We start from the raw sequence: 60948 nt of genomic DNA, 5'->3' as shown, positions 1-60948 counted from the left end.
AAATTCCTCTCCTTTCTAATTCTGCATCTGGCCAACCACCTATCTTCATTATTACTTGAAACCATAGCCTTCACTGTGAGGGTTAGCATCGATACTTACTAGACTCTGGATTCTGGATAAGGAAGGAGATGGTGATGCTATTCAAAGTCTTTTTCTCAATACTTTGAAACAGTGACTGTGTCACATGGAGAAATATATACATTTCCGGACTAGCGAACAGAATATGAAAATGCCTCCAAAGTTCCCCAGCCAGTGACTGGACTTCCTTTCCCCAGATGTTATCTTTCCTTGGGAAAAGGATCCTTGAGCAAGCTCCCATCCTTTAAGACATGAGGACTTTTGCTCAGCCTATCTCTAGTAACTGTTACTGAAATTCTGCTGTCCCCTCAACTTTTGTTAATCGCGACTGCTCAAAAAGGGAGCCACAAGAAAAGTGAAGTCACCGTAGCTTTATACCTAAATCACGAGCTTTATTTCAAAATGACAGAAAAATGTCTTTTTAATTCCCCTTAGACCTCAAGATATGAAGCATTTTGTCTTACTTTTCTATTCATCTGATTTCATTCCTTTAGAGAAATATGACTTTGTTAAGAGGTTCATTTATATTTAAAAACCACATATGAAACAACTTGCACGAGGAACTTGTAAAACTTTACTAGATGTGGATAATAAAATTAAAAAGTTTAAAGAACAATGAAACGAGGGTGTTATGAGGCTAGTATAAATATATATGTATGTATAAAACAAGCCAAATAGTTGAAAAGAGCTTGTCAAAAAATACAACCAGGAAAACATCTTTTTGTTTTAAAAATCCTATTTTTACATACATTTCTAGCCTTGTTTTATTATACAAGGTGATTTTGATTACAATTTAATTTTCTAACAGAATATTTATACTGAAGTTTGGTATTTTAAGCAAACATTTTATTCTTGAAAGCTTATTTTTGAGAGAGAGAGAGAGAGAGAGAGAGCGAGAGAGAGGGAGAGAGAGGAGAGAGAATGAGCAGGGGAAGGGCAGACAGAGGCAGGGACAGAGGATCCGAAGTGAGCTCTGCATTGACAGCAGACAGCCTGACGCGGGGCTCGAACTCACGAACCAGGAGATCATGACCTGAGCTGAAGTCGGACACTTAGCCAACTGAACCATCCAGGCACCCCTAAGCAAACTATTTTAAAGTGGAAAGGCACTTCAGGAATCAGTCTTACACCCTTGTTTTATAGATGAATTTTATGTGGTAAGGCCAAAGTCACATAGTTACAAAGTGATAGAAGAATGAACACATGTATGCTGACTCCAGGTTCAGCTTGATCCACTGTATTATACTTAGTCCTTATTTGTCTGGTTTAAGGAAAAAAATTAAGTTCAGATGTATAAAAGGCTAACATTATTAGCACTATTAATGTTCCTATTCTATTTCTTTGGAGTGAAATTATTTCAGTAGTATGAATAGGAGGCGCAAAGATTATAGGTGGAGGTGGGCTCGGTGGTAAAGATATTAGAAAGGCTGGTAGCTACCAGAGGCTCATATAATTTACTTGAAATTTCCAAAAGACTCTTTCTCTTTTAGTAAAGACCATTGAGGGGAATGAAATCTGGAACGGGAACTAGGTCTGTTACTCTCTTCAGCTTGAATAAGACTGAGAATAATTATTACTTTTGAGAGGTGCTGAATACTCTAATGAGCGTACCCCAGTGGAATGGGTGATCTCACCGAGTTATTACCCTGAATGTCAACTGTGTCTCTGCAAGTAATATGACTATGGACATAGTAACAAGACATGACTGTAGCCAAACTATTCCCAGTAAGGCGAGATTTTGCTCAGGGTTAATGGGACCAGAAGACGGCATCTCATACACTCTACTACGAACTGCTCATTTTGCACAAGTTTCTAAGTTATCTCCAACAGAAGCAACAGTAGAAGTCCTATTTCTGCGTTAGTTTCTCCTTAAGAGAGTGTCTTATTTTTGCATCTTCCAGGACCTCTTTTTCCTGTTCGATTGATCAAGTCTTTCCTATTAACCTATTAAGAATCAAGTACTCCTCTGAGTTCTAGGAGTATAAAAATCAGTAATGCCTACAGTAGGCTTAAAACTTCAGCTAAAACAGCTGGAAGCAAACACATCCTGAGAACACTCTGAGCTATTAACTGTATCCAGTAAACTGCCAGAGAGGACTCAGTTACACGTACCACATCTGTCTCCTCTGGGAGATGCACGTGGTAAGCTTAAGAAGAGGGGTATCTTTAAGAACACGTTAAAAAATGAAAACAACTCTGATGCCAGTCATAACTTGAACTTTCGACAGCCTCAAGGAGCATGTAACAGCCATCTCAAGAGGATACAGAATAGGTAAGAAGGTTGACAAAGACAAATTTCATTTTACTTCAAATCTGCTTTATGTTATTCACGGTTATTCACCAGATCGTAGGGGATTTTAGCGTGGTGCCATTCTTTGTCCGTTACGAGCACAGATGACCTTACCATTAGTTTCAAACGAAAAACAAAGAAAAGGCAAGGAGTCAGTTAACTAAGACACAAAGTCTAGGACTTTGAAGATGAGTGAAATCATAGGACTTGTAATAGAAGCACATAAATACATTTTTTTCCTAATTCCTAAATTGGACATTGGTAATAGGGATGGAGTAAAACAAGAAAGCAATTATTCATTCTCTGCTTTACTAAAGACAAGAACATTCTCCAGAGTAGAATCAAAAGATAAATGTTCTTTGGTTTATGATGATTTCAGAAGAAAACTTAACCTTCATTTAGTCATTTCTAACAAGAGTTCAGCCTTTTCTGTCAACTAAAAAAAAATTAATGAATCATATCACCTAGGCATATCTAGAAGCAAAAATTTCTTCCCATTAAAAATGCTTTCAAAAGATCTCTAATATGTTTATATACCCAAATAATTTGTTACTAATACTTCACAAGGAATAGCATTTTATTACTGTAATCACAAAATCATAATTTCTGTACAGGAATGTATAAGTGAACATTAATCAACACGTTGATAATTCACTTCATAACGAGGGCAAACACGCTACAGAATGTATTGTAAAGAAAAAAATATGTAAAATTGTCTGGCCTTGCAGTGCACTGTTTAGTGCAAGTATTTAAGACACAACAGTGTTCAATTCAGCAAAGTACTGCAGAATGTCATGCCACAGTCCACTTAAGTCAAGGAGGGTCGGGACATGCAGCTTGTAATAAAATGGCAGAGTATATATGTGTGTGTATATATATATATATATATGTATATATATATATATTTATATATATAAAAAACCACATGTAATTCATAAAATATAGAGTGGTTTATTTAGATGGTTTTAAATGATTTCACTGTGGAATTCAGCGTAACCGGAACAAACATCCAAGATCTTCGTAACAGAAATCTTCTCACTAGGCAATGGCTTTGGCTTCAGGCAGGAATGCCTCCCAGTATTTTATCAGCTGTGGATCATAACCAAAGATATTCTAATTACCTTTTTGTCATTTATATGCACATATTCCGTACCGCATTTAAAAATGTATATGTAAGTAGCTAACAATGACTAACATTTATTAAAGTCTGGTTCTAACTTTTTTTTTAACGTTTATTTTTTGAGAGACAGCACAAGTCGGGGAGAAATAGAGAGGGAGACACAGAATCCAAAGCAGGCTCCAGGCTCTGAGCTGTCAGCACAGAGCCCGACCCGGGGCTCAAACTCACAAACTGTGAGCTGAAGGTGGGTGCTTAACCAGCTGAGCCACCCAGGAGCCCCTACTATAGCCTGCTTCCAAATGGGATCATTTAAATGTCCCTAACTGAAGTCTGTCAACATATTTCATGTGTAAATTATTTTAAATGTTAATTCCCACTGGCTAATTTCAGTTTTTGATGTAAACAATATGGTTTTTAAAATACCTTACAACTTCAGATTTTTTTGGCTTATGTGGAATTGTATATAAAAACAGATTGTTACTGTAAATTAAATGAGACTACCTTAAATAATAAAACTGCAATGAACTGTCCCAATATGAAGGGATAACATCCTAATCAGAGGGTATTCACATTTTATGTTATTGGTAGCCAAAAACAATGAAAAAAAAAGGAGCAAGAAAAGAAAACACTAGGCAGGAAAGAAAGGGACACATGCAGTCTCTCTTGAAACTGGAAGGCATCAGCTGCCAGTGTTTCTTCAATAGTCCATAGAATTAACCAAAGTATAAACCGAAGTTATGTTTAAAACAACTCCTTTAAAAACAAGTTCATGTAAATTGTTCTTTTAAAAAATCTAACCTGGTGAACTAAGTATTTAAAGACTAAATGTAATCTGAACATATAATGTCATTGCTTAATCAAAAACTAATCTATTTTATATTACATAATCAAGTTTCTATCCACATATTTTAAAACTGGAGAAAGAAGACATCCTTTTATTCAAAACATTACATACAATTTGATTACTCAAACTTGTAATAGAGCAAACAGAAAAAAAAAACCTGTACTATTTTCTTATTAGAGACTTTAATTAAAAGCCACGGTCTTCTCTGTTCTCTCGTTAAGGAGACAAATTTTGTGGCATACAATCATCACAAACCACACACAAAATAAAACAAAGACCAAAACAGCACAACCCCCACCCCTGCCTGCTAACCTTAAATAAGCTAGTTTTTCATTTAAGTTCTGTTATGGAAGAGAACTCACTGTAAGAATTTACTCAAACCACTGTGGTCACTAGGGAACTAAAACTAGGAAGACAAGAAAAGGGAAAAGACTGTCTAGCAAGTTTCTCATCACCTAACGGTGGGAAAAAAGCATCTTGCCTGGTGTTCAAGAGCAGAGGCAAAAAGGACCTGAGACTTTCCAGTTTAACTACCAGTAATTATTTCCTCTGTGGTCATCAGTTTTCTCTACCCCATTTCTTATTTTCCGTAAGTATAAAAGCTCCTTTCACTGATGTGTTTAAAATGAAGAAGTATACCAAAGTCCTAGGAGAATTTATAAGTTATAAAATAAGTCATAAAGAAAACAAGCTTACCTGTTGTTGTGTTTGTACTAATGATTCTAAGTACTTGATAATAACAGTTTTAAAATCTTTCACTCGTTCTTTCTGTAGTACATGAAGAAAAACTCCATTAGTACAAAACTAAATTCGATTTTACTACAAAATCACAGAAAAAAAAAAAAAAAAAGACCACGTTGTTGGGACAAGTGTAAAATTATTATACTTGCCTCAAATCTTCCCACTTCTTTTCGAATTGTTTTAGAAATCTGTTCAAAATCTCTTTCTCCTTGTTGTACCTTTGCCTCCCACTAATAAAAACAAACAAAAAAGCACAAATTTATAACTCTTGTCAGGAAAATATTATAGAACTAGCTCATTTAATGTAAGGTCTGTAGACCCTGAGGAAGCTCACTACTGGCAAAACCCAATTCAGGATTATTCAAACTTTCATCTAACTTCTAAGCAGCAGAAACGCCTAGGAGGTTAATTTTCATTAATATTTCACTGTCACATTTACTCAAGACGACGATATTAAAAAAAATTTTTTTAATGTTTATATTTATTTTTGAGACAGAGAGAGACAGAGCATGAGCAGGGGAGAGGCAGAGAGAGAGGGAGACACAGAACCTGAAGCAGGCTCCAGGCTCCTAGCTGTCAACACAGAGCCCGACGCGGGGCTCGAACTCATCAATCACGATATGGTGACCTGAGCCGAAGTTGGACGCTCAACCGCCTGAGCCACCCAGGCACCCCATGATGAGGATATTTCGGTACTTAATCAATTACAATCTCCACAGCTTAATTATACGACTAAGAAAGATGAAAACATTGAGTATAAAATTCACTATGAAATAATTTAGCAGTGTTCTTTTTGATATCATTAATAATTCCATATTATATCAAAAATATTCTGCCAAGTTCAAGAATACACGTTCATCACAATTTATATGCCCATGGAAATACTTTAAATTAAGAAAAGTGTACGACAAACATTTAAAAAACATTTTTTAATACTAAAATGTTCGGCTTAAAAAAAAAGCGTGGAATTATGGTCTACTGAAGACCTTGCTCGTCAACATTAAATTCAGTACAGAAACAACAAAACATGTGACCAGTGACCAATGGAACAGCTAAAATAAAATAACTGAAGACTTAAGCAATGAAATGGTATTTTCCCACTATGTAACCAAAACAGTGGTACATACTCTTCAAAGAGCAGGTACATTTACTTTTAGTAATATAAAGGTTGTCCTACCTCTTCAATTTCCTTATTGAAGCATGGCAAAAGAAGTGTATAAATTATAATAAACTTATACAAATTTACTAAAATACCATATATTGTACATATATATGGGGGATAATGTTGCTTGGAAAGCTAAATATGGGGCAAGTCTATGCTCTAAAACATAAAATAAGTAATTATCTGAAATTAAATGAACCATCTCAAAAGAAATGTGTAATTACTAATTAGAGGTTAATTTAAATCTTTTCCTTGTGCGCTTCTTTATCCATTCCATAATAATCGTGTGGCAGTAAGAAAGGGCTCTGGAGATATTTGACGATGATCAAAACATTAAAGTAATTCTAACACAGTTCATAAAATTATGGAGAAATGGCTAGTGTTGAATGGCTCAGAAAAAAATTTATGAAAAATTATGCATATATGAATGACTCACGGAAAATTTGAGTAAAGTGATAAGTAAAGCATTTTATATTAATCACCTCTCTTATTTCATTTTTAGCTTGCTGTATTTTATCTGGTTTGTTGGCCACCATCATTTTTGCCTCAGTTTCACGTTTTTTGAGCAAAGTAATTTGGGCATCTTCCCATTTCTGCCAGCACTTCATCCGATGGTCAAACACACCCTATAAGTGAACGACATAATGCTATTAAGCGAGGGAGTTACCACTGAATTACTTTCATTATACTTGAAGTGCTGTAATACTGAAAACAATAAAAAGTATTTTAAACGCCATTTTCATATGCTAAGATAATGCAAATAAAGATGCCAATATAAGAGAAATTTCTGTGTTCACTTCCTTGAAAACAAAAACAAGTCCCTGTGACTAGAAGAGCTCTGAATAAATAAACAGAAACTACATACAAGATGCATTTATTTCACTAGCCATTTGGGTTTTAAATCTAGCTTGTAATAAGTTTCTAACAGAGTTTTATGAAGACAGATTTAATAGGAAAAGGCTGGTATCATATTTACATTGTAAGTTTCCCTACTTAAAAAAAAAAAAACAATCAAAAGCAGATTTAAGTGTTGGAAATAGGCCAGAAATTGAAAAGAATAAAATGAGAAAACCCCGTAAGACTACAGGAAGTAAAAATGTGGAAGAGATGACCCACAGCAAATTAAAGCAAAGCAATGAAAAAGTAAAGGTGTAACAACAACAAAGGAGAGAGTCCTACACAAGATGAACAGGGAAAATGAGTGTGTGTGTGTGAAACGCACATGCACACACACATCTAGTAGGCAGGACCAAATGAAAAACTAGACCAAAAGATGGTAAGAGACCAAGTCAACCAAATCCACTACTTCTTTCAAGGAGTTTGGCAAAGTAAGAACAAGAGGATGGAAATAAGAATTGAAATATGAACATAAGAGAGTAATTAGAATCTCCTGAAAAAAGGTGACAGATAGGATGGGAGAATGTAATAATAAATCCTCTATTTTGATATTGGAAATATATTCATATTATTTTAGTATTTACTATTTGAACAGATGAAGCTGGTGTTAATACACTGGGTGAACCAGAAAGCAGTAAACCAGAGCTATTTTCATTACCCCAAATAAAGAACTTCTTGGATCAAGAAATAAATAAATCCATGTTCTTATGGGGACTTGCTGAAGAGAAGAGTACACAGATAATTTATCTTAAAAATATACGCTTGGGAACAAATCAAATTTGGATCCAAATACTAGCTCTGTCACTGTATGATCCTGGGTAAATTAATTTCTGTAAGCCACAGATTCCCCAAATATAGAAGGAAGAAAAGGAGATCTGTATTAGTGGATTGGAAATAAAATGAAAAATAGCACAGTGACTTAACCTAGCAGATGTTTAATAATTAGCAGGTACTGTTATGGATTATTCCTAAAACCACACACAAATAAACTAAGAATTGATTAACTCCTGGGTTTATACTAAAAGTACAAATAATAATAACACAATAACATAGGAAAAAACCATAACTGGACCGCATTTATATTACTGCATATTTCAAAAATGTGGGCAACAGCAAAAACAAACAAACAAACAAAAAACCTCTAAATCAACCACAAACCAAAGTGTTTTCTTTCCAAAGACCCTGCATATTTCAAATTAACCAGGACAAAAGACATCGTGGGCAAACTTATAAGTCAAAGCATCTTATTTCAGGTATTTAAATCTACTTTGTTAGTTTTAATTTGTCATCTCATATAATTTCTCTTCTCACATTACTGAGTAAATCTTACTGTCCCCTTTGCTTTAAAAAAATTTTTTTTTAATGTTTAATTTTTGAGAGAGAGAGCACATAAGTGGGGCAGGGGCAGAGAGAGGCTCTGGCTGTGTGGCTCAAACCTGCGAAATGAGAGATCACGACCTGGGCCGAAGTTGGATGCTCAACTGACTAAGCCACCCAGGTGCTCTGCCTGCTTTTCTTATAGTTAAAAGACATTTTCCTTATGATATTCTTTTATTTTAAATGTTTATTTGAGAGAGAGCAGGTGTGTGCACAAGCAAGAGAGGGAGGGCAGAGAGAGAGAGAGAGAGAGAGAGAGAGACAGAGAGAGAGAGACAGACTCCCAAGCAGGCCCTGTGCTATCAGCACGGAAGCTGTCCCAGGGCTCTGATACCAGGAACTGCAAGATAATGACCTGAACCAAAATCAAGCGACCCAGGTGTCTGTCCCAAGGTATTTATTAGAACTTAATTTTGCTTCAGCCAAATTAATTGCATGAAAAATAAGAAAAATAATACATTTAGCATAAGTAGATGAAGAAAGTCACTACCATTTAAACAACACTTGCCCCTCATTAACCCCCTACACATACACAACACCAAAACTTAAGATTTTATTTCTCATCTTTAAGAGAAGAGGGCCACCACATCAGCTCTTCATTTATCAACTCCTCTGTTTAGTAACAATTTGATTACTTAAAATATGTATGAATACAGGGCAAAAGCTAACCAAAATGCCCTTCAATTTCAATATTTGCTTAAGTTCTCAATATATATAAAATGGCGTTTTTGGTGATGCAGTAATTTAAACTAATTTTATCCCTGCCCAATTTATTATCTCATCAGATTCTAGAACCATTACATGTTTATTGTGGCACATATATAGGAGCTCTAAAATAAAGACAGAACTATGAAAGTCAGGTTATAATAAAAAAAAAAAATTAATCTCAGCTCTAAAGAGAAATAACTTTTCTTCATTTGTTTTCCTTGTAATCCAAAAAAAAAAAAAAAGATCAAAACCACACTTGATATTCTAGAAATGCTACCTTAAAAATCAGTTGGGGTGCCTAGGTAGCTCGGACAGTTGAGTATCTGACTTCAGCTAAGGTCATGATCTCACAGCTCGAAAGTTTGAGAACTGCATCGGGTTCTGTGCTGACCGCTTGGAGCCTGGAACCCGCTTCAAATTCTGTCTCTCTCTCTCTCTCTTCCTCCCCTGCTCATGCACTATGAACTGTCTCTCTCTCTCAAATATAAATAAATATTTAAAAAAAAATTTTTTAAATGAGTTAAATCACAACTTAATGTTTGTCTTGTATGTCAAGAACCAAATCTGCTCTAGTAGAACCAGCCTCTCCTGTAAGAGAGACAAATTTACACTGATGAACTACTTTGGACCTCCATCCCTCTGCCAATTTATGTTATACATTTGTATGCAAACAGGCCTAGGTTAGACAAGGCTGCAGTTGTGGACCATTTTCCCTGGTCCACCAAAACACTACAATTTTAATTTTCATTTTTTAAATTTAATTTTTTTTAGTTTTACACTTCATGCCCAGCACAGGGCTTGAACTCACCACCCTGAGGTCAAGACCTGAGTTGACATCAAGAGTCAGACGCTCAACTAACTAAGCGATCCACACATCCATTCCTAGTTTTAATTTTAATTAATATCACCTTCCAATTCAGTGATTCTGAAAATATGCCACTCAGTTTCCTGGAGTCGTCAAAGGATGTTGATTACTTATAGCCAAACAAAGAAGCTTTTCAACTCTTTGGGGAAACCATCTAGTGGGTTTACAAGGTATTTTACATGTTTTATAAATTTACATTCTCTGTAAGAATTCTTCATGAAAAGTTCTAGTGCAAAACATACTGAAAACCATATTTTCAATCCCTGACCCTACTGTAGGGGATCACAGGCAGCCAATACATGAGAATGCATACAATGAGTACAATGCTTAATATATGTTAGGTAACATTACTAGCCAAAATGTGGGAGTCCTACATGTGAGAGGCCATGCCCCGTACAAAGAGAAAAGCACGAGTTTCCTGGATACACGGCCAGGCTTAAGTAATACTGTAAGTGGCTGGTCTTAGCTCCTTCCCCACTTTGGCTCTAAAGCACTTTTAGTTTCAAACTTATCATCAGAAAAGTATTTTCAATATGCATAAAAACAAAGGGCTAGGTAGTATTAAGTAGCTATTAGAAATACAGAAGACCAAACACAAAAGAAAACTGGGCACAGGACATGAAGAGTTCACACACACAAAAAGAAATGGAAATGGCTTAACATTTGTAAAGAGGCTTAAATTCACAATAACTAAAGAAATGAAAACTTATACCAAAAAGCACCTTTGTTATTTGGGTGGGAGAAGAAGGAACACATACGATGATGGGAGTACAAAGGAGTATAATCTCTTCAGACAGTAACAAAAGAGTATTTACTGAAATTTAAAATTCATATACCCTTTGGCCAAGCAACTCTATCTACTTCTAGGAAGTTTATGCCCAAAGAGTGATTTTCAAAAAACTTACTATTTACAAGTAGACTGAGGCTATCCAATCAAACCTTAAAAAGAATGTAATGTATCTACAGAGGCTAACGTGAACACTTGCCCAAAACGGAGTGGGTGAAAAAGCTGGCAAGGAACGGTATATAGTATGCTCCTTCTTCAAGAAGGAAGAGATGCAGAGAGGGAGGAAAAAAGAGAGCAAGAGAAAGAAAGGTGGCAAGAAAAAGAAAATTAGTGTCATACACACGCATAGCTAAGGCTGTAAAGACATACAAGAATGTAACAGCATTTGAGGAAAGAGACCCACGGTATTGGGAAGAGAAGGACTTGGCTTTTTTTTTTTTTTTTAATTTTTTTAAGGTTTATTTATTTTTGAGAGAGAGACAGACAGACAGAGTGCAAGCAGTGGAGGAGCACAGACAGAAGAAGACACAGAATCTGAAGCAGGCTCCAGGCTCTGAGCTGTCAGCACGAAGCCCGATGCGGGGCTTGAACCCACAGACCACGAGATCGTGACCTGAGCCAAAGTCGGCCACTTACCTGACTGAGCAACCCAGGAGGCCCTGAACTTGACCTTTTTGGGTTGTGAGATTTAATATGTCCATGGATCACATTTTCAAATACAAATAAATCGGTTTAAAAAAAAAAACCAAACCAAACCAAAGACCACAAAAATTCCCTCTCAATCTATCCCATAATTTCTCAACTCCTTTGTGCAACTGACCTGGGCAAGGTTTCAGCAGAAAACAAAGTCGATGTGAAAGAGCTTAATTTACTTCAAGATATAACTTAAGCATGGCTCTTTAACTTTCTTTCAGTCAAGGAATCACTAATTCAGTTCTTCTCAAAGTCTGTTCCATTTATGTAAAAAGATATTAAGTGAAAAAGAACTCCTGTTCATATGACTTTGTAAATCTCTGGATTACATAAGGTTAAATGTTTTATTGTATTTTTTACTCCTAGACAGTTATGAGCATTTTAATGCTCTCTCAATCTGTAAGACAGGGATACTGTATACATTATCTCCCAAACTCAGTTGATCATGGTACATCTTCTGGTGTCAGTGTTATTCTGCAAAACATGAACTTAAGTGAATTTCAGAGAAGGTAAAACTACAGCAGGAAGACTGAGGCAACACAGGGCCAGCCCAGGTGAGGGCTCATCACCCAAGACACAAGCAGGCCATTCCCACCAGGGAGTAATCTCCCGGGTTAGTGCTCCTCAGCAGGTACTCCTTCTTACAGACACTGCCTGGCTTCCCTTTTTGGATCCATAGGTATTCTGAAAGGTGCTCTACTTTTTTACAGCAGCCCTCATGCTAGTGGGAGTTCTGGAATGAGGTGAGATTGGATGGGAGAAGAACAGGAACCATTATGTGTGAAATGGATTTCTGCATATCACAAGTTGCCCACGTACAATGAAGTACACTCTAATAACTGCTGTCTATATTACCTTAAGTAACTGAAAAGTACAATTAACCACCAGAAATATACAAAGTAACACCTAAGAGTAAATACGACCAAAACTGGTAATTTTACCAATCCCAAGATAGCGCCATTCTTTAGAGCTAAGAACCCTTTAGCAATAACTGTCACCGTTAGCTTGAGAAGAAGATTGTAAATAATATACAGTGTATCAATGTTCTATGTATTAATACTAAATTGGACACAGACTTTAACTGAAAAAAAGGAACAAGGTCTCAGTAACTTTGTCTGAATTCAAAGTAAAAGGTAAATTCCCAGTTCCTCCACCCTATGATGATTAATGCTCATAAAAATAATCGAAAGACACCATAGGATCTTAAAGTACCTTTTGAAACATAGGATAGATAAAATAACATGCACTTTAACTATATGAATACTGGAGACATCTGTAGAAAACCAATTTTCATTAGTTAACTAGATTACTTTCCCAACTATTCAGAAACTTAACTGTTCATCCTTAAACATTACTACAAGATAACACAATTTATTATCTAATCTAGTCCCGAGTCAGCTCTAAATATACAGTGACTACATATTTCAGTGTGTGCAAAGAATGTTTGCTTCTAGTTCAGATGAATGCTACAAGCCACCATTCAACATTTATGCAACAATCAGTTCCGGTTTTGTTCTGCTTCCTATCATACCTTTACTAACGATAACAGAGTCCATGGCTAGTTTTAGTTCAAACTAGAGTGAACAAATAAATTCAAATAAATACTACCGGTTAGGTGCAAGCTTGTATAGGTAAGTATGTAGGTACACGTGTATCGTTTTCACTGTATTTGGCATTGTTTACACCTCTTAAAAACATCAGTTGTATCTACCACGTTGTCCAAGTCACAGTGGAAGAAAGTATTCGGCTATGAATCATCCATCTTGAAGCCATCTATATGTACTGAGAGAATACAGAACTTACACACTTAAATACATGCCTAATGGGTAACCAAATTCTTCTTAAAAGCAAACCACTGAAGTGAGAAAAACTCAAGGAAGATTGCAAAATGAGGCTTACTTTCACTGCGGCAATAAGACGAATGTAGTCACTAAGTAGTTCTGAAAACATATAAAAGTCAGCAAAAGCCTGTTCTTGATGTAACTGGTCTATCTTCTCCTCCACTTCCGCAAGCTGAGACAGAGCTCTAGATAAAGCAGTGTGGTCCTCAGAATTACCTAACATGGCAGCACTTTTAGCAAAGGCAGCTGTGTTGGCTGAAAGCTCTGAAATAAAAAAGTATTCACTTTTACTGTTCACTAGTAAAGTTTTTAAATACTGCATTGATTTCTCTACTTTCTCTCTAAATTTTATCTGTTCATGTATTGCTCAAATAATTATCTTAAAATAATTAACATAAAACAACCAGTCATTAAGACGCCTTCGGCATACATGCCAACTGCTCAGAGCTCTACGGAAAATTAGAAGAACATTAAAGAAAAATCAAGAAGAACCACTGCCTATATTCCCAAGGGATGAACTATGTTTAATTATATATAATCTGCCTCCCCCTTCTTCCTGAAGCGCTCACTGTTTTTGTCTATTCCTATAAAAGATAAAACATATTTTCTTGTCTCTGGAAAGCACTGGAAGGACTTGTAATTGACTTATACTACATTTCTTGGCCTTTACACATTTATTTGAAATTGAAAATGTCTCTAATTTTTTACAAAAACATTATTTAGCTAATAGGAAAAAAATCACGGTAAACCTGTAGAGAATTGTGTAATTCATAAAAATCTTATTTTTTTCTTTGTGTACAATGCTTGAACAGTGCTTGGTGGAAATACTAAGAATTTCTAAACAGATTTCTGAACATAATCATTTCAGACACAGATGTTTATAAGCTAAATAATGCCAAGAACTAATAATACATTGCCTAGAAATTGCTCTACGTTACATAATTTTCTCTAAAAGAACCATAAAGTCATTCTCTACAAGATACAGTATAAATGGCAAAAGCTGTTATAAACTACTTTCAATAAAAGCGTACTGATGTATTTCTGTAGTTGTTTTACTGAAATGGTTACTGGTAATGGTACATACTAAATTACTTAGTAAGTACTTTAGAAAGCTAACATGAAAATCCTCATATTCTTAGAAAACAACAAAAACTTCATCACAGAATTAAAAAAATACAACTCAAATTGCCAATCAATTTTTAACGGCCCCTCCCCTAGACTTTTTAATTTGGCTGTTCAAAAAATGAAGAAAATAATTCAAAATTTTCTAGGAAATGCAGGCACACAGGAAGTTTTCAAAGACAAATTTCAAAAATCAATTTTTAAGCTGATATTTTTAACTGTATCAGTTACTAATAAGACATCTTCATTCATTAAACTATACGAATGTTAACAAAGTGTTAATCAAATGAACAACAGTTTTAAACCAAACTTTAAAATATACTTTTATAAGCTCAGGATTTTTATACTTCTCAACTAAGTTAGGTTACAACAGAACAAAAAAATATTAACAAGGTTGAAATGGAAAACATTCTCTTAAACTATTGTTCTCTCTCTTCTATAGTAGCTCCAGAATGTGCATTTTAATAAAATTTGTAATTAACTAATGGTGTTAAACACATAAATAACGAGGCAAACAAACCTTTTCTATGACAGACCAAGGCTTCAACACTAGCATGAAGTTTCCTAAGTTGCTGATCCAGATTTTCAAATTGCTGCTGCTTTTCTTCAAACCACTAAGAAAAAAAAAAAGAAAAATGGAGCTAATTTAGCAAGAACAAACCGCTGTAAATTAGGTTACCAATAGCAAGCCACATTCCTTGTTTTAAAGCAACAAATTAACCGTGTATATAAAACCATGGCAGTCAACTGATGTGGCTGAGGACTAAACTCAATAAGCAAATTAATATCCTATTTTCTACTTGTACAGCTTTAAAATGCAATTGTTGGGCTCATTAATTCATCTCATTATTCAAGTCGAAAAATCAGCTCTTACTGCATCCGATTCATTCATCTTGATTGTCATTTTGTTGACAGCGTCGGCAGCCTTGTTCACCATCCTCAATATTCCTGCTCCACTCAGAGCCTGTGTGTTAACTGCTCTAGGCAGCTGGAATTGAATGACAAATAAGGGCAAACAAACCGGTTAAAAGGCTGGAGGTTTAAGTGGGCGCAAAAGGAACTGCACACCCCCTCCAAAAAAAGAAAAAAAGAAAAAAAAGGAGGTTGTATTTTCTTCACTCTCATACATTTCAATAGTGAGATCTAATTTCTCAAATACACTACTTGTACACTCTCAAAGGAAAACTTAAAAAATAGACTTTCCATTTGCTTTTCTTCAGCACGTTTACATTTAGATGGAACAACACTCTGTTTGTCAAAATATATTAAGAGATTGTCAAGTACCTTAACATTGGCCACCTGTTTGCTTGCAGAAATAAACTTGTTTATAAGGAAAGAAGAAAGTCTTGAGAAAAATCTCCTTATGTTCAGCTAGGAGGGTGTGATTCTAAATTTTTAAAAAATTCTAGTATTCCAGTAAATTAAAAAAAAAAATCTCAAATAGTAATAATTAGAACTGTAAACTGTTACAAGCCCCAAATGTACTAAGCATCTCAAATCAAAGGAGCAGCATGGTTATAATTTAAGCTCTTTTAAGTAACAAATTTGCTTTCAGAACCTTGGTAAGAATATTAGAATGTAGACATATAAACACATTTAGCTGTCTCTAAAAGGAGGCCTGAATAAACTTATTTCAACACAATGCCTAAACAACCACTTAGGGCATTGAGAATTAGACTATTTAGAGATCATTCTTCTAAATCTGGTTTAAAAATTTTTGAAAAAGAAAGTGGTCATCCTACTGTTACCAAAGCAGAAAAGGTATTTTACTAATAATTTAAATTATTAAAACACTAACCTCAAGGGGCACCTGGGTGGCTGGAATCAACTCCTGATTTCAGCTCAGGTTATGATCTCACAGTCATGAGATTGAGCCCCATGTCAGGCTCAGAACTGGGTGTGGAGCATACTTAAGATTCTCTCCCTTCCTCTCCCTTTGCCTCTCCCCCATGAATGCACTCTCTCTCATAATAAACACTAAGTGCCACCCCCCCCCCCAAAAAAAGAAAAAAGAAAATCAGTTTGTTCCATCCACTAATCCCATCATTTACCGAATATCTATTTTTACAAAAATTATCAAAATGACAAACACAGGGGTGCCTGCGTGGCTCAGTCGGTTAAGCATCGACTTTGGCTCAGGTCATGATCTCACAGTTCGTGAGTTTGAGCCCTGCGTCAGGCTCTGTGCTGTCAGCTCAGAGCCTGGAGCCTGCTTCAGATTCTGTGTGTGTGTGTCTCTCTCTCTGCCCTTCCCCCACTCACACTCTGTCTGTCTCCCTCAAAAATAAATAAAACATTAAAAAAAACCTTATTTTTAAAAAATAAAATAAAATGACAAACACAAATAATAAGAAAATTCGTATCATACAAAAATTTAAAGTAGAAATAATACCTCTGAACTTTCCAGGAACTGCCTTAAATCAGGATCCTGTAGTAAAGTTGGATGCTTTACTGTTCTTTGAAGATACCTAGATATAAGAATAAAATTTCTCCTTTATTTATGAGTAGCACTTTAAATATTATTTGAACAAAATCACAAAAACAAACCAAAAAAAATAGGTAAAAGGATGTCCTCAGTCTGCCTCTTAGACTATCAGTCTGCTTTCACTCTAATTGTTTAGGCTCTTATAGCAATTTAATGACTAAAAAGCTTTTTATTCCTCTTTTGAAAGTTCATCATATATAAAAAGAGACATGGCAGGCTGTGGAGATGGGGATACAGGAGAGATTAAATAATTTACTAAACTTCTCACTGCGAAGTATAGAGTAGTAAAAAGGTATATGAGTTTGTTGAATAATTTGATCTTCGGGTGGAGTCACCATGTTCTGAGCTAATATTTCAGAGTCCTAACACATATCACTATATATATTCCAATCAACTATTTTTTTTTATTACTGCTGTTATTACCAAAACAGAGAAACACCTACCAGATTTTTTTTGCCTGTCAGCAAATTATCAAATCAGCTTTGATCTTTATTGGACAAGGACTGATTTTCTTCAAAATTCTATTTTTAATAAGGTTTTGCTAAAAGTTTGATTCATGTTTTTCTTATAGGACACAACATAAAATAAAAATGAAAAGTAAAGAGAAACACCCTTGCTAAATCACTTTTAGCCCAACTTTAGATATTTTCCTTTACTAGAACATAGAAAAGCCCAAGTTTCTGCCATCCATAATTAACATTCTTTCATAAAAAGAAAAAAGGTCCACTATTTAATTATTCTTGATTACTTATCTAATCTCATGTTCTGCAAAATTATTCTTCCCTTAATGATTACATATACTAGTATTTCAATTATAGTATTTTACCTCACAGTTAACATGTTTATTATACATCTACAGAATAAATGTTAATCATTAATTTTCTTCGATCTCATTATAAGATTATAAAACATACCTAAAGCTTCTGAAAAGCAATGGTAACCTTCTATAAAGTCACAATGGTATAAAGTCACAATTCTACCCAGTGGTTAAAACGAGTATTTTATCAGGGCCGAAATGTTAACTGCTGTTTTTATATATTTTAATACATTAAACTTCAAGTCATTAGCCCACATAAGAAAACACTGTAACAGAAATAGAGCAATTAGCAGGTATGTGCAATACATTCTACACTGTGGCTTAAAAAAATTTACTGCCAATATTATCAAGCTAAAAACGAGATGCAACAGGAATGTTAATTTTGTGTCAAAGAAATGGTGGTATACTCCCAATGGAATTTTACTTACAGTTTTAATACTCAAGTTTTCCAATAGTATTGGGTTATTTGGTTGTTTAGGCCGTGTACTGCTTAAAGCAGTTTGCCTAAGTTGTTCACGGGAGCGCACACAACAACTGGCAAACAGCAAGTACTCAGACATTTGTAAAATGAACCAGCGGGAAGGAAGACGAAACATGTCGTACCCAAACTTTGTACATCCTAATAGTTCAAACCTAAATGTCATTACCTACTACTACTTACATTCTAAAATGGCTTTCCAAAGTGAGCTCTGTAGAATACTAGTCTCCTTCAGTATTCCGGGAAAAAGACTGGTTCTATAATCAGGCAAGTCTGAAACTTATCACATACACATCACTCTCTTTGAGTCCTAAACAGCAGCGTGTTAAGCGCTGCACAAAGTTTTATAGGAAAAAAACCTGGTTTAACTTTGTTAAACCCTACAGTAACAAAACTCAATTGTCTAGATTTTCCTTTGTCATCCTACCACATACTAGCATTCTGAGGTATCAACATCTTGGAAAAGGGCATTCTAGAAAAAGACAGAAAAACTTTACTTCTTAAGGGTTACACAGAAGTAAATAGCAGTTAACTGTTTCTTAAAAAGTATTAAGCTTAATGTTAAAATTAGGAACAGGAATATAAAACAGATTTTTTTGTTCCAGAGATAATTACCTTTTAGTGTTTTTTTCTAAAGGTGGTATGTATACACACAAACTCAGATTTGGTTTTCACAAAAATATTACACCATTATACCTATTGGTGTGTATCCTTTCCTGCAAAACAGTCAGTTGTAGGTACCTTTCTATGTCATGAAATACTACTAATGTCATTTTTATTTATTTACTACATGGAATTCTATCCTACAGATAAACTATAATGTAGTTATTTTTTAATACTACAATCACTACTCGCTTTCTTATAATTTGCCAAGTACTATCACATACAATGGAATTTTATTCTTCAAATTGATTGTATATAATCTACTTTGCTTATCTTAATACGCACATTTTATGTTTTTAAGATTTTTTTTCTAATGTTTATTTTTGAGAGAGCCAGAATGCAAGCGGGGGAGGAGCAGAAAGAGAGGGAGACAAAATCCAAAGCAGACTCCAGGCTCTGAGCTGTCAGCATAGAGCCTGACATGGGTCCTGAACCCATGAGCCGAACCCATGAGCCGTGAGATCATGACCTGAGCCAAAGTCAGAAGCTTAACCGACTGAGCCACACTGGTGCCCCTCAATAGGCACATTTTAAATGACAATTCCTATTTTACTAAGTGGTTTGTGTTTTTAAATTAGACAATAAAGGAACAGATTTGCATTTTGCTCTCCCTTCATACCAATCTTTCTACCATTATCACTTTCATCATTTCTTACAAGCCATGAAACTATCCTTCATCTTCATAATCCTTATGTTCATAGGGATGTATATTTTTTCATTTTTTAAAAAATTGTTTAAATTTTAGTTCCACTGTAGTTAACATACAGTGTTGGTATTACTTTCAGGCATACTACGCAGTGATTCAAGAGTTCTATACAGTACTCAGTACTCATCAGGGTAAGTGCACTCTTAATCCCCATCACCTACTGCACTCCCTCCCCTCTCCTCCCCTCTGGTAACCATCAGTTTGTCCTCTATATTTAAGGGTCTGTTTCTTGGTTTTCCTCTCTCCCTTTTTTTCCTTTGCTCATTTGTTGTTTCTTCAATTCTACAGATAAACGAAACCATATTGCATTTCTTACCCTGAATGACTCACTTCATTTAGTAACATACTCTTAGCTCCACCCATGTTGTTGCAAATGGCAAGATTTCATTTCCTTTTATGGCTAATATTCCATTTTATCCACACACAAACACATCTTGATCCATTCATCTATCCATGGATACTTGGGCTACTTCCATATTGTAAATAATGCTGCAATTAACATAGGGGTGCATGCATTCCCCTGAATAAATGTTTTTGTATTTTCTGGGCAAATACACGATAGGAAGATTCCTGGATTGTAGTAGCTCTCTTTTTAACTTTTTGAGGAACTTCCATACTGTTTTCCATAGTGGCTGCACCAGTTTGCATTCCCACCAACCGTGCAAAATGGTTCCTTTTTCTCTATATTCTTGCCAACACTTGTTTCTTAACTATTTGATTTTAGCTATTCTCACATATGTGAGGTGATATTTCACTGTAGTTTTAATCTGCACTTCCCTGATGATGAGTGCTGTTGAGCATCTTAAGACATATTTTAAATTAATGAATATTTGTAAATATTCACCAATTCAGAATTAAGGTCCGCAGGGTTGTAGATCTAGAAAGGATGGATACAGAACAAAAACAGGCAAAGAATACAGGGAGAAGAGGGAACACAGGGAGAAGACCGGAAAAGAGGCGTGGGGAGAAAGAGACACATTCGGAAGAAGAAAGAAATGAAGACACAATGGAAAAGCTGACAAGTAAGTATCACACTCAACATGAGACAGGAGTTCTGCAGATTTGCTCCAAGGAAGGGTTACTAAAAAATTTAGAAGAATCGCTTAGGGTTTTAAGTTCTGACTTACTGAAAACAAAACAAAATAAAGCAGGTTACACAAAATTGAGAGGAATGAAGTTAAAAACATTTCTCTTACTCTTAAAAACTGAGAACAAACTGAGGGTTGATGGGGGGATGGGAGGGACGGGAGGGTGGGTGATGGGTATTGAGGAGGGCACCTTTTGGGATGAGCATTGGGTGTTGTATGAAAACCAATTTGACAATAAATTTCATATTTAAAAAAATAAAAATAAAAAATAAAAAAATGTTTTTGACAAAAAAAATTTCTCTTGCTTGAAACTCAAACACAGGTGCTAATGATAACGAACAAAAGAACAGAAAGGCAGAAAGAGCCTGGGCTTTGATGACATTCATTTGTGGATTCAGCAAATATTTGTAAGGCATTTACTAACTGCATGTCATTTTCTGTTCTGAACACTCAGAATATATGAGAGAAAACTGTACTTTAGTAAGAGAAGACTGATCATGAATAAACACACAGATTATATATACAGTATGTGACCAGCTGGCAGATGCTATGGAAAAAGGAGGGTAGAACGGTAGGTAGAGCAAATGAGATCAAGTGTGCAAGGTATCGTTGGAGGCAATTCAAAGAGAATAGGTTAGAATGAAGCCAATGATCAGAAAAGACTTCACTGGAAAGATGATACTTGAACATCTAAAGTTAAAAGAGGTAAGGGAATTACCATGCAGACATTTGAGAACAAAAGCTTTCTAGGCAACGGGAGAGGCCAGTGAGAAAACTCTAAGGTGGGAAAATGCCAGGGATCTTTGAGAAGCAGCAAAATGACGAGTGTGGCCTGGAGCAGTGTGATCAAGGGGCACAGGAGACAGAACAGATAAGAGTGAGCGGTGCAGGTCATATAAGGTTCTGCAGGCCATCATAAGGACTATGGCTTTTACGGAGTGACATGGGGAGAAAGAAACATGATGTGATTTATATTTTAAGAGGATGGTTCTGACTGCTGTATTAAGAAAGAGCAGAGATTCAAGGATGGAAACAGAAACCAATTAAGAACCTACTGGAGTTAATTCCAGCATTTGGACTACTATGGTAGTAGTGAGAAATGGTTGTATTCCAGATTATCAGAAACTGGCAATAAGATTTTCAGAAAACTGGATAATCCTAAATACTTCCTGATAGGAAGGCGTAGATTAATTAATCTGTACTAACTGTTAAGGCCAAGCCAGTTGAGTTTTTAGGTGCTTGGACTGAACACAATCCTGATAACATTTAAGATAAGGAAAAATGCTTTTAATGCTTTCAGCAAGTCGCCCAAGGCCACACAAATACTTTATAGTGTGTAGTGAAACACAGGCTTCAACAGAGAAAGGATTCTAACTCCCTACACACTCTATCATGCTACTCTATACTTCTCTGTTTATATCTGCAGAAGTGTATCCTTACCTATGAAATAAAGTCAATATGCTCTTAACGAAACGTGAAGCACTCAAGAAAACCAAGAGAGTGATCTTAGAGAAACTCTTATTAAAAGTACTTTCTGCTTACTTTAGTGAGTGTGGGTGGCCCAGGAGAGTCCCTTTCTTAACGACTCCCTCTCTCTTCCTGTATTTTAACACCAGATGTTCATCCTTTCATTCAAGACCAAAATCTAAATTTTCTGAGTTGAACAAATAAATACACAAATTTATTACCATAGTATATACAAAGAAAACTACTTCCCTGATCCACTAGATTAAAACTAGGTTAGGCATCCCATAGATAAGCCTGTTCTAATTTTTAAATTTTATGAAATGCCACAGAAAACTCCCTTTAGAAAAAGCATCCCAATTCCTCTGCTTCTTTATACCTATATTTTCTTTAGTCATATTTTTTAATGCAAAATGAACTTTTCCCTCATAGTATATGGTTTCTTTTGTTTATTATTATTATTATTACTGCAATAGCCACTAGGGTAGCACTTAACAAGTAACATTTTTCACTAAAGAAACTGTTTTCAAATATCCACTAGATCAAATCCCAGTATTTCCTTACAACTCTCCTCAATGTTTCATACCACATGATGTTATGGTAAGTACTAAGCAATGCATTCAAGTTGCGAGAAAGGTGAATGTAGAATCAAATTATATGTCCTTGGTACAATAAATCTTCATTAAGTTCCTTATCAAGCATGCCATCTGAAACATTTCAAATTTACTCATAGAAAAATAGGACTTGAAAGGTTTCTCAAAGGGTCATGGTTACACTTTCAGGAAGAACTAAGCGAAATCGAAGCAGAACATTATCTACCTTTACTCTTAAAAACATTTGGTCTGTGACCTCTTTCACAACAGAAACAATTCTAAAGCCTAACCTAAACTTCTCTGGACACAATTTAATCCTTTCCTGAGTAAATGCTTTTCTCACAGGCACAATCTCATCCTTTAAGACTTCTGTAATAATAAGTTGCATAGTCAACTTTCTTACTGTAAATTGTTCAAACCTGACTGTACTGCAGCATTTTGTTAAAATGGAAACAATTTATTAATAAGACCCAAAAATAAAGTGACTTAAAAATAGTTTTAATAATAATGTGCACCCTGGAGATAGACATACTATTTCTTAAAATCTGTCCTATCCACCTCATCTACTGATTTTAAGCCAAAAGAGAAAATAAAGAATAAGCACATTCAATTAAAATAACAAGCAAAAAAACCCTATGAAATTAGAAAATTTCTATGTCTAGGTGATTACCAACTTATGTTCTAAAAGTTGGGCTTTAAGATAATTTCAAATTTTTTTTCTTAATTTTCAGCATAGCAAGGAAGGAATAAATGTTAAGATCCTGGGAGTGGGTTCCTCCTATCCGTAACTCATTTGGTCTGTGACAATGAAGACAACCCTTCAAAACTAAAGGAAACATGTCAAGTACTATGCAGTAAGGTAGCGCAAATGTATCAGACTTGAAGCATACAGTCAACTCAATAAATGACTCATACAATTGTACACTCAAGTCAAAATCAATTATACAAAATTGAAGGAGGGAGCACAAACTTAATTTTGTATTGTGTTTAATAACATTCCTAGCCAAGTAATAATTCAATGGAACTATAGTGAGCCAAATTATCCAACAAACAATGTGAATATGGGCAAAACTTCCTAGAACCTAAATAATACTAAATATTAAAAATCCAAATATTTCTTATCATTTCTTTCTTCCCATTCACAAGTTTCATGATATCTTTTTACAAGCTTAGCCATTCCTTACTCCTAATGCAAAATACAGCTATGTTTTTAAAAATAGATCTTATTTTATTACAAAAAATTTTTTTAAATGTTTATTCATTTTTGAGCAAGAGATACGTACACAGAGTGTAAGCAGGGGAAGGGCAAAGAGACAGGGAGACACAGAATGTGAAGCAGGTTCCAGGGTCTGAGCTGTCAGCACAGAGCCCGACACGGGGCTTGAAGTCACGAACCGCGAGATCATGACCTGAGCTGTAGTCAGACGCTTAACCAACTGAGCCACCCAGGTGCCACAAAAATCTCTACACCTAACGTGGGGCTGGAACTACAACCCCACAATCGAGAGTTACATGCTCAACCAACTAAAGCAGCCAGGTGCCCCTATGATACATTAATTCTATCCCCAACTAACTAATGCCTTTATATTCCTGCTTACAACACAGGATACAAAAGTAGGTGTTATTTTATTAGACATACTATTTGCTAAATACTAATCCACTATGATGATTAATGAAAACAGAACACAGTATTGTGTTGTTGAAAGAAGTAATTTTCTTAATAAAAGTTTAAAGCACTCTTAGTAGAACCATGAAATGGTACTGTGAAAAAAAACATTAAAATATAGTTGTGCCATATAATGGAATTAGACTTATTACTGAAATAAAAACATGACAGTAATAAAGCATAACTGTCTACAATTACCTTTCAAGAGCTGCTCTCCGTTTTTCTACAAATTCAGTGGATGACGAGTCTTCTTTACCCACTTTGACCTTGGTCATGCCTTTGAAAAAACACTCAATGAGACTCATGATAATTTTGTTATTTGAAACAGTTTTTTTATAGTCATTCCTTCATAATCTAAAATACACTTTAAATTTGAATGTGATTAAAAAAAAGAGCTCCTAAACTTATAACCAGTATCATACTTTAGAGAAATTATCACTCATCATATATTAACATCTCATCTTGCTAAGTACGCATAACATGAAACCAGATAAAGCAGAGGGTGAGCTGTGTCTGCAGTTTTCTAAACTCTATTTGCGTTCCTTATCTGTTACATATTACACTCATGGTAAATTAAAATGTGTTTGCATTTCAATATGCATAAAGACATTCAAATTAGCAAATTTAAGCTCAATTACTATTTTCATTTCTTATGAGTAATAATTAAGGTTCTTTAGTTTGGGGACTAGAAAAATGGAGTATAATCCATGAGTGTGCTAAGTATTTTCCTTGTTGTAGAGTCTAAAAACATGTTTATTTATGATAGCTAGTTTTGTAATAGCTGAAACAACAAACACTTCCATAAAAAATCATGTTAATCATTTCTGTACTGGCAATTTAAATTTTAACAATAATGTATCAAATTGCATATTTTTCTTTTTTCCTTGTGCTTTTTTCTTTCAGAATCAATTCTGTAGCAACGAAGTAATGACATATGCTACAACATGGATGAACTTTAAAGATACGCTATGAAAGCGGCGCCTGGGTGGCTCAGTCAGCTGAGTGTCTGACTCTCGGGTCACGATCCCAGGGTTGAGTCCCGCGTCAGGCTTGGTGGTCATACTTTGTGCTGAGTATGGAGCCTGTTTCAGGCTCATATGCATGTGTGCACACGCCCTCTCTCTCTCTCTCTCCTGCTCTCTCATCTCCCTTGCTTGCTACCTCTCTTAAAAGAAAAATACTATGTGAAGGAAACCTGTCACAAAGGCCCACTTATTTTCCTTTACATGAAACGTCCAGCATAGGTACATCTAGAGAGAAAGAAAATAAATTAAAGACTGCCTAGGCCTAGGGAGTTGGGGGAGTTAGAGGATGACGGGAAGTGCTAATAAAGAGGGGGCGCCTGGGTGGCTCAGTCGGTTAAGCATTTGACTTCAGATCAGGTCATGATCTCGCAGTCCGTGGGTTCAAGCCACGTGGTGGGCTCTCTGCTGTCAGCACAGAAGCCACTCTGGATCCTCTCTCTCTCTGTCCCTCCCCTGCTCATGTGCACTTTTTCTCTCTAAAATAAATAAACATGAGGGGCATCTGGATGGCTCAATCAGTTGGACATCCGACTTCTACTCAGGTCATGATCTAGCAGTTCATGACTTTGAGCCCCACGTCGGGCTGTGTGCTGACAGCTCAGAGCCTGGAGGCTGCTTTGGATTCTGCGTCTCCGTCTCTCTCTGCCCTTCCCTCGCTCATGCTCTGTCTCTCTCTCAAAAACGAATAAACATTAAAAAAATTTTTTTAATAAAAAATAAAATAAATATCAAAAAAATTTATTTAAAAAGAAGATATTCTAAAGTTGACTGTGGTGGTGTATGCACAACTCTGAATATACTAAAAGCCTTATACACCACATTGAATTATACACTTTATTTTTTTTAAGTAAGCTCTACACCCAATGGGGTGCTTGAACTCATAACCCTAAGCTCAAGAGTCACATGCTCTACCAACTGAACCAGCCAGACACCCCAAATTACACACTTTAAATGGATAAATCATATGGCATTTAAATTACATCTCAACAAAGCTATTAAAAATAGATTATGTAAAACCATGTAATTCTTATTCAGGCTGGTACATCTGGTAAATAAACATATCATCTATGAATGTTTTGCCTAACATAATTAATTCTTCTGAAATACAAGTTTGAAAAAGAAAACTCAAACACCTAAAATTATCCGCCATGAATGGACCACTAAAAGTGGGGTGTTACTGATATAACATATTGTTTCCCTCAAAAAAAATCTTACTGCTATGAAGTTCTTTACATTTTTCCCTTTAAGGATTTTCTGTTCATGCTACTTCATGCTACTGTTCATGCTAGAGGTAACTATTAAGGGCCACCAGAGCAAATAAACACTTACTCTAACCAATTAACTCTTAAAACTTTTCAACTTTGTTGTTCTTTTCTAAAAGCTTAGTGAAACAGTGGTTTTCAGTTAACTAATCTTACAAACAGGTTAACTGTGGGCTAATGAAAAGACTCCTGTTCTTTCAGGGGCAGTTCTAACTTTTCAGCAAAGACGACAAATTACAATTCCTTTTCTCCTGCCTCCACTTTAAGTGTTTGTTAGTTGAAAACCACTGGCTGTATACTTAAGAGGGCCTCCCATATATCAACAGTTTTGTGGACAACCTATTCACTTTTTAAATTTTTATTTTATTAAGTTTATTTATTTTGAGACAGAGACAGAGCGCACTTGCGAGCCAGTTGGGGAGGGGCAGAGAGGAGGGGGCAGAATCCCAAGCAAGCTCCGTGCTGCCAGCACAGAGCCTGACACAGGGCTCGAACCCAGACAAACTGTGAAACCAGGACCTAAACTGAAACCAAGAGTCAGACACTTAACCAACTGAGTTTTGTTTTTTAAAAAACTGGTAAGACAATTTGAAAAAATGACTGCTTCTGTATTTGCTTGGCTGCCAGGAAGTTCACAACAAATTTGTTACCCACCTTTAGTAATTACCTTTAGTAATTGTTCAGACTTTACATGTACATTTTAAAGAAACTATTTAACTTGGTTTCATCTTACTGTTTGACTATGGTTATTTTTCCTGCTAATTTCTTTCTTTAGATATATATACACATATCTATGTACGTATAGATATGTATGTGTATATGTATACACACATGCAAGCATACATATACACATATGTGCACACGTATATGCACGTGTACACATATGTGCGCGTGCATGCGTGTGCACACATATATTTTTTTAACTGCATTATATATGTAGTTGCCTCAAGTAGTTCCTGGAATAAAGTAGTATATAAATAAATATAGCACACGACAGGTTATGTAACCTCGATGAACCTTACCTTCCTTACCTATCACATAAGGACAACACTAAGTTAACTTCATAAAGTTGTTGTGAAGGTTAAATGAATCTCCTGGAAATTATTTAGCACAGTAACTTTCAATAAATGTTAATTATGCCTATAATTTAATTGATAACCTTACAACGTAATGGGCAATCTTGGCCACGTGTATGCATAATACAAACATAACCGTGTGACTGTCCCCTAATAACCTTTTGAAGCCTGTGAGAATCAACATCAGAAAAGGATGCTCTTAAGATTTAGTTTCTATCTTCTATTTTAAATTTACACATACTATTTATTATGCTGTAACAATTTGTGGAAGGTTGAAGATCATTAAGGCAAAATATTAGCTTAAAACAATTAACCAGGACATTAAAATTTACTTTTTCAAAAAAATTCTTTTTGCTCATTGTTTATAGACTGGATTAGCATGTTAGCCAGCAAAATGAGAAAAATAATTTATTTTTCCTCTTTTGATATATAAAAATAGTTGCACAACCTAATCAAAGAAAAAAAGGTAATAAATAATTTGTGATACAGGAAACTTAAGATCCATATAAATAGTAGGATGCCAGAAGATACCACTGCCAACGTTTTAAAGATAAGACAAGTAAGATTATGAAGTAGGTCAGCAGTTCCCAAAATACAGTCAGAATACAAGAAAGGTTTCTGAGACCCTTTTTCAGACAGGTGTCGGGGAAGGGTGTACCAAAAAGCCTATTTTCATAATAATACTAGACTACTGTCTTTTTTACTCTCATTCTTTTAGGAAAGCTCAGCAGAATTTTACAAAGGTTATATGGTGTGTTATATAACAAGAGATTGAATGCAGAAGCAGATATAAGAACATAGCTATTTTCTATTAAGCCAGATATCAGAGATTTGGAAAACTAAAACAAACAAAAAGCAAGCCACTCTTGTCACTTAAACTTACACTGCCTTACAAAAATTTAATTTATTGATATTCTTAATTTTTTAAAGTTTTTTTAAAGTAGACTCTACCCACAACGAGGGGCTTGAACTCACAACCCCGAGATCAAGAGTCACATGCTCTACCAACTGAACTAGCCAGGTGCCCCTACAAAGTTTTTTATAATAAAAAAACTCAGAGAATATAATAAATGCATTTAAATATGTCAGGTTTTAAAGTCATAAAAGATACCAACAGAAGTGCTCTTCAAACAAAATGTTTTTAAAAAGTAAAAACAAAAATTTAAAGATCAGCAAAATTCAATTTGAATATTTTCACAAAAAATTGAAAACACTGAGAAAAGAAGCACCAAATTTTAAGAGATGACATGTCTTTTAATGGGACAATGTAAGTTGTCCTCTTTTGAAATTTTCTGCATATTCTTTTTTTTTTTTTTTTAAAGCTCTACACCCAAAATGGGGCTTGAACTCCCAACCCTGTGGTCAAGAGTTGCACGCTCTGCCAAGAGAACCAACAGGTGCTTGCTCCCTTCTACAGATTTTTAACTAAGCCTTTATTACTTGTATAGGTAGAAATGTTTTTAAACATTAAATTGAGGTATGGAATATACTAACATGATACCTCTTATAAGATCTGGACTGGATCAAATCTTCTTTTTGGACAATGAATAGCTGAAACCCAAATACTTTCATTCCTTAGAATAATGTTAATATGCTACCAATATTAAGTATCTTCTGAATGTTACTTAGTAAAATGTTAGGGTTTGATTGTCTTCAACTTGGCAAATTCAGACCCAATATTTAACATCGTTATATAAATCAAATCCTAAATTGATCCTATATAAATAAAAATCCTAAGAGGTTAGAAAATAAAAGTATGAGCTTATACATTCTTAACTGATGAATGATTATCATAAATGGAATGTTTATTAAATGCAGTATTGCCAGACACTATAATTTATCCTGATAATAAATGATCATGGTAGCCTAATAATCTAGGTAGTTTAAAACTGAACTAGTAGCAGTAACTTTTTTTTTTTTTTTAAATTCATACTTACCTACTATACTCTTTTCTGGAGCTGGTGGCACAATATAACCAACATGTAAATACTTGCTTGCTAATTTGCTATGCAAACCGAGAAAGTCACTGAATCTTCTTTTAACTGAAAATTCACTCTTACTGAACATGGAAAGAGAAGTCTACAAGTGAAGAAGAGGCATTTTAAATTTTGAATACTAAGCAATTCTTCAGAAGTTAGCATCACATAAACCTGTGAACATATGTATACCTACACACACGTTTTACTTTGCAAAAGACCACAGGGTAGCCAACTAATGTGGAATACACATTTCTAACCAAAAAAAAAAAAAAAAAAAATTCCTACGTTATTATACATTGTGTTTTGTTTTGTTTTTACAGAGACTTAAAAGGACAAAATGTTTGCTTTATTCTATCCTTGACTCATCTCATCAACTCTAATTACATTTAGGTCAATGACTCTTAAATCTTTACCTCTGGCCCAGATCTCCTCTGAGCTTCAGTCCAATATATCAAAATGCCCAAGGGACACTTCCACTTAAATCTGACTGCCACCTCAAGTTCACCACATCTCCTGCTGGAACATAATCTCCATGTGGGAAGGGCACGTGTCTGTACTGTTTCCTATTATAAACTCTTGTGCTTGGAAACGAGCCAGACCCCACGATTAAGTGTTTAATAAATATCTGTTCAATGAATTAACAAATTCTTTACCCCCATCCAAAAACTGTGTTGCTCTCTCTGTGTTGCCTTTTCTCTGAGATCACTCTGACACAACCACAGAGATCCTCTAGTCGGTAACTTAGGCATCTCTCTTTCACTCTGCACATCCAAGCTCTACTGATTCTACTCCCTACAACAACTCAGGAAGCCATTACTTTGTTCATCCCCAGAATCTACTCTTTAGTATAAAATATTACTTCTCACAGCTAGGAATGCTGCAGATCCTCTTTGTCTCTTTTAAGATCCGAAGGTCTACAATCCTTTAGAAATGACAATGGAATTAACTGGAAATCTTGACCTATATATACTTTGCCCTCCCAAATTAGGAATCGGAGAGATCTTTCTAAAAGAAAAATCTAATTGTGCCACACTCTTGCTTGAATCTCTTCAGTTGCTCTCTATTATACTCAGGACGAACCCAAGTTCGTTCATGTGGCTGCTGGTAATACAGGGAGGCTACTGCCGAACAATTCAATCAGGTACCATGTCTTGCAGATCCCAGAAAGCACACTGTTTTCTGGAGGTCTGGCCTTCACAAAAGCAAATAGCTTTGCCTGGAGCAAGCATTCTTCTCCTTTCTCCAAGAACCTCTCTTGCCCATCATTTTCCCCTATCTTTGTCTAGGTTAGGTTCCTCCCTACATACAAAATGCAAAATACTTTACCTCTACTTTACAGAATACTGTACTTAACAAACCATAACTCATGTAACTACTTATGTGAAATCTTCACTGGATGGTAACCTGTGTAAAGACAGGATGTTGTAATCTCATACTACACATGGTGAGGGCTTACTACTTCTCTGAAGGAGCAAAGGCTTACCTTTGTTGTTACTCTATATGCCATGTAAGCATTCATGCCATCACCTACAAGAAAAGTCAAACAATACTATTAAAAATAACAAGCTTAACACACACACACAAAGGTAACTATGTGAAGTAATACGTTGACTGACTTGATTGTGGTAATGTATTATTGTATACATATATTAAATGTGTACATATATTAAATCAGCATCCTGTATACCTTAAATATATACGATCATGTGTTAATTATAATTCAATAAAGCTGAAAAAAGTAAAATGAGTAAAAAAGTAAAATTTAGAGTAAAAAGCCCCAGAAGCTTAAAAATGAAAGTACCATTTTAATACTGTTAACATTGCACTTAAGAAAAACAGCATATTAACAACCAAGGTACTTATCAAAAAGAACGAAATTAAAGTGTACTAAATATTGACTCACCGACTTTCTCCGGATCTGATACACCAATTTCTATGTCAAAAACATCTCCATTTGCTTCTTCTTCAATCTAGAAAAGATAACTTTTTTGATGTTAAAGATTCCAATTTAGATTACTGTTTTAACACTAATAACTTTAATTTTCACGATCTTTTATTAGGGTCAGTGTCAAAACAATTTAAAAAGCCACTCAGCATTCCATTTCTGAAAAACAAAAGCTTTCACATTTCCTGACAATATTTAAAAACACACACACACACACACGTGCACACATTCACAACACACACGTACAGAAACTAGGAAGAGGATCATCTGGAGAAGTTACAGAAAGCCTGTGTTCTCACACCTCTGCAGATTTAGTCTTCTGGAAGAGTACTGTCGAAGTTTTCTTTGTTCTATATACAGAATCTTGAGATTCACATTATTAAACTAATACCTTAATGATTTTTAATACTAGCACTTTCTGAAGTTGTCTCTAGTCTTTAATGACCAGGAGGAAGTAGCCATTACTTTTGCCCGTAGCACACTACCTATCAATAGAAATAATTACACTAGACTCTTCAGCACCATGATTTGCCTAATAACCCAGTAAACACACATTCTTCCTGAAGACAACGAAAGGACTACTATAAAGCAGTAAGTAGGAAAAATGGTAACCGCATGAGACTGCAGGGAAGCACTTTTTAATGCCGTTGTAAATAAGCGATCTAGGAGCAGCTCTGCAGGCAAGTCTGGTTATTCTCAAGAAGAAAGCACAGAAATTTGTTAAATCTTGCAAATATTTTAGAGTAATATTAATAGCCTAAAATTACCTAAAACTTTGTCTAACCATAACCCTTTTTTCCCCAAAGTTGTCTTCTTGTACAGATTTTTAAAAAACTAAACCTTATTTGACTTGTAAGGTCAAGTATATAAATCAGAAACCCTAAAAAAATAGCTCAGAAACTTCCACAAACACCACCCTTACACGCCTGTAGGCCCTCTTGTGCTTCCTCTCCACTCACAACCCACTCTGCACGCTGCCAACATAACCACTAACATTTACTGCACGATTCATCAAATAAAATTACTCAAAAGATCACTTTATTAAAGTTTTCAAAGCACTTTCAAACATTTTCTCATTTGACCAACAAAGAAACCCTGAGTCATACATTACCATCGTGAGATCACAAATGACAAAATCCTTAAGAAGGAAAGTAATGTGCCCAAGTCATTGGGTTAAAAAGTGATGAGGATAACATTAGAAGCCACATCAGTTGACTTCTTTAGTCCAATACGGTTTTTCCCCAAATGTTGAAATGGCCTTGATTAGAGAGCCTCACAAGAGAGTGATGCTGGGCAGGGAACAAAAGCTTACTATTTACATTTCAATCTAGAATAGAAACATTTTTCCATACCTCCTCCCTGGATCTATCAAAGATCACAGGAGCAGATATACTCTTTGATTCCATTCTGGGAGCAATGAGTGTAGTAGGGGTCACAGGTGTAACTGCAGGAGAAGGCTCTGAGGAGAGGATAGGTTCCCTTTCTGGACTATCCAGAGAAACTTCTTCTGTGGCTTCTAGATACAAATGAAACAAGTTACTTACTTAAGGACAGTGATAACAAACCCCTGCAGTCTACATTGCAGTTAATGAGTCATGAAAAATAGTTTTATACTACTCACATATATCAAAATAATGGCATTTAAAAATGGTTGTTATAATTTAATGAATCATTCCTTAAATGTTTATCAAAACTTTAAAACCAATAGTGACTGTGTTGATTTCAGGAAGAATTAAAGTAGGTCAGCTTAATTATCTAAACTAGTGGTAAGAATAAACTAGAAGGAAAGCAATGATGTGGATAATTCCACATTCATTTATGTTTGGGTTTATCCTACATCTTATACTTGGGGTAACTTACCTTTCAAAATCTTTTATTCAAACTAACATTATGATTACTTTACAAACAAAAATTTCATGGTAACAGACTGCCCAGAAATATCCTAAATGGGATTAAAAATCTGTTATGGAAAATCCACAAAGTTAGTGATCTAAAGCAATTAACTGCTAAAGATTACTGGATATTAGTTGAATACACAAATATGACACAAAGCAAACAGCTGTTTAGGTTTTAATTTAAAATGCTCATTCACTTGAAAAAATCTAAAATTAAACATAATTAAAACCAAATCAAATCAATAAACTGTCTACAAACTAGGTAACACTGTGCTAAATGCAATGGATAAACACAAAGAAATGTAAAGTATCATACCTGCCCTCAGGGAGTTTATAATCTAGTTGGGAAAACAAGACACAAGCATGTGGAATGTTAAATAATAATAAAAGACATATAATAGGCAAGAGAACAATAAAAAAGAATGTTACAAGAAAGACATTTAACTGGTATATGAACTACAGAACAAACACTACCATTTGAGATGAGACAACACGTTAGGGTGGGGAAAATCAGCAGCAGTTTATCAAAGTGATCTGGATGCATAGAGAAAAAAGGGGCGAAGAAATCTAGGAAAATGAAACAATAGCATAAAGAAAAAGCAAAACCAGAAAAATGAAAATTACATTCAGTGGCCATAATGAAAACCACAGTTCGGTGGGATTATAGAGAATTGATAACAGGAGAAGAAGGCAGGGCTGTAAGGGGAACAGAATCAGACCAGCAGTTTCTAACCTGAGGTTCTTAGATTCCCAGAAGTTTGGGAAGGTAGAAATGGCAGTCAGTGATCCTGAAATATGGTAAATAATGTTAAGATTTACATTTAAATGTGAACAGGGTAAACAGGTCAACATTTTATCAATCTAGTCTTACTGGTTTTCCCATGTTGATGAGACCCTCACTGACTCAGCTCTCTTGATATTTTTAAATTAAAAATAAAAAGAATAACCAAAATCATACTAACCAGAGGAAGGAAGATAGACTGTAGATGTAAAATACACAGACAATAAATGACCCTGATAGAACGACTAAAAGCTTACACGCGGCTTCAGGCTGTTAACACTGCTAGTATTTATTCATTTTCTAAGAAATGAAACCAATTGATCAATAAAAGAAAGTAAGAAAGCAGTGTAGCATAGGTAGGCGGTGTGAGATCCATAATCTACAGACAAGCCAAACAGCAAGCAGCAAACAAAAGAGATAAATAAAAAGAAATCTAAAATTCTCTGAAAGAGGTACTGCTATGCGCAACAAATCCAGACACAAAAAAAGGGAAAGGCATATAAACTTTATTGATGTATCAGGACAGATACAGTAACTTTAATTTTTCAATCACAGTTTACTTCACTGATACCAGATTCTTTGTTCTTTGCAAGGACTGAGTAGCTGTTTCATAAATAGTAGGTAACCTCAAAATAAGAAAAGCTAACTATGATCTACTCAAGTAGCTGATACGGAGAAGGAAAATGGATACAGAAAGAAAGAGATTAGACTTAGCACATTAACTACCATATAGTCAGTCTGCTTTAGTCTTCTCATGACTTTACTACAACAAATTCACATAACTTAATTTAAACCAGAACTTAATTTAAACCTGTGGAGATGCCCCAAAGGTTTTAAGCATAAAGATTAACTTCTCCTTGGAAGAGATACTTTGAAGACAAATATAGATTGATTATGTCAATGTCAGAGAAGTAATTTCATTCGTATCATAGATACCAGAGAATTTTTTAAACAAAGGAATACTCATTAAACTTACAATTGGTGTCATAAATGAAATAAGCTAACGACCCTGGCAAAAACAAGATTTAAAAGTATAGCACAATTTCAACACAGGTAATTTCCTCACCCTCAGTTATTCCTCTACGACAATGTCTTGAAGTATGTGCAGTGAAGCTTAGTCTGAAGGATGTAACAAATGGTGGAGGGGCTTATAGTCAACCACATTTGGTGAATGCTCTCCAAGTAAACTAGCAACAGTAACATGTCACACTTACAACCTTTTTCTGGTACCACCCCTGACATAACAGTACCTGAAATGCTCCCCAAAACATCTTAGCAGAGTACCTACAGTATCTAATCTTTTCATGGTTTTAAAATCAAAATGGCTAGATCACTAGAGCAATATTTATATTCTCTCCCTGATGTAGGGGAAATAAACTAAGTACATGTTCTTTTAGTAATGAACAATAGTTTTCATCACCCTGATAACACAGGCTCCTCTGTTATGGTTCCAAGAACCACACCTGCTTAAAAGCATTAAGATGGAAGTGTATAGATAGTATTAATCCTTTCACATAAAAATGATCAGATTAGGAGTGTCTGGATGGCTCAGTAGGTTAAGTTGGAGCCCCGCGTCAGGCTCTGGGCTGACACCTCAGAGACTGGAGCCTGCTTTGGATTCTATGTCTCCCTCTCTCTCTCTCTGCCCCTCCCTTGTTCACACACTGTCTCTAAAAAAAATAAACATTTCTAAACATTTAAAAAAACATTTAAAAAATTCTTAACAAAGTGTTTATGTTCTGACAGAGAGAGAGAGAGAGAGAGAGAGAGAGAGAGAGAGAGAGAGTCAGTCAGGGAGGGGCAGCGATACAGGGAGACAGGCTCTGCGTTGTCAGAGCAGAGGCGGAAACAGGGCTCAAACCCATGAACTGTGAGATCATGATCTGAGCCAAAGTTGAACATTCAACTGACTGAGCCCCCCAGACGCCTCTCTCTCTTTTTTTAAAACAAACACTAACACTGACCATCACTGAATCACAATATTTAGTATAGGTTGCTAGGTAGAGCAGAACACAAAAAAGATTTTTCTAATTAAGCGAAGTGGGCAAATATCAACGTATACTCATCTGGAAACTGATCAGTTGTGGATACTGGTTAAAAAAAAAAAAACAAAAAACCCTCACATAGTCCTGGCGTTAGAACTTTCAGCGTATTCTTTACGTATGAGTTTTGAGACTTCAAGGTGAAAGGGTCCTTTATAAAACAGATAATCCAAAACTTCCATGTAAAACCCTCTATTGGGGGAATACACACTTTATTTTTTTATTTTAAAAAAATATTTGGGGTGTGCCAGGTTTTTTTTTTAATCTTTATTAAATGTTTTTTAATGTTTCTCTATTTTTAAGACAGAGAGAGAGAGAGACAGAGTGTGAGCAGGGGAGGGGCAGAGAGAGGGAGGGAGACATAGAACTCTAAGCAGGTTCCAGGCTCTGAGCTGTCAGCACAGAGCCTGACACAGGGCTTGAACTTATGGACCTCAAGATCATGACCTGAGGCAAAGGTGGGAAGCTTAACCGACTGAGCCACCCAGGCGCCCTAGGAATACATACTTTAAATTAGTACCCACTTAGAAGAGAAAGGACTCATGTCTTTTATTTTAAAACATAAATGCCATGAAAAAACTTTAAAGGATGCCTGGGAAAAAGTCTGTAAAAGAAAACAAAAAGAAATATTATGACTTTGGTTAACTGTCATTTTACTATAAGTTGTTAGGTAGCTACGAAATAAGTGAATAAATAAATGGGAAATATTATTGGTATTTGGTATGGTATTTTAAATTTTTTGACATGTTAAAATACACGAATTCATCTGTAGTAAAAATTTTTCATAAAACTAATCAAGAAGGAATGTATATGGACCTTTGAGATGGAGAAGTGGTGTTTTTTTTTAATGTTTATTATTATTTTTTTGATAGAGAGAGAGAACACGCATGCACTTGCAAGGAGGGGAGGGTCAGAGAGAGGGAGACACAGAACCCAAAGCAGGCTCCAGTTGGCTCAAACTCACAAACCACGAGATCACAGCCTGAGCTGAATGTGGACAGTTAACCAACTGAGCCATCCAGGTGTCCCAAGACATAAAATTTTATCTTCAAAGACATTGATGAAAAAAATACAGAATGGCTCAAATATGCAACTACCGTTAAAGCTGAGGACATGTTGTTAAATTTTAACTCAATGAAAACCAGTTCAGGTAAATCAAGCCGTTAAACAAAGATCTACTACTTTAATTTTTTTGTCATTAATCTTAAACAGATTCTGCCTTTTAATATCCAAGCATTAACTTTTGCCTAAGTTTTAAAGTTAAAGCAGGTAACTGTTTTGAAGAGAATCCAATTTTTTAAGATTTTATTTTTAAGTCATTTCTACACCCAACCCCAAGATAAAGAGTCATATGGCTCCAACTGAGCCAGCCAGGTGCCCCAAGAATCCAATTATTTTAAAGGCAGGACCACACCAAATCCTGCCTCCGTATCGAAAATAAATACCACAACCAACAATTTACTCATCCACAAGTGAATCAAAACAGAACTATGGTAAATACTAAAGTATTTTATTGAAACAAACATATTTGAAATAATTTTAAAATCGAGTTTAATTTTGCTTGTGTTAACCTGTAAGTAATAAAGACGACAATTACCGCTATTTGTCAAAGTATGAATGCCACAATCATTAGTTTTTTGAGTCAAAACATAAAATTATAATATGTGATTTACTTTCAAATGCTTCAAACAAGAAAGGATCACATGTTTGCTTCTCTCAACAGTCTGTATTTTTCACAAAGCGATCTAACTGGAACTAACTGGAAATTTCCTATCTTTCCAAGGTGTTAACAAGAGCTACCACTAACCTTACACGAAATCTCAGTTTTGCGTTACAGAGTATCATGTAACAGGATATATGCTACAAATGACTGTTACTAAAAAAATAAAAAATATTTATAATTACCTGCAAAAAGATCTTCCCTGTCATCATCTAGGACAACCTCTGCAGGCTTCCGACCATTGGAGTTTGTACTAACATCTTCTGCAGGAAGACTAGCTGGTTCTGGAGATGATGGACTTGACTGTTAAAAAAATAACAACAGATAATGAATTAGCATGTTTAGCTGTTATAATTATGACTCTATACATTATAGAAACAGAACATTCTCTTGATAAAAAGTGAAGAACAAGAACAGCTATTTATCCTACCTCCTCTGAGAGTAAGAATGAACCAAAAACACATTTTTATTCATTTTCCTTAACAAAAACTCATTTAAGATTTTTAAAAAAATCTTTTTTGATCATCCTTTTAGAGATACTAATTTATCATGTTGACTTATAATTAACAAAAAATACTTTACAGTCACATATAATATTATATAAGAGCAAAAATCAGATCTTGAAAACATGTTGCATGAATAAAAAGTTCAAAGCATTCCTTTAACGTAAGAGAAAGGTTTAGTATTAGTTGAATTAAGAGTAAAATTATTCTAAAATTCTATGGTTTCAAATGAAAAATAAGCTCTCTTCCCAAACATTTACATCTCAAATGAGCATAGGGACTGTTTTTGAACTTCTTAACCTTAAAGTACAAGGACCACCAAAATAGAATCTAGACTGTGAAGGTTTTAGCTTTATTGTAGCTTTTTTCTAACAGTTAAAACCAATACTCCTTTTTAAAATCATCACATAAAAAGTGTGTATGTCAAAAGTGCACTAGATATTTTCACAAACCGAACACACTTGTGTAACCAGCACAGGATCAAGAAAGAGAACCCCAGAAGCTCTACTTCCATTCTTTACTCTCCACCCCCCCAAGCTTCAACCAGCATGGATTAGTTTCCACTGTTGCTGTTCTTCATAAAACTGGAACCATAGAGAATATATTCTTTAGCGTTTTGTTTTCTTTTAATGTTATGTATTCAAGATACTTCCATAGTAACAGATTACTCATTCTTGCTGCTGCAAAATATTCCATTGTGTAAATATACCTCAATTGATCCATTCTATTACCGATGGGACATGTGGATAGTCTTCACTTTCGTACTACCATCAATATTCCTGTATAAACCTCCAGTGTATGTATGTTTTAACAAACACGGGATCGAATTTCTGCTTTGTATGTATGAGTAGAATAGTTAGACCACATGGCAGGTCAATGTCCTGATTTAGAAGATATCATTAAACAATCTTCCAAAGTGGTTACACAATTTACACTCCCACCAGCAGCACATGAAAATATCAATTGCTCCACATCCTTTTCAACATTTTGATATATTCCATCATTTTCCATGTTAACTATTATGCCAACATAAAGAGTATCTTATTGTGGTTTGAATTTGCATTTTCCTGAGGAATAATGACATTCAGCAATTTTTCACATGTTAAATGGCCATTTGAATATCCTCTTTTGTGAAGTCTCCAAGTATTTTGCCCATTTTGCTGTTTTTCTTAGTGACTTGTAGTTCTTTTTAAAAAAATGTTTATTTTTTTATTTTGAGACAAAGAGCAAGCAGGAGGGATACAGAGAGAGAGAGAGAGAGAGAGAGAGAGAGAGAGAGAGAGAGAAGAGAGAATCCCAAGGAGGCTACACCCTGTCAGCAGAGCCTGATGCGGGCCTTAATCCCTCAAAAGGGTGAGATCATGACCTGAGGCAAAATCAAGAGTTGGACACTCAGTCACATGAACCACTCAGGTGCCCCTCTCATTAGATTTTTAAGTAAACTATCCCCTATGGCATAAGGACATTTCTTTACAGCTTTCAAAATCAGTTTCAATTATTTACTGAATTTAAAGGGGAGGCTCTCTTTTCCCTCAGGAACTCATTCTTACAGCCTCAAACTCTCACATAGGTGGGCCTCCATTTACCTTACCAATTTTACTTGAAGGAATTTAAAAACAACTAAGCTTATACATTTTTCATGTGGAAGATGTTCCTGGCAATCTCAACCTCATCTCTAGCTAAGTCTGATTAGGTTAATGGCCTATATGCTCCTACAGAATATCTACTTCTCCTATCATAATTTCTCTTACCACATTATAATTATTAACTGTTTATAGATTATGACTATTTTCTTTTGTTTACTACTTTTTCACTCAATTCCTGGCTGTGCTCAATGACTGTCTGTTAACTGAGTTCTTTTTTGTTGTTGTTGTTGTTGTTGTTGTTAAATGAATTCTAAGAAAACAATTATAAATATGCCTCAGAAGTGGCCACAAGTTTGTCAATGAGATTACCTACAATACTGAACATTTTGAAATAGCTTAAATCACACCTACATAAAAATGTAGCACAGTAGTTCCAACAACCATTCATGATAAAAACTCACAACAAACTAAAACCACAGGGAACTTATTCACGTTGAGAAAGAACAGCTACAAAAAACATACATCAAAATATTTTGAAGTAAGATCCACACCCATCGTGGGGCTTGAACTCAAAATCCCAAGAACAAGAGTCACATGCTCCACTCACTGAGCCAGCCAGGCAGCCCCTACATCAAACTTAATGGTGGGAAACTAAAAGCTTTCCCACAAAGATCAGTAATAAGACAAGGATGTCACCTTTTACCACTGCTTTTCAACATTGTACTTTAAGTCCCTGCTAATGCAATAAAACAAGAAAAGGAAATGAAAGGTATACAAATTGATAAGGAAAAAATAAAATTGTCTTTGTTCACAGATGACATAAACATCTAAATAGGAAATCCAAAAGACAAAACTTTCCAGAACTAATAAGCAATTATAGCAAACTTGCAGCATACAAGGTTAGTACAAAAAATTTAATCACTTTCCTAAATAGCATCAATGAACAAACTGAATTTGAAGTTAAGAACAATACTACTGAGGGGTGCCTGGGTGGCTCAGTCGGTTAAGCGTCTTTTGATTTCGGCTCAGGTCATGATCTCACGGTTCTCACGAGTTTAAGCCCCATGTCAGGCTCTGCGCTGATAGTAGAGCCCACTTAGGATTCTCTCTCCTCTCTCTGCTCCTACTGGGCTCATATGCTCTCTTTCTCTCTCAAAATAAATAAGTAAAACATAAAAAAAGAGAAGAAAAGAGGGGAAGGGCAGGGCAGGGCAGGGAAGGAACAATACTACTAAGCCTGGGTGGCTCAGTTAGTTAAGTGTCTGACTCTTGGTTTCAGCTCAGGTAATGATCTCATGGTATGTGAGATCAAGCCCCACACTGGATTCTGCCCTGATGGTACACAGCCCACTTGGGATTCTCTCTCTCCCCCCTCCTCCACTCACACACATACTTTCTTTCAAAATAAATATTAAAAAAATAAAATAAAAACAATACTATTTACATTAGCACCCACCAAAACTTATGTATAAATCTAATAAAATATGTACAAGACCTATATGAGGAAAACTCCAAAACTATGATGAATGAAATCAAAGAAGAGTTATATAAATGGAGACATTCCATATTCATGAATAGGAACACTAAATAATTTCAAGATGTCAGTTCTTCCCAACTTGACATATAAATCTGATGCAATCCCAGTCAAATTTCCAGCAGGTTACTTTGTGGATTATCAGTAAAATGATACTAAAGTTTATAGAGAGAGACAAAAGACCCAGAATAGCTAAAAAAATACTGAAGAAGAACAAAATTGGAGGACTGAAGCTACCTGACTTTGAGCTTATTGTACTCAACACAATGAGATATTGATGAAAGAAGAGATGAATGAAACAGAAAAGTCCCAAAATAGATCCACATATATACAGCCAACTGATCTTTGACAAAGGAACAAAGGTAATGCAAGAGAGAAAAAAAATAGTTTCTTCAACATATAGTGTTGGCATAACTAAACATTCATATGTAAAAATATGAATCTACACATAGGCCTTACACCCTACACAAAAGTCAACTCAAAATGAGTCATATACCTAATTGTAAAGCACAAAAGTATAAAATTCCTAGAAGGTAACAGGAGAAAATCTAGGCGATCTTGGATTTGGCAGTGAGTTTTTAGATACAATAACAAAAGGCATAAGCCTTTAAAGGCATATGCCATTAAAGAAAGAATTGATAAGACAGGCGGCTCAGTTGGTTGAGTGATCTCAACTCAGGCTTTGATCTCAGAGTCCTGAGTTCAAGCCCTGCATTAGGCTCTGCACTGGGCATAAAGCCTATATAAATAAATACATACATAGATAAAATTTACAAAAGAAAGAATGGATAAGACAAACTTCATTAAAATTAAAACTTCCTTTAGGGCAACTGGGTGGCTCAGTCAGCTAAGCATCTGACACTTCATTTCCACTGAGAGGTCATGATCTCACTGTCCCGTGAGATTGAGCCCCCCCCCCCCCCCCCCCCCCAACGTCAGGCTCTGCGCTAACAGCACAAAGCCTGCTTGGGATTCTGTCTCCCCTCCCCTGCTCATGCTCTCTCTGTCTCAAAATAAATAAACTTTAAAAACTTAAACTAGGGGCACCTGGGTGGCTCAGTCGGTTGAGCAACCAACTTTGGCTCAGGTCACGACCTCACGGTTCATGAGTTCATGAGGCTCTGTTCAAGTTCATGAGTTCAAGTCAGGCTCTGTGCTGAAAGCTAGGAGCCTGGAGCCTGATTTGGATTCTGTGTCTCCCTCTCTCTCTGTCCTTCCCCTGTTCATGTGCGCCCATGCTCTGTCTCTCTCACTCTCTCTCTCTCCAAAAATAAACACTAAAAAAATCTTAAATTAAAACTTCCTTTGCAAGATACTGTCAAGAGGATAAAAAACAAGCCACAGACTGGGAGAAAAATTTGCAAGACATATCTGATAAAGTACTGCTATCCAAAATACACAAAGGAGTATGAAAACTTAACAATAAGACAATGGTCAACCCAATTTAAAAGTGGGACAAAACCTTAACAGACACCTTACCAAATATGCATCTAACAAACAGGCATATGAAAAGATGTCCCAAATCACATATCATCAGGAAAATGCAAATTAAAACAACAATGAGATACCACTATGCCTCATGCTGGTATATGTAAACACTTATTAGAGTGGTCAAAAATCTGTAACTCTGACAACACCAAATACTGGCAATGGTGTGGAGCAACAGGAACTCTCACGCTCACTGCTGGTGGGACTGTAAAATGGTCCAGCCACTTTGGAAGACAGTTTGGCAGTTTCTCACAAAACTAAACATATTCTTATCATACAGTCCAGCAATTGCTTTCTTTAGTATTTATCCAGAGGACCTGGAAACTTATGTGCACAAAAAACACAGCACATGATGTTTAGAGTAGCTTTTATTCATAACTGTCAAAATTTGGAAGCAATCAAGATGTCCTTCAGGAGGTTAAAGGGTTAAGTAAACTGGTGCTTCCTTCCAGTCAATGGGATGTTATTCAGCACTAAAAGGAAATGAGCTATCTAGCCATGAAAAGACACAGAGAAAACTTAAATGCATATTACTAAGTGAAAGAATCCAGTCTAAAAAGATTATATATCCTATCATCCCAACTATGGAATACTCTGGAAAATGCAAAACTATAAAGACAGGAGGTTAGGAGGGAAGGAAGGATGAAGAGGCAGAGTACACAGGATTTGTGGACAGTTAAACTACACGACACTATTAGGGTGGATACATATCGTGTCATTACACACTTGTCTAAACCCACAACATGTAAAAAACACCATCAACTATCAACTTTAGGTGATTACCATGCCACAATGCAGACTCCGCTATTCTAACAAACATACCATACCACACCACTGTGGTTGGGGATGCAGACAATGAGGGATAATGCATGTGTAGGGGCAGTATATGGGGAACCTCTGTACCTTCCACTCCATTTTGTTGGGATCTTAAAACTGTTGTAGCAAATAAAGTCTATTTAAAAAAATGAAGCACACTGGCACTAAAGATGTTTATAGTATGCCAATATATGAGAATAGTAGGCACCTATACACGATTCAGCTTCCAGACAATATTCATTAAAACTAAGATATTCTTGTATTGAGCAAGATATGAGCACTAAGGTCCTATATATACTTGTACACTAAACTGGAGCTGTCACTCACTAAAGGCTGAGTGAGGACTTATTTTTGCCCCTGCCTCTCCATGCGATGAACAGGAGTATGGAGACAGCGGCCAGTGAATGAGGACCTGATGGAACGTTGATGATTTCTTTGCCGGGAGCACATGTTCTGGGTGATCAGAACTAGTTCTCCAAGATACGCAATTGTAGAGATCTCAACATTTTTCATAAATGTTTATTTTTTCTCCCTACATCATCACCTAGTAGCGTGCTGAACATTTCTATAATAAGTTCCAAGGCTGTTGCTAGTATCTCTTCAATTAAAAAGTTGTGTTTAAGATCCCAAGTAACATTAAAGAAGCCCCCTAGACCCCTTTCTCTCCCACTGATTAACACTAAAATCTCTGGATAGAGTACAATGCACAAAGACTTCAAGTAACTAATGGCAGGTAGACTGGGGAAAGAGACAAAAATGTGAGGGTGAATTTTATGGGTTTTCCCCCCATTCTTTTCTCTTTTAACTTTTCCTGAGAATGGCTCCAACTGCAGAACCATACTAGCAGTGTGAACAGCAATGATGCCAAGAAAACTCTTATTTTCTGTCTATAACACCAGGGCCCCTGCTATCAAGAGAATGTAGGTGCAAAATTCTTTTCCTTTTCTTCGGATCCCTATCCTGTTGTCTCTCTTGGCCCTGACCTGAGGCCAGACCCAGATGCTTAAGTGCATGAAAGCAGCAGTGCTGAGAGCATTGGCATCTAAAACCCCAAGAAAAAAGTTTACTTGTGTAACCAGCTGAACTGGGAAAAGGGGACCCAGAAATCTTCCTCAGTATTTTCTCTTTTCTTTCACTGCTTTTCTGCAAGGGTGGCCGAAGTTGAGCAAAAGAGTGTGACAATGCAGGCAGCTACAACTCTAATAGATGGCAATGTTTCTGGGAAACAGCCTTGGAAAAAAAAAGGTAATCTGTGTCTTTTCCAAAGACTAGATTTGTTTACTGTCTGGTATAATACAATGTCCCCTCTAGAGCAAAGAACAGGCACACTTACTGCCTATTATAAATGATGTGGGTTCTCTAATCTCAAGTTCTTCAGCTGGGACACAGATCAAAGGCAGGTACAGTATCAACCTCCACTCCCCCCACAACCCCCCCCTACATCCCATCACGCCACCCTGTCAAAAAAAAGGCAAGGGAAATTGTCCCAAACATGATACTCATGCTGTCTGCTATGCTTGGAGTAAAAGTGCTTAATCAAGGGGGTGGCGCCTGGGTGGCTCAGTCGGATTGAGCCTCTGACTTGCTTCTGACTTTGGCTCAGGTCATGATTTTGCAGTTCACAGGTTCCGGCCAGGAATCAGGCTCTGCTGACAGCTCAGAACCTGGAGCCTGCTTTGGATTCTGTGTCTCCCTCTCTCTCTGTCCCTCCCCTGCTCACACTCTGTCCCATTCTCTCTCTCTCTCTCAAAAATAAATTTTAAAAACACTAAAAAAAAAAAAAGGTACTTCATCAAGTCTTCTTCCAGCAACCATAAAACAAGTTAATGTGTTAGCTTACAAGGATGATAAAATTTCAGACTTTATACAGTTCTTGACAGGAAAAAAATCAGTAAACATGAAGACAGATCATTAGAAAATAACCAATCTGAATAAAAGAGAAAAAATGGGGAAAAAAAGAAAGCAGAACCTCAGGGACCTGTGAAACAATATTAAAAAGTCAAACATTCATGTCACTGAAATCCCAAAAAGAAGTGCACAAAAATATTTCAAGAAATGATGGCTGAAAGCTTCACAAATTTGTTCAAAGACATAAATTTACAGATTTGAGAACAAGCTAACTCTAAGAGGACAGCTTCAGAGAAAACCATACCCAGCCACATCATAAAAAGTGGCTGAAAACCAAAGATTAAAAATAAAAAAACTTGAAGGGTGCCTGGGTAGCTCAGCTGGTTAGGTTAGGTGTCCAACTCTTGATCTGAGCTCAGGTCTTCATTTCAGGTCATGAGTTCAAGCCCCGCACTGGGCTCTGTGCTGAGTGTAAAGTCTACTTAAAACAAACAAACAAAAAACAACAACTTGAAGCAGCTAAAGAAAAAATTTCCATTTAGGGATACAATTACAAAGACTTCATATTTCTCATCAAAAAAACCATGACAGTGGCACAGTGTCTTCACAGAGCTGGGGGGGGTGGGGAAACAGGGGTGCCTGGGTGGCTCAGTTGGTGAAGTGTCTCTGACTTCAGCTCAGGTCATGATCTCTGGGTTTGTGAGTTCAAGCCCCGCATTGAGCTCTGTGCTGACAGCTCAGAGCCTGGAGCCTGGTTCGGATCTTAGGTCTCCCCATCTCTCGGCCCCTCCCATGCTCATGCTCTGCTTCTGTCTCTCAATAATAAATAAACGTTAAAAAAAAAAAAAAAGAATTGTAAACATAATTCCATATCCAGCAAAAATATTCTTCAGGAACAAAGTTGGAATAAAGATACTGTCAAATGAAAGAAAACGATAGGGATCTACCATCACCAGGCCAGTTCTTAAAAAAGAAATAAATAAATCTAAAAAATGGGGAGGGCCTTAAAGACAATCTTCAGCCCGAAGATACCAGATATGAATAACAAAGACTTGGAACTTCAAGAATACAGTAAGAATTACAGAAGTAGTAACTAACTAGAGAAATATAATAGACCATTTTCCTTCTCTTAAGTTATTTAAAATGTGTATGACTATGAAAGCAAAACTTAAAACATTGGTAAGGTTTTTAATGTATAGAGACATAATACATGTGAAAATTAATATAAAGGGAGGTAAATGGTCATAAGAATCTGCATTTTATTTTTATAAGTATAACATTAACTCTAATTGTACTATAAATCATTAGGTATGTATTTTGTAATCCCTACAGCAACTACCTTCTTTATAAATATATGTAGATACACATATATGTATATATGTATTCTATATACATATGTATATAAGTATATTTATATACTTAGAGGAAGGGGAGATAAAGCAAAAAATCCAGTAGATAAATTAAAATTAAATACTTACAAGCATTAAGATAATACAAAAGAAAGGAGAAAGGGAGAAACATAGGTAGAAACAGAGGGAAAAACAGAAAACAAACAGACCTAATCCAACCACACCAATAATTACATTAAATACACCAATTAGGGGCGCCTGGGTGGCGCAGTCGGTTAAGCGTTCGACTTCAGCCAGGTCACGATCTCGTGGTCCGTGAGTTCGAGCCCCGCGTCAGGCTCTGGGCTGATGGCTCAGAGCCTGGAGCCTGTTTCCGACTCTGTGTCTCCCTCTCTCTCTGCCCCTCCCCCGTTCATACTCTGTCTCTCTCTGTCCCAAAAATAAATAAAACGTTGAAAAAAAAAAATTAAATAAATAAATAAATAAATACACCAATTAGAGGACAGAGATAGCTAGACTGGATATAAAAATAGCAATACACAACAATATACTCCCTACAAAAAAAAGTGACTTAAAGACAATAGGTAAGTTAACAGTAAAAGAATGGAAAAAATATATCATGCAAACAATCAAAACAGAGACAGAGTGCCACATTAACATCAGATAAAGTAAACTTTGAATAAGAAGTATTATCAGCAATCGATTCTCAGCCTTTTGGCTAAGATCAAGTGTAGTATTATCAGCAATAAAGTATTATCAGCAATAAAGAGGGGATGATACGATAAAATGATCATCAATTTACCAAAAAGTCATAACAATACTAAATGTCTATGTGTCTAACAATAAAGCTTCAATATGAAGAAAAAACTGAACTGAAACTATAAATTAAAAATTTTAAGTCTACAATTATATTGGGAGACTACAGCACTCTTCTCTCAGCAATGGATAGAACAGGTATGTAATAAGGCAACATAGAGGAGAGCTGGAAAATACTTTAGCCAACTTGACTTAACATTTAAAGAACACTCCAACAGTAACATTAGATTATATACATTCTTTTCAAGCGCACACAAAATATTCACCATAACAGACCGTATTCTAGGCTGTAAGACAAACCTTAACAAATTTAAAAGAACTAAAATCATAAAACATTCTCTGACCATAATCAAATTAAACTAGAAATAATAGAAAGCTACTGAGAAAATTCCCTAATTTGGGAAATTAACACATGTCTAAATAATCCAGAGGTCAAAGAGTAAGTCACCAGGGTAAGTAGAGAAGAGTTTAAATTGAATAAAAACAAAACACAGTAACAAAATTTGTGGGATGCAGCTAAAGCAGTGCTCACAAAGAAATATATAGCTAACTACTAATACTCAAAAAAAAAACAAAACACCCAAAAAACCAACCAAATTTCAAATCAATGATCGAAGCCTCTACCAACAATAGAAAAAAAAAAATCAAGAAAGCAAAAAAAAAAGATGATTCTTTGAAAAGATCCCAAGATATGCTCTAGAGAGATTAAAATAAATGAACAAAAAAATACATGAATAAACAGAAGACATAAGTTACGAATATTAGGAATGAAAAGGCAAAGGCATCACCAAGAGACCCCACAGACATTGTCACAGGAAAATAAGAGCATTATGAAAAACCTTATGCCTATTTCACAACCTAGACTGAATGAACAAACTCCTTGAAAGACACATACTACAGGAGCTCAACAAGAAGAAACAGTCCTGCATCTACTAAAGATAATGAATTTGAAGTTAAAATTCTTCCAAAAACAAAACTACATGCTCAGGTGACTTCACTAGTGAGCTCTAGCAACCTTTAAAGAAGATAGAAGATTAATCCATACAACCTCTTCAAGAAGATAGAAGAGAAATAAACATTCTCCAATTCCTTTAATGAGACCAGCATTTCTGGTACGAAAATCAAACAAAGTCATTGTAAGTAAAAGAAAATACTTACAAATATCTAGCATGACAGATACAATAGCCGAGACAAATGCTATCAAACTGAATGCAGCAACATATAAAAAGGGTAAGCACATTTATGACTTCGGGGCTTATGCCAGGAATGCAAGGTTTATTCAATGTTTTAAAAAAATCAATCAACATAATCCATGTCATCATTAACCTAAGAAGAAAACTACATGATTAACTTATTAAATGCAAAAAAAGAATTTGCCAAAACCAGCATCCATTCATGAGTACAAAATTTCAGAAAATAAATAGAATTTCTTTAACCTGATGAAGGACACCTACAAGAAAAACTTAACAGATAACATATTTGAGAGAAAGAATATTTTTCTTCTAAGTTCACAAAAAGGAAAATGATATCCACTTTACCACTTCTATTCAAAATTATGCCGATAATCTTAGTTATTACATTAAGGCGTAAACATTGGAAACAAAGAAATAAAACTCTAATCATAGCATGATTATGTACATGAAAATCCCAAGGACTCTAGAAAAAAGCCACTAAAACTAATGAGTGTTTAGCACATTTGCTGGATAGAGGGTCAACACGCCACCAATGAGCAAATGTAAAAGAAACCACAAAACAGGTATAAAACTCACACAACATGTACTAGATTGGTATGCTGAAAACTACAAACACTGATGGAAAAAATCAAATAAACCTAAATAAATAGAAATAGTACATTTATGCTTAAATGTTCAATACTGTTAATATGTTAATTCTCCCCAAACTAATCTATGGATTCATCACAATCCCAATTAAAATCTCAGGTGACCTATTTGGTAGAAGTCAAAAGTTGCTTTTAAAATTATATGGAAAGGCAAAAAAAGGCGAACAACCAAAACAATTTTGAAAGAAGTCAGTGGATTCACATTTGCTAATTTCAAGACTTAGTTACAGTAAGACAGCATACAATTGGCAAAAGGAGAGTCAATAAACAGTGACAAAGACTGGAGTCCAGAAATAGACATACACATATATATACATATATATGCTCAACTGATCTTTGACAAAGATGCAAAGACAACTCATCAAGAAACTTTTTAAGTCTAGCTTCTTTAACTTAGCCTAAAGCATGTGGGATTCACTGGTGATGTTGTATATTTTGAAAAATAAAACGAACCAACGTGGCCAACAATTATAGAACACTCCAGCCATCAACATCTGACTACATACATCCTTTTGAAGTGCAAACATAATATTTACCACAAAAGACCGTATTTTCAGCCACAAAACAAACCTTAACAATATGATTATCTTCCAATAAATGGTGCTGTAACAACTAGATATCTATATGCAAAAAACTAGACACTTCAATTCACATGAAAATTAATTCATAATGAATCCCGTTACACCAAAATGTAAAAGAAAAATTACAAAACTTCTAGAAGGAAACATAAGTAAAACCTTTGTCGCCTTGGGTTAGCGTTAGGAAAGGATATCTTATGTGACATACCAAGTACTATCAACAACAACAAAAGAACTAACCTGAACTTCACCAAAATAATAAACTTTTGCTCTGTGGAAGCTAATGTTAATAGCATAAAAAGACAAGCCAGAGTAGTAAAAAGTATTTGCAAAACATTTATCTGGCAAAGGATGCATAATTAGAATACATGAAGAATTCTCAAAACTCAATAAGGAAATCCAAATTTTTAAACGGGCAAAAGATGTCAAAGGAAGGACATCGCTAAAGATAATTTTCAGACAGTGAATATGCACATAAAAAGACACTCAAAAGCACTATTAGAGACTGTATATTAAAATTACAATGGGGTAACGGTAGAAACCTGTTAGAATGGCTAAAAATCTCTAGTGTGCTGATTAATGCTTAGCAACCAGGTCTTTGGGGGAGAAGACTCTGATTTATAGCTTTTGCTGATGTGTGGTATAAATGTGCCTGCTGTGGCTGCTTACCCCTCCCTGAAAGTGGACTTGAGAAGATACGTACTTTGCACCATAAAATACAATAGACATATGACCTCAAGAGCATAAAAATAATAAAAAGTAGTAATGAAATTAGGAAGTGACAAGTTTTGAATACTTATTACCATAATTTTTAATATAATTCATTTAAATATGTTTGTATAACTTAATTTTAACAATGGCTGTGTTTAATAACCAGCTTACAAATCCCTGAAAATTTAACAATCACTTCTTTCAAGCCGACAGAAGCCAGTCTCAAGCTCAGCACTACCTAAAAGAAAAACTGATACTAATAAATGCAGACAGGATGTGGAACAACTCATATTCTCATTCACTGCTATGGGAATGTAATTAATGATAGATCTACTTTGGAAAGAGCTTGACAGTTTCTTTCTTTGCTTTCTTTCCCTTCCCTTCCCTCCCTGCCTTCCCTCCTTTGACTCTTCTATAATTTTATAAGATTTCAAAGATGAAATGAATAGAAACTTGACCAGAGATGAAAACAGACAAATCTAGCTGCACAAAAGTTTCCCTGGGGCTAGCTGTCAAGATTCCAACACTCAGTAATACATATAAAATGTGACTCTTGGAATAAGGATAAAATTTCTATATTAAAATAACTTTTATGACATCAGGAAATACATTGACATGCTTTTATATTGAAACATCATGCTTCTGTTTTAATGAAACCATAGATTAACAATTTTCAGACTCAGAGAACACTGCCCTAACGGATATCGTCTTGAATTACATTACTACAGTCATTAACTCATGGGACTAAAAGCAAATGACTTCACCTCCCTTAAACCGTTGTGGCAGAAAGTACGGCAGTTTCTTACAAAGTCAAAACATAATTACCATACAACCCGGCAATCCTTAAGTATTACCCAAAAGAAATGAACACTATGTTCATACAAAAACTTGCACATCAATGTTTATATTGGCTTTACTCATTAATGCCAGAAGCTGGAAAGACACAGTTGAAAGAAGCTGTGAAAGACACAACTGTCTTTCAACAACAATCAACTGTGAGACATACATGCAATGGAATATTAAAGTCAGAAATAAAAAGGACTGAACTACTGATCTCTGCAACATCTCTGAGTCTCACACTTGATACTAAATTAAAGAAGCTAGACTCCAAATTTCATACTGTATGATTCAATCTATATGACATTCTGAAAAAAAGACAAAACTAGACAGAAGACATCACTGGTTGCCAGAGACTGGGAGTCGGAAGGGGTTAACTATGTGAGAGAATTTTTTTAGGTGATGGAAGTGGTCTCTATCCTGAGTGAGGTGGTAATGCACTTTACTAAATTGAATAAACTTTGAGGTATAAAATTTGAATAAAATTGAGGTAAATTTTGCCTCTAGTAAAAACTATCATCACAGGAAAAACAAACAACAGTTCAACTTCATAGGAAAGTGGGTATTTGTAAAATTAACAGTAAAGGCAAATTTCATTCTTTTTAAGAAAAAAGCACAACAAAGTGAGCAACTCTGCCTCAAGCAACTTCGTATAATAACATTTTTTAACAGACACTAAAAACCATTCATTCTAAAATCTCTCACTTTAATAGCTTTAAGGGAAAGTGGTCAACTAGAGTCAGGCTGCTCATAAATCTTTCTAATAATTTTCAGTGCTCACCCCTTAAAATACCTGATTGCAAAATGTTTTTGCTCTGACACACACGTAATTCATAAAGAAATTTTCAGAAAAATTAGTACATTTAAAATTGGAGGCCTACCTAGAGATCAGAAAACAGAAGAAAACATATACTGCTACTACCTGTTGCATAGGTACAAGACATACCAATTGAGCAGGTCTTTGTCAACAGTCCCTTGTCATACTCTTTTCTTTTGATAATTCCAACCATTTTCAAGATCTCAAAGATCATTTCTATGTAATTAAGTCACTCTAGTCTTCTATACTATTTTGTAGCACATACATATTTCAATTACACATGTAACATCTGGTATTGCAGGCATTTGTTCACAGAGCTGGGTTTATTACATTGACTTCTGATGGTTTATACACTCACTCCTTAGGGCAGGGACTAGATGTCCAGCCTCGTTTAATATAATCATTCAGTAAGTTTATGACACATTCCCAAAACAACATTTCTAGCCCATGGGAATCTCTAGCTGCTTGATGTTCTCTTAATTGCTGTAATGTAGCCCCAAATAAAACTTGTAATTCCTTTGTCTAAGAATCGCCTGAAGAGAGGGAGACATTGTTAAGTCTTTAGATGTCTAACTTTTCATCTACTGTTGCATCAATTTCCTTTTCTCCTTTATTATTTGCACTTGCTTTCCTTTTTCAGGTCTTCAACCCCAAACTTAAAATAGCTTCCAACTCATCGACTTATCAATAATACCTCCCACTCAAATTTATCCCTCAGACTGCTAGATAATCAAGTTACTGCCAGAATAATTTTTCATAGCTCTCACCCACCTACTCCAAAGTCCTTCACAATTTCACCACATAGTAAACTTGTAACATCCTCTATTCAGCCACTCTGAATTTTTTATGGTTCCTTAGAATATGGACTGACCCTCAAGTGACCCTTGCTATTCTCCCACTTGGAAGTTTCATTACCCCTTTGAGGTCTCTCTTAAATATTACCTCTTCAATGAGCTTTTCCCAGCCAAGAGAAGCATTTAGTGTTCATCTACTATGTGTCAGGAACACTGATAGGAATAAAAATCTCCCCATGTTTCAGTGGTACTTTCAGTGAAAAATGGTTGTGTTTTCAGACCATAAAATCACAATCTGTATCAGAGTTTTCTGCACACCTCCTTCTTCTCCACTGGAGATTTTCTGTCCTCAAAGATTTGCAGTAGTTGCTGATATTTACACTCTGATGATGATCCATATAGTACGGGAGAGGGTAAATACCCAAGTATTTGCTGAAGTCAACCAAGTAGGATGTCTTCCAAACACTTAGAGCAGCATGGGGTTAGAGAAAAGGAATTTTAAGACCTGTGAGCCTGCCATCTGGAAATTTCATTTGAAATGCTCTATAATCCCTATCATGGGCAAACTATTGTCCTCTTCTTAACTTCAACTGACCTAAATTTAGACTGAGGTTAGTCTGAGAACCAGGTGTGAGCACCTATGGTCAAGTCATTTTCAACAAGGGTGCCAATTATCATTCATAGGGGGAAAGAATAATCTTTTCAACAAATGGTGCTGGGACAACTGAATTGCCAAATGGAAAAGAACAAAGGTGGACCCTACCTCATTACATATACAAAAATTAACTTAAAACGGATCAAGGACTTAAAGGAGCCAAAACCATAAAATTCTTAGAAGAAAACACACATGGTCATCTTCATGACCTTAGCTTTGGCAGGGGATTCTTAGATACGACAGTGAAAAGCATGAGAAACAAAATTTTTAAAATAAATTTTACTTCATCAAATTTTTTAAAAATGTGTTTAGAAGGACACCATCAAGAACATGACAAGACACCAAAGAAAGTGGGAGAAAACATCTGCAAATTATGTATCTAATAAGGAACTTCTATCTAGAATATATAAATAATTGTTATAACTCAGTAAAAGTCAACTCAATTAAAAAATGAGCAAAGGATCTGAAGAGACATTCCTCCAAAGATATACAAATGGCCAACAAACACATGAAAAGATCTGCAACATCTTTAGTCACCAAAAACAATTCAATCAAACCACACAAAAATAGCATTTAACAACCATTAAGATAAACAGAATGGGAAAAAAAAGTCATAATAACGGGTGTTGGTGAGGCTGTGGAGAAACTGGTACCCTCATACATGGCTGGTGGAAATGTAAAATGGCGCAGCCACTTTGGGAAACCAGTCTGGCAATTATTCAAACGATTAAATGTAAAGTTAACCTAAGACCCAGTAATTCTACTTGTACAAATATCTACTGCAGCATTAACAACAACCTGAACGTGGAAACAACCCCTATGTCCATCAACTGATGAATGGATAAACAAAATGTAGTATACCCACACAATGGATTATTCCATTTCATTCAATTCCATAAAGGAATGAAGTACAGACTGTGAAAATATTATGTTAAGTGAAATAAGCCAGTCATGAAAAAATACATATCATATGATTTCATTCACAGAAGTCCAGAACAGTTTATAGAGACAAAAATTTAATTAGTGGTTGTTTAAAGAGATGTGGGGAATGGGGGCAAGGAGTGATAGCTGAAAACCATAGAGTTTCTTTTTGAGGTGATGAACATGTTCTAAAACTAACTGTGGTGATGGATGCACATATCTGTGAATATAGTAAAAACCATTAAATTGTACACATTAAATGAGTGAAGTGTATGGTATATGAATTATACTTCAATATAGCTGTATAAAATAGAGAAAAGGCATATATTTCCTGACTTTTTTTTTTAAAGGTGTTGTCTTATTTCTCCATGATTCTTTATGGGAAGCACCTTTTAAGCTTAGGGTTGTATCATTTAAGGAAAAAGCAATATTCATAAACAATTTAAAGCCTTGCTCTCTGGTACCAAACAGCCTTCACTAGATGTTTTCCCCTTCTCATTCTATTTTCTGCCCCATGCCAGCTTCCACCAATTTCTTGTTTCATAGTCACAACACAACAGAAACACTGTAATTTTTAAATATGCTTCATTTACTGAATTTGGCTTTATGGGACTGTTCTTAATTGTGAAAGGAAAGGAATCCAATACTGTGTTAAAAATAGACTAATATCATACACCAAATTGTACGGTCATTACAAGCTTACTGTCATCGAAAATGTCTATAATTTGATTTCCACTTCTATGAATTTCAATCAATTTAAAAAGTTTCTACAGAAATAATATAAATTTTTAAATGCTTACTTTTTCTTTAATTAAAATACATTTATCTGTAAATCTGACTTTCAATTTACAGTTTAGGTTAACTATTCGAAGTAGATGTTCTGCATCACAATCATCTGAGGCTTTGCAACTTATTATTGTCTATGGACCAGAAGCAATGCCAGGAGGAATGTGTTAAAAATGCATAATAATGGCCTTATCCCAGCCCTACAGAACCATAATTTGCACTATAACAAGATCCCTAAGTGGGTGATTGGCATTGAGGAGGGCATCTGTTTGGATGAGCATTGGGTGTTGTACGGAAACCAATTTGACAATAAATTATACATATATGTGTGTGTGTATATATATATCCCTAGGTAAGTTATGTATAAAGTTTGAAGATCTTGAGCATTCAACACGCAGATTCCAGTGAGGAGAAGGCATCTACATTTCAAACAAGAACCCTATGGTCTCCCCTACACTCTCAGGTTTGAGAAGCACTTTTGAAAACAAAAGTGGAGGGCTGAGAAAGAACATTGCTTCAGAGTAGCTTAGGTATACTAAAAAACACTGCTATAGATCCATCCCCCCCATAACAGTTTGGAAAGCAAGGAAGATTAGGATTTTACAAATCTGTTATATTACCTTAAAACTAATAACCTGAATGAGTCTATATAACATAAGGGGTTTAGATTAAAAATCAAACCCAACTTTACAACTTTCACATTGCACCAACCAAGATAAATTTATTCATACTCAAACTTCTGTAGACTTTTATTGAAAAAGTCAAATACCTTATTTAAAAGTCCCATCCAAATGGGAAATAGAAATTTACAGCTCCTGCTACTCAACTCTGAAAAGCCTCAATTAAACAGAACGCTTAGCGTTCACAGAATTCTAGTTCACACTAGGTCAGTAGTTTGTTTTGATCCTAGCTGGTGGAAAACCTTCATAGTCCTCAAAGGAAATACAGGTCTTAGAATTCAGCATAGACACTAACTCTCAATACATTTTAAGCCAGCTACATTACATGGTACGTATAAAGGGTTAAAAAGATAAACTCAAAGGTTCATCTGTTTTGCTAGGCAATTTTTACTAATTCTTAGGAGATACTGGTTTTGACAATAAATCCAGCAAACATTTACTAAATGCAAATGTTCAAGATTTTGTGAGGAACACGAAGATGATCAAGGCACTATCCCCAGCCTCAAGAAGCATATAATCTAAGGGGAGGTGGGATTTGGCTGGGAACCTGTATATACAACTTGCAGAGTATGGTCAGTGATGAAAACGGTTCCCGGAAGTTCCAAGTTTCAGCTAACTGAGTTTTAGATAATGGACATCTTACAGTAATTTCCAATTGATTTGGTGTAGAGTTGCACGAGCCAAGAAAGCTTACAAAAGCACTTTATAAAGAAGTACAGCCTAAGGTAAACAAACCTCTGGGCAATTTGCTTACATTTTAATACACACACACACACACACTCACACACTTAAAACTGGGCTATGAAGTGTGGGTGACTTCATTTAAATGCAAAGCAATTCAAACCTGAAATGGATCTAGGAGGCCAATTAGAGTTAACAGTGTTTCCTCTGACAAAAACAGGAACACTCAACTTCAGAGACCGCTGACCATGCGAGAAAAGAGGAAAAAGGGAGTGAGGACCGGTTATTTCTTCCTGGCAACTTAAAAAAATAAAACAAACAAAAACAACAGAAAACCCAAACCAGCACTTTCCTGGACTACTCCCTCTCTTCAACTTTGCATTTTATGAACGCTCGTATTCTTAAAAAGTCTAAGAACTAAAGAAGACAAAACCGGTCAAGTGCATTCAACAATACACAACAGAGGCACCTCCCTCAAGGGGAACTAGCAGTCCATGAAGGGCCATGACTGGGAAAAGTGCATCCACAAGCTCCCTGGAGAGCCACGGCCACTCAACGCTCCGTTCACTGGTCTCCCCTCCCAGGGGCACACCCTCCCTTGGTAAAGGAAAAGCGAGCACCTCTCCAAAGGGGGCTGCGGAGGTCGCCCGGGAGGGTGGTAAGGTTTACCAGGACTCAGGGCAAGACCCTCGGCTTTGAAGAAGAGGTGCAAATGACACCGAGGAAGGCCGGCTGAACCGGGAAAGGGCGCTGCAACGCTCGGGCCGGTCCCGGCCCCTCAAAGGATCAGGTTGACCCCCAGCCCGCCAGGCTGGTCTCGTGAGGGAGGCTAGCCGCCCAGGCCACGCTCCAGCCCACTGACAGGTACCAGAGGCGGGCCCGCGTCACAGGTGTCGCCCCGACCAGGTCCCCGCAAACCCGGGGGGTGGGGAGGGACAAGTCCCGGCAGGGGAAAGGCACCTAAAGGTGAGACGCGCGGCAGGAGCGGAGCGCAGCACCCATGGCGACGCGGTCTCACCTCTAGGGTGGACACAGTACTGGTGAACAGGTCTTCTCCGTCTTCCAGCTCCTCAAAGTCGGTGGGCTTCCCGTCCCCCAGCGGAGGAGGCTCCCTCTCCGCCGCCATCTTCGCTCGTCCAGACGACTGCGCGAGCGGGGCCTCGCGAACCTGTCACGTGAGCACGCACGGCAAAGCTGGCGCGCTCGCCGCCTCGCTCCCCCGCCCCCCGGCCCCGCCCCTCGCGGCCCCGCCCCGGCCTCGTGATGCCGCCCGCCCCTGAGCGCGGCGCTGAGCCCCGCCCCTCCGCCTCTCCATCCACCTCAGCGTCTGGGTGGCCATCCCCTCTCACCGCCCGCTTGCTGTGCTGTCGGTGGAAGACTCGTGCACTTTTATTACCATCACCTTCGTAGCAAGTCTGGGCCACTTTTAAAACCGGCATTACCGCTTTTCAAGTGTCCTTCAGGAAGGTGGAAGAGTTTGGGGACCAGTCTTTAGGCTTGGATTATACACAGATTGAGGGCAAGATTGAGGTTTGGTGGAAAAGAGACACCCCTTTAGGCTGTCCCACAGATCTCTTTGATATGATTGAAATGTTCTCTGTCAGCGCTGTCCTGTAGAGTAACTGCTGGCCAGGCATGACCACTGAGCCCTTCTTGTAACTACTGTGACGAAGGAGCTGAGTTTTAAATTTTATTTCACTTTAGTTAACTTAACTCTAAGTACATGAGCCACACATTAGTTTTGCTTCATAAAGTAAGAGAAAGCCTGGACAAATAACAGGAAAAGCAGTGAATGATTGGCGAGAGCCTAATAATTCCCTCCGCCAATTACTAGCGCCTCATCCTGGGATGGTCTTTTGGAGACTTTTCAGCTTCAATTTCCTTAGCAGCAAAATGGAAATGTTACTATCCTCCAGTCACTTGATTGCACAGGATTATTCTCAGGATAATATGAGAAAATATGTGAAAATATTCTAAAGGCTAAAAAGTGCTTTGCTAATGCAAAGTATGCTCATGGAAAATTAAAAGAGGGCATTGCCAACAGCAACCTGGGGTTATAATTTTGCTGGAGGAATAAAAAGCTTTGATGGGATTCTTTACAAATTAAGTACAAACTCTCAACACTCAAAGGCATGGGAATTAGGCCTGGGTGCTACTGACTATGTGCAAAACTTACTTAGCATCTCTGGAACTTATTTTTTAAACTGCATTAGAGCAGGTTTTTCTATTTGCGAGGATTTTTTTTCCATCCCTAAGTTTTTTTTTAATGTTTATTTATTTATTTTGAGAGACAGAGAGAGAGATCGTGAGGGGGAAGGGGCAGACAGAGAGAGAGAGGGAGAGAGAGAATCCCAAGCAGGCTCCACACTGTCAGTGCAGACCCCAACACAAGGCTGGAACAGTGAGATCATGACCTGAGCTGAAATCAAGAGTCAGGCCTTCAACCAACTGAGCTACCCAGGCGCCCCCACTCCTAAATTTCTACATTTCTATGATGATTATCAAGATGCATTAGCCCAAACCATGATTAATTTAAATAAGTATATCAAACTTCAAATGTTGCTTGGGTTAATTTCATGCAGAGACCGATTGCCACCATTGTGCTACCATCACCAATGCTTTCTGGAGCCACTGCTGGGTCCCTGTCTAGAAGAATCAGCTGCTGAGGTGCATTCGCCGGCCTGCACCCCACCAACCTACAGTCTGGACCTGTCACTGATCAAACACTTTAACCTCTTCTGAAAGCGCACAGCCTGGGTAGACAGGATTCTTCTCTGCATCCCTAATGTTTACCTCTGTCTCTGTTTATTGCTTACTACTTTCTGTCTTCTGCTATGACCATTTGTATTCCCAGATTATTTTTTGTACTACACATCTGATTTGGTTGAAATAAGTCCAGCCACCTTTGACTGAAATTAAAAGTGGCTGTTCTGTAAAAGGGAGGTACATGCAGAATGACCTTCAGAGGCCGAAGAGGCCGTAAGACCAAGAAATGGTTTATTAAGGAGACTTACAGACAGAAGCGTTCCTTCGGTGGCAGCAAGCAGAATAGATCTCCACAACACTACCTCCCATAAGATCTGCTTTTATAGACGTAGAGGCTGGGGAGTACTTGCTTGGGGACCACACAGGAGGAGAGTTTAAAATAGGTGTGTGCCATAGTCATATCTCCAAAGCAGATCAGGGACGTTATGCCCTAAGGGTGTACTTAAGGGTGCGGTTAACAAAAAGAAGGAATGTGTTGGGGGTGTTGGTGGGGCTGTGCTCAGGTAGGCTTCAGGTCACAGAGGGGTCATCATGGTGGATTTGTCCAAGATGGCATTCGTCTGGTTCACATAGTGGCTTAAAAAAATGTAGTTTGTCATGTAGGACCATGGAGGCTCTATGAGATCATTTAGGATTTATGGGCTCCTTCTGTTGCTTTACCCTCCCTAGGATGTAATCTCTTCCTCATGGTCAAGTAAGCTCTCCACCACAACTACTTTCCAGCTGGCAGAA

General features: G+C 36.2%; 1 protein-coding gene across 2 annotated transcripts; it reads right to left on the bottom strand.

The window, feature by feature from the left end:
- Window positions 1-3299: 3299 nt before the first annotated feature.
- On the bottom strand, window positions 3300-58628 carry SNX2 (sorting nexin 2). 2 transcript variants are annotated; one of them, XM_053220280.1, is made up of 16 exons: window positions 58469-58580; window positions 57614-57692; window positions 38396-38513; window positions 33125-33288; window positions 31731-31797; window positions 31311-31354; window positions 29786-29927; window positions 24684-24762; window positions 16918-16993; window positions 15400-15513; window positions 15046-15139; window positions 13462-13667; window positions 6718-6861; window positions 5219-5303; window positions 5029-5096; window positions 3300-3457 (listed from the first exon to the last, which is right to left on the bottom strand). In XM_053220280.1, exons 4-16 carry the CDS (start codon window positions 33176-33178, stop codon window positions 3407-3409), a joined length of 1224 nt encoding a protein of 407 aa, XP_053076255.1. In that variant the 5' UTR covers window positions 33179-33288; window positions 38396-38513; window positions 57614-57692; window positions 58469-58580; the 3' UTR covers window positions 3300-3406. The 2 variants fall into 2 exon arrangements, with proteins under 2 accessions (XP_053076255.1, XP_053076253.1); XM_053220278.1 differs by lacking the exon at window positions 57614-57692 and having other exon boundaries at window positions 58469-58628.
- Window positions 58629-60948: the final 2320 nt, after the last annotated feature.

This window comes from Acinonyx jubatus, chromosome A1 (assembly GCF_027475565.1).
Source record: "Acinonyx jubatus isolate Ajub_Pintada_27869175 chromosome A1, VMU_Ajub_asm_v1.0, whole genome shotgun sequence".
NCBI lineage: Eukaryota > Metazoa > Chordata > Mammalia > Carnivora > Felidae > Acinonyx > Acinonyx jubatus.
This window is presented reverse-complemented; position numbering and strand designations above follow the sequence as displayed.

Bases quoted from the DNA above. Each gene is read 5' to 3' on its own strand.
- SNX2 (XM_053220278.1), bottom strand. From the start codon at position 58,576: ATGGCGGCGGAGAGGGAGCCTCCTCCGCTGGGGGACGGGAAGCCCACC. The intron at 15,140-15,399 runs GTAAGAGCTGAT...TTTTTTTCTTAG, and splicing joins AGATGAATGAATCGGATGCA to TGGTTTGAAGAAAAGCAGCA. The intron at 3,458-5,028 runs GTAAGCTTGTTT...TATGATCCACAG, and splicing joins TAGTACAAACACAACAACAG to CTGATAAAATACTGGGAGGC.